General features: G+C 37.8%; 1 protein-coding gene and 1 long non-coding RNA gene across 3 annotated transcripts in view; one reads left to right on the plus strand and one right to left on the minus strand.

Moving 5' to 3' along the window:
* The first annotated feature begins 11,776 nt into the window (after window positions 1-11,776).
* Window positions 11,777-38,012, plus strand: LOC121065455. The gene is made up of 3 exons (XR_005817071.1): window positions 11,777-11,869; window positions 37,672-37,756; window positions 37,905-38,012. It is a non-coding gene; the product is annotated as an uncharacterized LOC121065455 (long non-coding RNA).
* Window positions 38,013-69,369: 31,357 nt separating this feature from the next.
* The window catches only part of LOC121066600 (desmocollin-2-like), a 21,750-nt gene continuing 19,030 nt past the window's right edge, over window positions 69,370-72,089 (minus strand). The window contains exons 14-17 of one of the 2 annotated variants that reach the window (XM_040550278.1): window positions 71,848-71,969; window positions 70,336-70,575; window positions 69,677-69,722; window positions 69,370-69,592 (exon numbers count right to left, since the gene is read on the minus strand). In XM_040550278.1, the coding sequence (XP_040406212.1) occupies window positions 69,687-69,722; window positions 70,336-70,575; window positions 71,848-71,969 (398 nt within the window). In that variant the 3' untranslated portion in view covers window positions 69,370-69,592; window positions 69,677-69,686. The remainder of the gene's footprint in view (window positions 69,593-69,676; window positions 69,723-70,335; window positions 70,576-71,847; window positions 71,970-72,089) is intronic. The other variant, XM_040550277.1, reaches the window with a different exon arrangement.

The following is a 72,089-nucleotide window of genomic DNA, read 5'->3' on the forward strand; positions in this document are numbered from 1 at the left end:
TCCACTTAAACCATTAAATATCTCTGAACATTCAGGACATATGCTTTTTCTTTAATATTCTCTCACCTGCTATATTTGTGACATTCTTGTACTGCCACATGCAGCTGAAGAATTCCTCAAATCTTACATTAATTTTCAACCTTCATGTGTTGTCATAACCCTTTACATTTCATTTCACCCTTTACATTTCACAAGGACTGTTGGCTCAGAAATGGAATGAACTACAAATTGTAATGGGGAGAAAATATAAAAGTCTCTTCTTTTGTAGGACAACAATGACTTTCTGTGATAGCATGCCCCAAGAGTGATTTTACACTGAAGACTGAAACTGATTTATTAGCATTTGATTGCCATAACCAACCAGTTTTGGCAGACTCCTCGTGTAGTCTAGGTGTTGAAATGGTAGATGATGCTGGAACTCATAGCAGATGTCCAGTGAGTTAGTGCCATTTGAAGGACTCACCTGGGTAAATCTTTTTTGGAAGTCTGCACTTGTGTTAGCAACAAGTGTAATGTCTCTATATGAAACCCAGAGGAAGGTATGGTGTTATGCTACTAGGAATAATATTAACTCTATCCCAGCCAAAAACAGGACACATCCTATACTGAAAAAATGTTTCTATTAATTTTAGGATACCCTGTAGGATAAGTTTGGCATTCCAGTAGGCTGCATTGTATCTAAAAATTATGCACAGCATGTTTGGCCTTCCTTTGTTCAACATTAAATGACTATACAGGATTTCTTGCTTTATCTTCTTTAAACATTCATTATTGGGCATAATTGCCATATCTTTTATTTTCATTCCTATGAGCAGCCCATTTTAATCTCATACCATATGGAAGTGATTGCAAGCCATCAACAGCAAAGGAAGACCTGAGGTAGGGTTTGTATTGGGATAAAATGCATCTGCTCTGGCCTCACTCTGGTAATTTCACTGCGGAATGACATAATCCTGTATTATGTCAATAGCATAAATCAGCATTTTAGGCTGAAGAAGAAGATATTTGCAATGCCCTCTATGTAAATATATTGATGAGATAAAAATAATGACGACATTTGCTGATGACTTGCCTAGCATTTGCCTTAATTTTGCACACTGAATTTTGACAGAGCAAGATATATCTCTATAAAAATGAGAACTCACTTTAATGTTCCGGGATGTCGTTTTGTATTATATTTTGAATTCTTGTCTTATTTTCCCAAAGTGTTCAAGATACCTACCCTCCTGAGGTCCAAGGCTTAATACCTCATTAAATTACAATCACAGTAAAGCCCTCAGGGCTAAATTCTGACGTTATCAGCTCTGCATTACAGGCCTGTGTTCCCAAGGTACAATGTGTATTCTGAAAAAAAAGTCTTGACTGGAGCAAACAAATGTGAAGAAGGAGATGGCAATAATCTCTTATCATCTTTAAGTGTCCTGTGTACCTGCTACTAAATGGAAAGCAGAAGACAGGGGAGCTTTACCAGAAGTTCAGGCAGACTTCTGACTCACAGTGGATATGAGGTCAAATTAAGTTAAACAGTGCACTAAATTTAGTTTTTAAAATTCTGTAGTACTGCTTTGAAATACTGTGCACGTCCTTGTGCTAAGATCAGTTTCATCATTTCCCTGCTGACCAAGAAAGTCTGGCTGAGGATAGTCTAGACAGGACTCTGGAATCGAACACTTCAGACAATGATTTCTACCAGTGGGTGCCAGCTGGTGCTCCTTGGCCTTGGGACCAAAAGCAGTGACAACAGACAGTGACAAAGGGCAGAAAGAACACAGAGTCAGTCCAGTACCTTGTGACATAGGAGCTATAATTACATCCCTGTGCAGAAAGCTGGCACCACTAATAAACAAATTAATTAATAAATAAAAGGCTGGACTACTCTGTAACGGGATTCAAAGAACCCCATTAGGTCACTGAACCATATTTCTTAAGAAGTCAGTTTCCTGGAGGCATGGTTGCCCTATTCAGTTACTTCAGTTACTTTAAGCAGTTTCCTGATACGGTCATAAAAGCTGATTCTGTGGAATCTAGTGGACTCTATAGAAGATATTTTTGAATAGCATGAATATTTTAATTCACTGTGAAGTAGTTGAAGTCCACAGTTCTATAAAATATTGACCTTGCTTTCTTCTGGAGAACTGTGTCAGGAATTCTTGAGCTAGGTACCAAGGCAGTAACTATGTCAGATAATCCTTTAATTAGATTACAAGGTGCAACTACTATATGTCAAATATCTATTGATCAATGAAAAAGCTTGTCTTGAGGTTTTGTAAGTATGTAAGATCTATTTATTTGCCACACAGTTAATTTAAAATTACTTCCAAAGGACTGCAGTGTTCAAGGGAGTGTTTAGGTATATTAGTATAGCTCTAAAAATCCCAAATCTAACCTGTGAAATCCTGAAACATTTCTCCGTTTCTTGTGAGCACCAGGAACATATATCAATTCCACAGGACCCAGATACATACCCTCTCTACTGTCTTTTATAACAAGTAGCATGCTGGCAACAGGGAAACCTAAGATCACTTCTAAGCAGTGCAGAAGGGCAGGGTACATCTTGAAACCTTGGAGCTTTATATGACTAATACCAAAGGGTATTATTTGTATCACATTAGGCCTCTGACTAGGAAATAGTTTTGAGAAAAGTTATTTTATTGATAGCTATATGGCCATAAAATCATAGAATAATCATAGAAACATAGAAATATGGAAACACAGAAACACAGAATTATAGTATTACATAGTCATAGCATCATAGAATGGTTTGGGTTGGAAAGGGCCCTAAAAATCATCTGCAATGGGCTGGGATGTCTTCCACTAGACAAGACTGCTCAAAGCTCCATCCAGCCTGGCCTTAAACATTTCCAGGGATGGGACATTCACAGCTTCTCTGGGCAACTTGTTCCAATGCCTCACCACCTTCATAGAAAGGAATTTCTTCCTTGTATCTAGTTTAAAGCCATTACTCCTTGTCTTATCACTACACCCCCTGACAAAGAGCCCCCCCTCAGCTGTCCTGTTGGCTCCCTTTAGATACTGAAAGGCCACTATAAGGTCTTCCTGGAGCCTTCTCTTCTTCAGGTTGAACAACCTCAACTCCATCACCCTGTCTCCATAGGAGAGGTGCTCCAGCCCTTTGATCACCTTTGTGGCCCTCCTTTGGACTTGTTCTAATAGGTCCATGTCCTACTTGTGCTGGGGGCCCCAGACTTGAACTCAGCACTCCAGGTGCAGTCTCACGAGAGCAGAGTGGGAGAATCACCTCCCTTGAACTGCTGGCCACTCTTCTTTTGATGCAGATCATGATATGATTGACTTTCTGGGCTGCAAGTGTACATTGTTGGGCCATGCTGAACTTCTCATCAACCAACACCTGCAAGTACTTCTCTCCCAGGCTGCTCTCAATCCATTATCCACCTAGCCTGTATTTGTTCTTGGGATTGCCCTGGCCCAGATGCAGGACCTTGCACTTAGCCTTGGACATCATTCATCACTGGTCTCCAACTGGGCATCGAGTCATTGACCACAATTCTTTGAGTCTGACTATCCAGCCAACTCCTTAGCAACCAAGTGGTCCATCTAGCTCCATTTTAGAGACAATAATGTAGTGCAGGACAGTGTGAAATGGTCTGCACAGGTCCAGGTAGGTGACATCAGTTGCTCTTCCCTTATCCACTAATGCTGTAAACCCATCACAGGCCAACAGATTTATCAGGCAGAATTAGTTCTCATTGAAGCCATGTTGGCTGTCCCCAGTCACCTCCCTGTTTTCCATGTGCCTTAGCATAGTTTCCAAGAGGATCTGCTCCATGATCTTGTTGGGCACAGAGGTGACACTGACTAGTCTGTTGTTCCCTGGGTCATTATTTCCCTTTTTAAAAACAGGGCTTATGTTTCCCCCTTTCCAGTCATCAGGAACTTCACCAGGCAGCCACAACTTTTCAAATTGGATGGATAGTGGCTTAGCAATTTCATCTGCCTAATGAACTATCTCTTATTGTGGGCCGTACTTTACTCTCTCAGTCCCTGCTTTGGTTCTGTGAATTGGACAATGTGGCTAGAGCCAGTAAAGAGAGGCAAAAAAAGGTTGTTGAGTACCTCAGCCTTCTCCATGTCAGCTGTAGCCAGGTCTCCTGTTTCACACGTTGGGGGTGGTACAGTGTCTTTTATCTTCCTTTGTTATACTATGTACTTGAAGAAACCTTATTATTTTTTACATCTTTAAGCCAAGTTCAGATCCACCTCTGCCTTGGCTTTCCTGATCCCCTCCCTGCACTCCCAGGCTTATTTATAAATAAGGCTCCTGTTTCCAGAATTTCATATCTAATTTATTTTTCTGTAACTGTACAAAATCAAAGTACATATTTCCACATCTATTAAAACTGTGTTAATTTTTTTTTCACAAGAAACCTGTGTTGGTTTTTTTTGTCGTTGTTGTTGGTGGTGGTGTTTTTGTTTGTTTGTTTATTTGTTTGTTTTTGCCAAGTCACTTAGGATTAACCTGATATCTGTGGATAACATTCAGTGAAACGTTTACGGTGACAAACACATTTTTCATAACCTTTCCTGTTTAAATGAGCATTTTGAGAGTGTCAGCCTTGTTGTTGCTTTGTAAGAGCCCAGCAGCTGAAAAGATGTTCTCTGCATCTACCTGGAAATTGTATCTCCGGTAATGAACTTGTCCATGAAAAGAACAGAGCACTGTTTTGCAATATGGATGTGATGTGGGTTTTGTTTGTTTGTTTGTTTGTTTTTTGTTGCTGTTGTTGTTGTTGTTTTGTTGTTGTTTTAAATACAAGACAGGGCATAGAGCGGGATGAAATATGCCCAGCAGTATAACAAAACCATGGAGTGAACCACTCACCTTTATATTTTCTAACGGTTTGTATGAATGTAATGAACATGGCTACAGAGCTTTTAACTGCCTCAGGCCCTATACTAGGAGCTCAGAATACATGGAAACAACAAGATGTCAGAAAGGAAACAGTACTTGCTTTTGAAATAAGAATCACTTTTCTAACTGTCTTGTACAGATAACATCTGTGAATTTCTTACATCATGCAAAAATGTGAAAATATGTGGTCTGCTCTTTATGAATAGACATTTATGTATATTTATATAAATATATATAAATATATATAAAATAATATCTATAAATATAAATAAAATAATATGTACACAAGTATTTAGACATGTTTAATACATCCAAAATTTCACTGAAAATATCAAAATATATGTTGATCTTGAATGAATATGTAAGTAACAATCAATTTTTCTGTTTTTTTGTTGTTTGTTTGTTTCTTTGGAAAGACTATCACATATTTCTTGGAGAGAAAAGAAATCATCAATCAATATTCACACAGGAAACTATATCTAAGGTTTGAAAATGCATTTTCAAACTTCTGGACTACAAATGTGATTTAAAAATTACACGAACTGTAATTTTCAGTTAATCACATGGAAAACTTGGATATTTGCCTTAGTTGTGTTTATATTATACCCACAATGTACAGTGAGAATGTAAACAAAAATAATTGTCTTAATAACTATTTTCCGTTCTTTCTCTATTATAAATGTGGCTGCAGGAAAAAAATAATTTTTCATTGGTTTATTTCTTTCCTCAATTTTTCTTCTACCAGCTTCCTGAAATGATAAATGAAGTTACTTCTAGAAAGGGGAGTTACTGCAGTGACAGAGCTGTTCTGTATCCTTTTTCATATGAGGAAGATCTGTTGTGATTTAGAAGAGGAAATTTTAAGACAATAATCTAAAAAACTCTATTCATTCTGGCAGCTTCCCTATAATTACTGCTAATTGCATTGTTTTAGAAATTGATGGAGCATTATAAGAAAGAGAAGCAGAGAAGGAAAACATCATCTTCAGCAAAGCTGTTGGAATGAAAAGACTGTCTGCCTACACGGCACATGAGGCAGTGCACATGAGTGCCTGCAGCATAGTCTAGCACTCAGAGGACACACTATCACCTACTGAATTAGTCAAATTACCATTATTCTCTGTAGTGGGCAGATGTGATATGTTCTATTGTTTGAGTATGAAGGTCACAAATACATCATTTCTTTTGGCCAGGGCCTTACATGAATGGGCTAGGGCTAAGACCTCAGGACTTGGTTCATTATGTTACAAAGTTCAGCACACATGGGTGCTCAAGAGCAAGGTTAAGAACGAAAGGTTGAACCAGGACTCCAGACGAATTTGGCTGTCAGAATACAAACCCCTTCAATGAAGGTAAAGCTACCCCTGAGGTTAGTTTGGCCTTTCCTACCACCTTTTCTTCTACTTTAGCTCTGTCAAGCTGCCTCTATCCTTATTTGAAGTAATTAGGTGATGATTATGGAATCATAGAATCATAGAATCATTAAGGTTGGAAAAGACCTCCAAGATCATCTGGTCCAACCATCATCCTACTATGTCACCCACTAAACTATGTCCCTAAGCACCAAGTCCAACTTTTCCTTGAACACCCCCAGGGATGGTGATGCCACCACTTCTCTGGGCAACCCATTCCATGCCTGATTACTCTTTCTGAGAAGAAATGTCTTCTAATTTCCAGCCTGAACCTCACCTGGTGCAACTTGACGCCATTCTCTCTAGTCCTATCACTATCTAGTTATCTGTGAGAAAAGGCCAACACCCAGCTCCCCACAATTTCCTTTCAGGTAGCTATAGAGAGCAATAAGGTCTCCCCTGAGCCTCCTCTTCTCCAGACTAAACAACCCCAGTTCCCTCAGCCACTCCTCATAGGACTTGTGTTCCATACCCTTCCACACCTTCGCAGTCCTTCTCTGGACACATTCCAGGACCTTGATGTCCTTCTTGTACTGAGGGGCCCAATGCTGAACACAGCACTTGAGGCGCAGCCTCACCAGGGCAGAGTACAGGGGGACGATCACCTCCCTGGTCCTGCTGGCTACACTATTCCTGATCCAAGACAGGATGCTGTTGGCCTTCTTGGCCACCTGGGCACACTGCTGGCTCATGTTCAGGTGAGCATCAATGAGCACTCCCAGATCCTTTTCCTCTGCACAGCTTTCCAGCCACTCTCCCCCAAGCCTGTAGCGCTGCATTGGGTTGTTGTGGCTAAAGCGCAGGACGCAGCCCTTAGTCTTGTTGAACCATTGGCCTCTGCCCATCGACCCATCTTGTCCAGGTCCCTCAGGGCCTTCCTACCCTCTGGCAGATCGACACTTCCCTCCAACTTGGCGTTATCTGCAAACTTACTGAGGGTGCAGTCAACTCCCTCATCCAAATCATCAATAAAGATATTAAAGAGGGTGGGCCCCAACACCAACCCCTGGGGAACACCACTGATGACCGGTTGCCAGCTGGATTTCACTCCATTCACCACTACACCCTTGGCCCAGCCATCCAGCCAGTTTTTAACCCAGCAAAGAGTGTACCTGTCCAAGCCATGGGCTGCCAGCTTCTTCAGGAGAATACTATGGGAGACCATGTCAAAGGCTTTGCTGAAGCCTAGGTAGACTACATCAACAGCCTTTCCCTCATCCACCACGAGGGTCACTGATTCATAGAAACAGATTAAGTTGGTCAGGTTGGATTTGCCTTTCATGAACCCATGCTGATTGGGCCTGATCCCCTGGTTGTCCCACCTATGATGCGTGATTGAATTCAAGATGACCTGTTCCATCACTTATCCTGGCACCAACATCAGGCTGACAGGCTTGTAGTTCCCCAGGTCCTCCTTAAAACCCTTCTTACCTTCACATTAGCAAGTCTTCAGTCACCTAGGACCTCTCTGGATGAGCATGACTGCTGATAGATGACAGAAAGAGGCCTGGCAATCACATCCGCCAACTCCCTCAGCACCCTCGGATCCCATCCGATCCCATGGACTTGTGACAGTCCAGGTGGAGCAGCAGGTCTCTAACTGTTTCCACCTGAACTGTGGGGGGTTTCTTCTGCTCCCCATCCCAGACTTCTAGGCTGGGAGGCTGATTACTCTGAGGATAAGTGGTCTGGCTAGTAAAGACAGATGCAAAGAAGACATTAAGAACCTCAGTCTTTTCCTTACCCTCAACAGTCATGTTCCCCCCTGTGTCCAGTAAAGGATGGAGATTCTCCTTGGCCCTCCTCTTGCTGTTAATATATTTATGAAAACATTTTTTTTATCCTTAACCATAGTGGTCAGGTTGAGCTTGTACTGGCCTTTGGCTTTCCTGATTTTTTTCTCTGCATATGCTGGCAACTTCCTTGTACTCTTCCCAGGTTGCCTGCCCCTTCTTCCACAGGACATAAACTCTCTTTTTAGCCCAGACACTCAGCAAATGTTCCCTGTTCAGCCACACTGGTCTTCTTCCCTGCTGGCTCATCTTATGGGACACAGGGACAACCTGTTCCTGTGGCTTTAAGACTTCCTTCCTGAGGAGTGTCCAGCCTTCCTGGACCCCTTCTCTGCCCTACAGGACTGACTCCCAAGGGACCCTCCCTACCAGTGTCCTGAACAATTCAAAGTCTGCCCTCCGGAAGTCCAAGATAGCAGTTTTACTGACTCCCCTCCTGACTTCATCAAGAATAGAGAATTTTACCATGTCATGGTCACTCTGCCCAAGACAACTCCCTACCACCACATCTCCCACCAGTCCTTCTCTATTCGTGAACAGCAGGTGTAGCAGGGCACCCCCTCTGGTAGGCTCACTAACCAGCTAAGTCAGGAAGCTGTCCTCCATGCACCCCAGGAACCTTCTAGACTGCTTCCTCAGGGCTGCACTGTATTTCCAGCATATGTCCAGGAAGTTAAAGTCCCCCATGAGAACAAGTGCTGACGACTGAGCAACTTCCACCAGCGGCTTATAAAATGCCTCATCCATCTCTTCATCCTGGTTTGGTGGTCTATAACAGACTCCACACCAGGATGTCTGAGTTATTGGCCAAACCCCTCATCCTTATCCACAGGCACTCTACTTTATCATTCCCAACCCTGAGCTCAAAAACATCAAAACATTCTAGTACAGAGAGCCATGCCACCACCTCTCCTTAGTTGTCTGTCCCTTCTGAAGAACTTGTTGCCATCCATTGCAGCACTCCAGTCATGGGAGTGGTCCCACGACGTTTCAGTGATGGCGACTAGGTCATAGTATGCCTGCTGTACAATGGCTTCCAGATCCTCCTCTTTGTTTCACATGCTGCGTGCATTGGTGTAGATGCACTTCAGTTGTGCCATTGCCCTCACCCCCAACCCTGGGACTGCTCCCCCAGGCTCATCTCTGTCAAGCCTCATTTCCCCCCTCACCCCCCCTTCATATCTAGTTTAAAGCCCTCTCGATGAGCCCTGCCAGCTCCTGGGCTAGAGTCCGTTTCCCCCTTTGAGACAAGTGGGACCTGTTGGCAGCCACCAGGCGAGGTGCCAAGTAAACCTCCCCTTGATCAAAAAAAAAAATAAAAAATTTCCTGTGATGGCACCAGTCTCTCAGCCCTGTATTGACCATCTGGGCCTTCCAGGTCCACTCAGTATCCCTCCCCGCCACTGAAGGAATAGAGGAAAACACCACCTGTGCTCCCACTCCAGTAACTGCCCCAATCCACTGAAGTCCCTTTTGATAGTGTTCAGGCTTCTTTCAGCAATTTAATCATTGCCAGCCTGAGTTATCACTAAGGGGTAATAGTCAAAGGGGTGAAAAAGGTCAAGAAGGTTCCTGATAATGTCCCTGACCTGGGCCCCAGGGAGGCAGCAGACTTCCCCATGGGTAGGGTCCGGATGACATATGGGGCCCTCTGTTCCCCTCAGAAGAGAGTTGCCTACAACAATTACCCTTCTTTCCTTCTTGGTGGATTCTTCCTGTATTTCCTGTATTTATTTCCTGATTTACCAGTCAAACCAGGTAACAGAGAACTGACATTGGTGTCCCTCTACAGAGTTGATTTCTATGCCTTAGACATCAGCTTTAAGATGGAGGCAGGAGACCCCATACAAAAGAGAAAAAAGGCAACATCTGCAACTCCTAACCCTATGTGATACAGAAACAGGAGTTAACAGAGCTGCACTTCCCTAGCAGGTATCTTTAGTGAATTAACAGCATTCAATTGACACCATTCAGCGTCAACAGCATTCAGTACAGCAGTAACATGATAATTCTGACTAGCTGCTCCCTTTTACAGCATATGTTGTCACATGTATGTTAACTACCATGAAAAAGAGGTAGCGTATAAATTGGCTAGATTGGAAACCTATATGAATATGCTGTTGGACTTGTTGATAAAGAAAATTAAAAGGTACAGTTAATTGATGTAATATATTGTCCATCTCTAAGTTAAAGAACTTTAGAAAAGTGTTCAGTTGCTTATTTCCTCATTGCTGAAGCCCTGGCATAAATTCAGATTAGAAGGATCTTGTGAGATACAAACACTAACTAAAGTAGTGATGCTTGGGAGAGTATTTTTGTTTGAACATAAAACACAGATTTAGATGTAGATCCAGTCTCCAAATCACAGTAAGAGAATTTGAACAAAAAAGTGGAGCTGCACTTGGCCTGCATGCTATTACACTGCTCATAGCTTTTTTAACAAGCTTATTTTAATCAGGAGTAGGCAATAGTTGTTATTTTAAGCACAGATAACAATGCCAAAATTCAGATGTTTTCATGTTTTCAAAACAATTAGTACTCCAACCCAGCTAAAACTTCTTTTGCAAGTTTGTAGTCAAATTCATTCATAGCTGCAGGACTTTATCTCCACCAATTAACATTTTCCTCTACTTTGTAAAAGCAGAAAACTTAAAACAGTCCATGAAGAGAAGCATCTCAATCTGGCCCAGGCTTGTTGTACCTACAATGACAACACACTTGACAATTGTTCTTTCACATGATTACCCTTCCTTCATGCCCAAAAAAATGCACACAACCTGGAAGCATAGGCTTCTGTGGGAGAATGAAGTAACATGGCATCTGTGTATTTTCAAAGCACTGCCTGTTTTTGTTTTACAGCCACCAGCACTTCCATAAAGGCAGTTGAATAGCACCGCAACAATATTCTCTTTCAAGAATCTTGTTCTTTAGCTAAAGCAAAACCAAACAAAAACCCTTCCAATTACAGAGATTAAACTCTTTCCCTGCTTGTATAATGTTCCCTACCGCAAACTCCGCATAACTGAAATTATCTATCAACATTCATAAGTCCCATTTGTAACAAAAGTAATTTTGGGAGACAATGGGGAAAGGGTTTTTTGTTTTGTTAGTGCAAAACTAGCAGTTAGGGTTTTGTTTTGTTTGTGGTTTTGTTTTGTTTTGTTTTGGAGAGGGAAGGATGCAAGCAGAAAGATTTTCGTGTTTATTCTCTGAGCTGATGGCAGCCATGTAACTGTTCAGTACAACCCTGAACTAATAATCACTGTTAAAAAGTCAGGTATATTGGGTCTATGCCATATGTATGTGGCTATATAGCTTCTGTTAGACTCAGGGCACAAGCCTGCCTGTGAACGGCTGAGCAGACATATGTTAAATAGCATTACCTGGTAACATCTGCCAAAATAATTAGATCCTGCCTGAAGACTAGCAATGTCTCCTACAACAGCTGCTCTGGTTCTCTTCATAAAGGAAGGCATTCATGCAAAGAAAAAGGTTACCTGCTTTCTTTTACAGGTTGTCAGGGGAGAGTGGATTTCTTTAAAGGGAGATGGTCTATAAAAGCTTTCTTTCATAAATCTGTGCTGACCTCCTGTAATTAGTTGCCTAGCAGCCTCCACAGCAGATAGTGAGCATCTGGTTCCTAGAAGGTTACTTGCTGGTTAGGGCTGATCCTGGAAGGGGAATCTTTAATGAAACAGCAGCACAACGTTAAGAAAAACTTCAGTCGCTTGCTTCCTGAGTAAGCATGGCTGTAGAAAGAAAAACATAAGGATGTAAGTGCTTGCAGGTAAAACGTGAATGTATTGGACAGGAAACCATGAAGAAGGTCTTTTTTTTTTTTTTTTTTTTTTTTTTTTCTGATGAACTCTTAATTAGTGAGATGCTTGAAAAGGAAATGTGGGGGTAGGGGAGGAGGGTCAGTAGGCAGAGAGAGGAAAGTGAAGGATTCTGTCAAAGGCAAGGCTACTGAACCAGCTGTTCTGAAGAGTAGCTAGCTAGCAGCAAAGCTTTGGTTCAGATTTTCTCAGAGGAATCTGAAGATACACATTCTGTATTGACTTTCTGATAGTGCTCTCAGCTATTCAGTTGGTCTCAAGCCATAACCCTTTTTGAAGATATATTTACCAAATCCATGAAGTAGGTCTGCATGGAAAATGTTTTAGCAAAGAGTTATTTGTGTTTCTAAAAAACTGTATCCAGTCATTCCTATCAGCCTTTTGTCAGATAATACATATTCTGCAAGACGTGCACCCCAAAATAATCTGGCAAGCCTCTTCCAAAGTATCTCTGTCTGGGATGACTGTATGACATTTATTTTTAGCTTCAGCTACCCAGTTTGTTAAAAATCTAGTTGCTCAGAAGATTTTACTTAAGCTTTTTGCTTATGGCTGTCTGCAATGGACTTTTTTACCCCTCAATGAAGAGTAGGTTTTAGTTTCCAGAATCCTTCCTGGTTTTGTAGCGTGGTGTTTTTCTTCTTCTTCTTCTTAATATTGACCTCTAGTTTCTGCCTGGAAGCTCTGATTACTGAAGCTTAGCAGATACACGTGTATATAAAGTGCTAAGCATATGCTCAAGTGCTGTCTAGTGGGTTCTACAGGATAGTAGGGGAAATATTGGTCTGAAACAAACTTATTACTGTTTTTCCTAATGCCTTCTATCTGAACTTCTTCATCACTAGGCAACCCAACACAGCTGGTAACAGTCATGAACTTGGACAGGCTGGAAGGGGAAAGCAGGAAGAGAATGAAAATTAATTGAGAAAGAAACAAAAAAAAGTATATATATATATGAAGGATAACGACAGAGAATTAAGGTCTTTAGAGGAAAAGTGAACTGCTTTAGCCATCTCTTGCTCCTAACCTAAGTAATTAAAAAATGAGAGCAACCTCCACCCCTTTATCCTGTTCATATAGTTGTACCACTAATGTGATGGGGGGGGGGGGAGGGGGCGAGTGAAAAAAAAAAAATAAAAGAGCTTCAGCTGTTTGGTTAATGACTCTAGAGGCTGTAGCAAGATAGAGAACAACAGAGGGAATCCAGCTGGGGATTCTCCTTCCAGAAAGCCTTCAAAATAGACACTACATACTTGTTTTTGCTCATATTACTGGTTCTGGAACTTGATGGAGAACAGTTAACAAATGCATCTAGCTGGTGCCTCTTCTTTTTCTTTCTTTCTATGTTTATTAAAGATAAATATTAAGACAAGAATAAAAGGCCTACAAATTTCAAGATGCTTTGAAGGATAAAGGCAGATGTTCACCTATTGGAAGATGTCTGTTATGCTAGTTCTTGCTTATCTATTGTCTGTAGAAGTGTTGTCTTTTTCATATCTGTGCTTGCATTTAATTATTTCTGAACTCCTCAGTGTTTATTCTTGAAAACTCCTAATCTTTTTTTTTTTTTTTTAGACTTTCTGCTTAAATTATTTCTTTTAAATTAAGCCTGAGCCATGTTAGTGTTCCAGCATGTCAACCTTTTACTGCCAGTGATAATGGTAATGAATGCATCAGCATTGCAAGTCACAGGAAACCATTACTGTGGAAGCAAGGTTTCAATTTTCCCGTATCTGAAACAAGAGAAGTAGGGGGGGTCATGTTTTTTTTTTGTTGTTTGTTTGTTTTGTTGTTGTTGTTCTTTTTTTTTTTTGCGGGTGGGGGGTAGAGGGGTGTCGGTGTTGCTGTTTTATTGGCAGGGGGGTTGTTATTTATTTAATCATACTAACAGTAGAAAAAGCAGCACTATAGTACTAGCTGGGAGGTGCTAGCTACTATATTTCCATGCCTTTTTCTTCATTTCTTTTGGTTAGCTGATTACAGTAAAATGGTAGTGAAATGTATCAGCATATGGCAGTGGACAAGGGCGAGGAAACACGAGTGAGTGAATGTACCAAGACAGAAATAAGTAAAAGTCAACTTTGTGTTGCTGGGTCAATTTCTCTCATCTCTCCATGAGTTTAATTAACAGCAAAATATGCCTTACATACACTAATGTGCCCACTGAGTCCAACAGTAATGATTCTGTCTTCATCCATTACATTTCAGGAATAGCTTGTGTTTCTCAGCCTTGAATTGGTGAAACAGATGGGATTACAAACTAACTCCAAATATATTTTGGGTCTTCAAAAAACATGATTTGGTGTACAAGTGAGTCAACAATATGATGATGTAGAACATGATTTTGTATGCAGCTAGGAAAGGGATGAGTTGAACTCCCATTTTGAAACTGAAAAGTCAAATGCTATATGCCACAAAAAGTTGTTTGCCCAGCCCTGCCTAAAAGGGCGACAATGCATTAATTCCCAAATTCTGCAGCTTTTGTGTTATGTGCTCCATTTATTTTCTGTTGTAAATAAATTCTTGGGCTTGTTACAAGAAAAATAACACTTGTTCTGTTTTTAATTTAATTTAAAAGGGCAAGAAAAGAAGGGGATGATGGCTTCTAGCCTTGAATAAATGTAGTTTCTCCTGTTGATGCATATTGGTGAAAGCAGCAGTAGTGTTGCTGGTAGATGAGCTGCTGTGCTTTGACTACCATCTTACAAACAGTCTTGGCAGAGTCACTGCATGTGACAGCAAGAGGTTCTATCTACAGTAGTGTACAGTTTGATAGGATGTAGTGTTAAATGCCTGAGGGATGAAAGAGCATACATTCAAGTTCCCCACTGAGATTTTGGATCTAGCACATACCCTGTAATAGGACAAGCACTTGGAAGGAGCAATCATGAATGCAGTGCACAAAGTCTAGTCTCTTTCTCTCTCTCTCCTTCCACCAAATGGCAGATCTTGGAGTGCTTTCTGAAAGAAGCAAATCTGCTCTCATTGCAATAGGCTTACCTGTACTTTCTTCTTACAGAAAGGATTCTGATTTTGGGGACTATGTGCTCATTTGTGTTGGCCATATTTGTACTCTCTCTCTTCATTTGTGAAATGCTCCAATATGTAATTGGAGGAAAAAACTTCACAGTAAAATTTAGTCTATAATAACCTGTTAACCTTAGTATTGTCTTCTCTATTATGCATGTGTATAGGCATGTGTGTATGTGCATATGTATGCTTATCTGGGCTATTTTTTTTCTCTGTACTTCTGGTTACCACTTGATTTTTAATATTAAGTGCTCAAATAATCCTTCCTTAACTTCAACAAAAGCTCCCATTAACCTTTTCCCAGTGTCTCCTTCAGCAGCAACAGGCCTTTTTGAGTCTAAATATTAAGCTGCAGAAAGCAATGTATTACAGATATCTGCAGACTTGGACTGTTGTGGTATTTTGTGACTTTGGTATTATCTTCATGTAATCATGAATATTGATTCAAATTATAATTGAAGTGATACTTGAGGTCTGACCTGATTTACTTAGTTTTTCAAAACCAGACTATTTCCTGAAGTATTTTGTTTCTTAACAAGAAATAGTGTTGAATTCCAGTTTCTCAGTTACATAGAATCTGAGTTTCTAAAATAGACCTTTTTTTTTTTTTTTTTTTTTTTTTTTTTTAAAGTTTAGCACATGATAAAAGATTGGAGAGGGCTGGCTACTACTCATCTAATTCCTGTGTGCAGCTCTGTTTGGGGTTTGCTTGTCACCTGATGCTAAAATAGAGCACCCCAAAGTTTTATTTTGACAGCAAGATATTTTCAGATAGCAATGATTTGCCAGCTTCTGTTCTATGCACTTTCTATCCCAATGGCTAAAAAGAGCAGAAATAGGTAGAGAGAACTTGATCAACTTGATGTCACTATGGGTCAGTTGGGAAATCTTTGCTGTGCCATAGACTCCCTGTGTCAGTAGAAAGGTACAGCAGTGAAATAAAAACATGCTATCTTTTAAACCCAAGACTATCATCATATACAGGAAAAAAAAAAAAAAAAAAGGATTTAAATCCTATTCATAGATTGTGAACTCTTGCTTAGTTTTTGAGCTACTAATATTAATACTAACATATGATAGAGTTTAATATTGTTGCTGCCGTGCTTTTGGAGTATAATCTTTCCAGAGCTGTATCAGGGTCTCACGCTATCACTTCATTTAAATATAATATATACCAAAAGTAGATTTTGGTTTGGTCTGACTGATCTACCTTTCGATGATGTGACTAGATAAGATACAAACTAAAGGCCAGTTTCACTCTGCATCTGATGACTGGGCTAGAGTAGATTAAACACAAATTTCCACTGGCACAGCTATCATGAGTAGGCCTATATGTGGGGCTAGTAACCTTGTTTCAAACATCAAAGTCTCTATGCAGGGTGATTATACCATCATGCTTTTCATTTATTTCTGGCAACTTGAGTAATGTCAAAGACAAACAGTTTGGTATTAAATAACATTAATTACTTTCCCAAGGGGATCCAGTCTAGTAAGTCCAGAGCTCTAGAAAAACTTCTGATTTTTTTCTTCTCTTTATGTCGTTTTGTCGTCTTTTTCGTAACTGCTCAGTGTTGGTAGCTGCATGATGTTGTGGTTTTGACTGTTTGTGTATTAATTACCTGTACAGCAAGGAATGTTTCCCTCGGACTGCTGCATGATACCATTTTCTCAGTAGTAAGTGGGACAGTAGGACACAGTCACCCTATGATTGTTACAAGGTAGTTATGAATCCTGTCCTACTGGTCTGTACAATTCAGCCAGAGAAGCACTATTGCTCTTCATGCATAGCTGATGCGTTGAGGACTGGTGCGGTAAAGTCTCTGCTAATTTGGGTATCTCTTCATTGCAATCCTCTTTCAGAGTACCAGATGTGTTGATAGACCTAAGAGCTTCTGGACAGCTCTGAAGACCTGGTCCATAAGTGCCCTTCTGCAAAGGGCACAGAGCTCTGTCAATGGTATGGGTCCATAAACCAAGTTAAAATGAATTGTGGTGGGCTTCCCACTTCCTCTGAAGCTACCTTCATTGAAGCTGGTAGGATTGAACTGGAATAAGGCTGATACTTGTCTTGCCTACACTTTCTTATTTGTCTAAAATAATTATTTTTGCTGTTCTCACACAACATTTCAGGTAAAGTTCTTTCAGTACTCTTTTAAATACTGCTATCAATGAATACCTCACTTGCCAGTCTCCTTGTAGTTTTCAGAAGCCATGAAATGGTAAACAACATGCATGGATTGACCTTATCATTCTCTTGTCTTTTTTTTTTTTTTTTTTTTCTTTTCAGATTTTCCCTTGAGTTTGGGTAATGCAATCAAGTAATAGGATTTCTGGCCAGTAGAGCTATACTGCTATTTGTTCTGATTTGTTCAGTAAGCTGAATTTAATTGAATGATACTGATCAGTTCTTCCTACTATAAACATGGGGTGTGCTTTTTGTTTTTCCTACCAAAATTGTTTAACAAGTAGTGGAATGGATAATTGCCAAAAAAACATCTTCTATAAAAGTATTGATTTTTTTTTTTTCTTTTGGATGGTTTCTCCTTTCACCTCACCACCCCCAAACAGAACACCTTTTCATTGTAAAAGTATGAGTATGCGCATCCGAACTTCCAGACAGCTGACCTCTAAAGTGAACTAGGAAAGGGAGGGAAAGGTTCTTCATAGAAGATAGATCTAAGTTTTCTTTTATCTTCACATCAGCATATATTTATTTTACAGTTTGGGGGAGTGTCAACAGAAATGTTTGTCTTTGCTGCAGAATTGTCTACATCTCTGTAAATAACTTAATTGAGCTGTGAATATTCAGTGATTGAAACCTAATTACTTTGTGGCTTAATTTGAGTACTGCCTGACTGCTCTGGAGTTGCAGGCAATTTAACAATGTAGACAGTACATGAACACAGAATGTTAAACAGTGACTGGGACAGAGTTAGAAATTAAGAAATAACTCTCATACAGTTTAAAAGTACACCACTGACTGGGCTATTTGTACCATCCAAGGGCTTTATGCAGGCAGCTTTATGCACAGTTCTTTCTGAAATATCTATGGGAATGTTTTTATACATCATTAAGTAATTGCTTTTCCCCTCCCTATAGGATTTTATAATCATTTTGCTCATAAAGATTAATGACGTAGCACAATGAATCACATTTACTCCTGTGAGCTCCAGCTTTCAGCTTTAATAGCAGGTTAGGTATCACGCAGTTATTCTTCCTATGAGTTTCTTTAAATATTTCCACTAACAGTCTCATTGTTTCTGGAGGGAATGTGAAGTCTGTGCTGTTCCTGAAGAGACATTTCAATCATGTTAAATTGCATAGCATGCAGTGCTTTTGCACTGTGCTTTTCTGATACCTGTAAAATGAAGCCATCGTTGAATATCCTTCCTATAGAACTTTAATCCCCATCTTCCTGGGTCATGCTAATGACAGATCAAAACCATTATTCCTCTTATATATGATTTTATGCTTCTAGCTTTCATCTGACTTGCAACAGACTCGTAATATGAATGACTACTGTTAAATTATACATAGAATTAATATTTAGCTGCTCATAAAATGATGTACTTCTAAAGAACTCTGCATTTTAAATTGCATTCTCATTTTTTAGAAGTGATGAGACAGTTCAAGGTGGGGGAGGGGAGTTCATTTGCAAAAATAAAAATAAAAAGCATATAACATATTCTCCAGCGGAAAGCAAAGGAAATGAGAATAATGGAAAAATGGAAGCATATGAATAAAGATGATACACAACACTTGTATTGTTCAGCTATTATTCTATGAACCAGTCATCAATAGTGATGCATTCAATAATTTACTAGCAGATTACTGAAATGAAGAAATAAGACTTTCCATTAATTTATCAGTTTATTATCTAAGTTTCTGTTCTATGTTCATATATCTCAAGGAAGATTTTTAAGAGTTGTCAGGAGAGTGGATTTAAGAACTATCTGGACTACATAACAATGAGCTAAAAGCATTTCAAGGTGCTACTCTACCGAGTTAAGAGTTATCATGACAAAATTACTTGTTCCGTTTGATTTTCTTTTCCTACCGATGTCTTTGTATGAGTAAAATGAGAATATTTCACAAGAAGTTATCATCTTTAGTAAATTAGCTGGGGGTGCAGGGTGAAGCACTCTGCAGTTCAGTCAGGCCTTCAAAGTCAATGTGATCAATATGTTAGAGTACTGCATGGACCTGGCAAAATAAAACTTGTTTGCTTAGTATGAGGAATTTCTGAGCAAGGAGGGAGTCTGGCTACCCCGTTAAGTTGTGGCCTCCCCTTAATGGGCATCAAATGACTTCTGAGGTGGGTTTTCTGCACTGTGCAATACCAAAATTTAGTGCTGTTCTTGGTGTCCCTGTGGGATAACAGAGAGAGATCGAGAATAACTGTAACTAAACCATTATAACCTAATGAGGAAATAGACAAGCAATGGGTGCACCATGAAATGTTACACCTATTAAAAATAAGAAATCATATATTTTAACATTTGCTCTATTTGCAAATCACTGTAATAAGTTCCTAGTTTACATTATTTCCACGCATCTTTCTTTAGTCTGCCAAAAATATTCAAGTAGTATTCCTAAATCTCTCCTGCAGTCTGTGACATAGCTATTTCTTCTGCCTTTCTTCTTTGGCATACCTAAGTCTGCCAAAATAAACAATAAAGTCTTTTGAATCTTCAGCACGTTTAGAAGACCATGTTCTCCCAGGAATTTTGCACTGCATAAAAGAGACCAGAGAAGAAATTTAGCTCTGGGCCCAGGCTAACCATAGTGGCGCTGCACCTCAGCTACTTCTCTTTTCTAAGAGTCCAGGTTTATTCTGATAGATCTGTACAGTGTACTGTCCCTGCAGTGTGTTGAAAAAGCTTAGACAGTATACCTTGCACGTTTGGGGCAGCTTGCTATGCCCCTGCTAAGAAAGGGACAAGGCCAAATTTTCTCCGCTAGTGTAGCCTGATGCATGGAATAAATGCTTAAACTCACATGATGCAACAAGAGATATACAATTGTATATTTTGCAGCCTAATCATAGAATCACTTAGGTTAGAAAAGACCTCTAAGATCATCTAGTCCAACCTTTAACCTGTGGACTGAGAAGTCCACTGCTAAGCTGTGCTACTAAGTTCTACATCTACCCATTTCCTGAAGACCTCCAGGGATGGTGACTCAACCACTTTCCTGGGCAGCCTGTTCCGATGCCACACAACCATTTCAGTAAAGAAATTTTCCACCGCTGGGTGGATCCTATCTGGCCCCATAGACTTGCATATATCTAAGTGGAGTAGCAGGTTGCTAATCATTTCCTCTTGGATTATGAGGGCTTCGTTCTGCTCCCTGTAAATCCCTCCGATGGGATCTAGGCCTTTCTAGTTACTACTCTAGATTGTGTCCACATTGCAAGACCTCAAAATTTCATTCTGCTATGGAGCCTTAGAGTCATATAATAGCTTTTGGTACTTTTTTTTTTTTTTTAAACCAGGAAGGTTTCCTAGAAGTCTATGTAGTGTTTGGCCCACAAAAGTGCTGTGCTTAGAGTATGGTGGAACATGGAGATTTGGGTGTTTGCCCTCATCTTAGAAAGGCTCACAAGTCTGCAAAGCCCAGGGAAGAGTTCTGCATGGGATAAGACTTTAATTGTGTGAACTTTGCTGTTGCTGAGAGGGCAGGTGCATAATGTGTGTCATCTAAAGAATCTAACGTGTGTATGGAGAAAGTGAAACCTGCAATACTGATTGACAAGAGCCAGGTATCTGAAAACTGTCCTCTATATCATTTCTACAGTCTATGTCATCCAGCTAAGCTTTTTAGACTGGAGCTACTGTGTGCATAGTAAAATAGGGACAGAGTACTCAATTCACCCATAAGGCTGAAAAGAGAATAATTCATTTCCTAGTGTGTAAGATCCCCAAGGAATGGTGATATTTCATTGTATTATTCAATAAAAAGTACATAAGCTGTCCCTGAATCAAGGATCTAACAACTAATTTTGTGGTACTCTCTTAGTGCTCTATCTTATGAAACTTTCCAGCTATCACAATACATGGTACAAAAAACCTCAGACTCATTGAATTCTAAAACATAAGTATCTGGTTCCTGACAAAATACTCTGCACTTCAGAGTATGTGAATAGCATCTTTTTGTGTTTTTTTTTGTCTTCCCTCCCTCCCCCCCTCCTTCCCTCCTTCCTTCTCACTGTCACAGGATTCATAAGAAATGTCTCTGGCACAAGGACATGATCTGAACCCCTTCTGAGTATGGTTGCAAATGTTGGAATCACTTTGTGATGTTTCAGCTTCAAAGAGAACCTCAGAGGTGCATTGAATACAATTTCTGATTCCAGTAGCCCCTTCTAGGATTGTCTTTGACCCAGCGGAGATTTTTCAGAAGTTATGTATGGCTAGAGGGTAGCCCCTTCCAACTCTGTAGATGCTACAAAATGCAATCCACATAACTGCTGAAAAGTCTATAAATCACCCGCTGGCCCAACTGTTCTTTCTTAAAAGTACTTTGCAACCATTGAGGCACATGAAGCAAGGATTAAATGCTTTTTTTTTTGCACTGTGAGACTACATAGGAACAAAAGAACTTTCTAAAGTCAATCAATACAATGAACAATCTCTGGGATTTTTTCCTAAATCTATAAATGTTTTTCCAGTGGATGCTAGTAAAGGAGTAGTCCAGAAATTCTTTTCTTCCAGAAAATAGTTCTTCAAGTAGCTATATCTCTGATCCAGATAAAGTGCTGTTAGAAAATGTAAAACTATAGAAAAGTAGGTGATGACTAATATTATTGTTCTGTGTTTGAAAAAGTGGAAGGAAAATGCTAGCCATAAAAAATTACCACAAATTTGAAATACTTTTTAAGACATGACATGATTCTTTTCCAGTGCAGCCTGGTGTTTAACTCCACCAGCAGCAGTGGGACAGGATCTTTAAAACAGGGAAGTACAGAGAATTTTGTGCATTCTGTTTCATGTGGATAACTGAGTGATGAATGTGTGCCAGTATGCTACAAGTGATACGCCTTTTCAGCTACACAGCAAAACACAAAGTTTTTGAGGAGTGTTTCAAACAACTTCTCTCTTCTTGATAAGCTAAGACCTGAAATTCAGGATTGTCCTTCAGTGTGGTAATTTTGCTCTACAAAAGCAGAGAGTTCAAGGAAAGTCCTAGTAGTAAATGAGAGCACCACAGTGGTTTTGCAGCAGTTTTAACACTGGTGACCACCAAAACAGGTCAATGACCACTTGTGTCCTTAGGTTGACTCTCATCAGTAAATGAAGTACCAGAAACTTCAGACTTCTCGCCGATTAGCACTTATTTCTCTAATTAAGCTAATCTTATGAAATGTAGTGTTAGTAATGGTATAATGTCAAATGTAGCAGGTGGAGAGAAGTCCAGCTGGCCATTTGTTCAATGAGAACGGAAGCCGTGAAAGAGACTGTGCTACAGGATTCAGTGCTAATACCATGTGATGAGAAAGAGAAGTATCCTGAAATATGAAACTAACACTTTTATTAGAATCACAGATAAAATAGGTCAGAAGGAACCATCTGTCAAAGAAAGGGCAACTTTAACGTTACATCAGGTTGCTCATTTTCAACATAAATTAAAGAACATCCTGGCAAGATAGTGAAGAAGCTTTGCATAAACTTCTGTTGTTGTTGTTTTCCCCATGATCCTGAGGAGTCAGTCCATTGCATTCACAAATCCCTTGAGGACTTTGGTCAACTGCTGCTTTAAAATACAGGAATAAAAAAGTGTAACAGCCCCAAAATATTACATGCTGTGTTTCTGCTCTCACTGTTCCCTGGGTCTTTCCTTGACGTATTTCTGCATAACATAGGGTAGGTAACAAGAAAAGGCAGCAGTATTCACATAGGAAAACTGAAGTTATCTGAAATTAACCTGAGCTCTTTATGTTCTCTATGAAGAGAAAGGCTTCTGCTGAGCACCAGAGCTGAATACGTGCCCTATGTTGTCCTCTGGAACTCTGTCTCTTCTGAATAGAAGACAAATTTCCAAATTTAGGCCACTGTCAAAGCTGTAAATGCCTCTCAGGGTGTCAGGTGGTGTCAAATCAGAATCTCAAAAGGCCTAGGTGACCTTACCATCCAGGAGGTCATAAATTTATAGCAAATTTTCTGAATGCTGTCAGTGTCTAGCTGTTTGCTTCTGTCTTACCTGGGTAATGCAAAGATTATTCAGGTAAATATAAGAAATCTGGCCCTGTAATACAAAAACTCTAAAATCCCTTTACACACAATGAGCTGTTGACTTGAATTTAGTAGATGGAATTATTTTTCTCCCCCATAATCATCACTGCTTTCTTCCTTGTTTTTCTTAGATGCCTCTAATTGTTAAAATATTTAGTCATTCTAACATGCTTCCCTACTCCATTGACTTTTCAGTTTGTAAGTGATAAATGGAAGCATTCCATTAACGAGTCTTTCCCAGTTGTACTCTCCTCCTTTCAGGAAATTATCTTTTTGTTATTAAATATTGAAATACATAATGCAGCTCCTTATTGACCCTTCTTGACTTGATACTTCTACAGATCTGTCCCCCGCGTCAGAAGTGATATTCTATTCCAAACTGTCTGCAAATTGGAATCTTCACATCCAGGGGGAATGGCAAGCATCACTCTGGAAAGACTGAGACTTTACTGTGTGATTCCCTCTGTGCTTCTGCAACCTTTTCAAAAGGAGATTCCAGAAGAAATTGCTATTTGATGTGATAATATAAGGAAGTATTATTTACTTTTACTCCTTCAATACTTGCTATATAACTTTTGACTTGGATTCACCCCAAAAATTTACCATGAAGTAAGACTACATACTTTGTCTTCAAATTATTTTTTTTTCCTCTACATGCTTAGATATTTTCATGATGATTCAGCTCTTCCTTAGACCTGTGGTGACTAGCTAATATTCAGATGAACTGTTTCCTATTCACACTGCTTCATGGACTGTTGGTTTGGGAAGCAAGTAAGAAAACTGGTTTCTTTTGCTCTCTTCCCCTGAGCATTGCTTTCACAAGCATGCAAATGACCTTCTTTCCCATCATCATAGTTTCAGTTCAAGTCTGTGTATAGATTTAAATTCCATTCATTCTTTCCTTCCTTATTTTTTTTTCCCTGTACTGTTACCTTCAGGCCAAAGGGAGATTTTCCAGCTATCAGCAAATTCTGTAAAGAGTTCTGAGTAAAGCCCTTTTTGCAATTTGTATAACAAGTGACCACTTGTCAGAATTCATGCACACCTGCCTTGGGTAGAGATGGGCCACAGGTGAAGCTAGAAATTATACTTACTCTCTTACCTACTACAGTTTCTGTTACTGTTTCCAGTGTAATAATGCTCTGAATGTCTGTGTCCACAGTCGCAGACAACACGGCACCTTTACATAATACTAATTTGACAGAACTACAGTCATGTAATTTAACAAGAAAGGTGCTTAAATATGGCATCTTTTCATAGCTATCTGATGAGCATGAGTGAGAATGTCCACAAACGATAAAAAAAAAAAAAAGAAGAGGGGAGATAAATATATTCAGCTTGCCCTTGGGATGACTAACAGTACACAAAGTGTAAGATACCGAAGGGTACCATTCGTACAGGTCCAGTAATGGAGTTCCTGCTCTTGGATGAAGGGAATTCAAACTGTTTTCTTTCTCAAAGGGCTACTTTCCCACTTAAGGGCAGGAAAGGAGCCTTGTTCGTACATGGAGCTTGGGGAGATTTTTTTTTTTCTTTGAACGTCAAATAACTTTTCACATAATGAAAATGTACTTTACACTTTCTTCGTGCATAATATTTCAACCAAGGCTCCTCAAAGCTTTTGCTGATGTTTGAATGTATTCCAGAAGATGGATCAGCAGTAATAAGGCATTTTTTTTCTTTAGTCTTGTACTGGCAGATTTGCCAGTCCCTAGGCAGTCTAGGCAACCTTGAAAGCCCACTAAAGCCAGTGAGCCTTGGTTGGTCTCTACCTCCAACAGAAACTCAAGTTTATAACATGATTATAGCACTGATTCAGTTCATCATGATCACTACATGTTAATTTTCCACAAGCATATGCCAAAGTGTATTTTACTAGAAAACCTTACTTTCCTTATCACTTCCTTAACATTAGAACTAACTTTGAACTCTGATGTAACTGTTACCAATAGGGTCTATAGAATAGTATCTGACATTTATAGTCAAATTTATTCAACAGTAAATGAAAATACTTGATTTGTCCAAACTATGTAAAGTGACTGACAAAATCTTATTAGCATACAGTTTGGTTTAAGGTAAAATGACTTAAGAGATCTTAAAGCATAAACAGTTTTTTTCATATTAACTCTTTTAATAAAATACAATGCTAAAACAATTTCAGAACATAAGGCAAATTCAGAAACAAGGGCTGTTATTTATAGAGTCGTTCAGTGAAGCTATTTCTGTTCTCAATTACTTTTATTCCTTTCTGATTTGCCAGTTTGCAGTTAATCTGTAAAGCACTGCTGTATATAATCATTTTCTCCCTTTCAAAACATAGGTGTTATCAATTGCTTAGGTTCTTCTCACTGTGCCAGAGGAGAGAAATTTTATATTTTATCCTTCCGAGTGCCATAAATAAATAGTATAAGGTAGTGAAAAAGAAAACATCAATACTTTGGGGTGTAAAAAAAAATTTAGAAAGCACACGATGTTCACCTGCTATTACTGTCATTTTTACTGTCTTCCCTAGTCTTTCCTTTTAACTTGATTATGTCTGGGATTGTTATGGGAATCTAAGCCTCTCACAACCTTTGCTTCTCACTTATAGAAGTATAAGAAGTATAGAAGCCTACAAATAGTAACAGTGCTCTGAAACACTGCAGGATGAAATCTGCTAGAATTCATGAAGCTTTCAAAGATAATAATAATAAATAAAAAATCTAAATTCATTAGATGATTTATTCCTCGGAAACAACTTAGCCACTTTGACTTATAATGGAGCTTGAAGTGGGGGAAACAGTATCCTCCTAACAAAAATCAGACAGATTGGTTCCTAATTACAATGTTATATGTTCCAGAGCCATGTAGTCTTTGGGGTTTTGTCTGTATTTTTCTCTGAGAAAAGACATCCATTTAAAACAGCTGCAGCTCCAAAAGGGCTTTCAGTGGCAAATTGATTTGATTGATTCAAATTTGATTACATACTGGAAACACATTTAGTTCAAGTTAAGCACATTAGCACACATCAGCCAGAATAAAATTCCAATTGCTTCTTTGTTATTCATTAATGGAACTTAATGACTCCAACAAAACATTAATGAAGAAAAAATATTGGCTTGCATAATTCATTTGGAAAAATTAATTGTTTTATTAAGGGCAGCCTACTGCATATAGTAATTACTGAAGCTTTGGTGGGGAATTGCTTCATGATATTTATTTTGCAAGTGGTTGTTTACTCCTTTCATTTCACATTGATTTCTTTATGCAGAATGTATATTTTACTTGCAGAAGTAAATTATAATACTTTGAAATGCTGATCACAACTAAGTATTTGAAATTGATAGGGTGACTGAATTTTTACACTCAAGCTGTTAACATGATGTTTACCACATTCAGCATCTACTGGGAAGATGAGAAAATTTGTCTAGACATAATACATGATTAAGTCAGGAAAGACCTTTGCAAAAGCTAATTTACTAGTTCCAGTGGATGACAGATAGACAATTCATTTGAGCTGTATTTTTCTAACAAGTAGAAAATAACTTCCAAGGCCATATTTACTTCCTCATAAGTTCCCCTAAGAAATGCATGAGAACATCTCATAAGGCCTTAATATCAAGACAATGAAGAGTTCTAGAAGCAGTTGTGGGTTTTGTTGTTGTTGTTTGTTTGTTTGTTTTTGATTTTGTTCATGTTACTTGCCCACTACAAACAAAAATTTGCATTCAAAGGACATAAAACTTTAGGTAGATTTAAATTGACAGAAGGCCCTACACGATTCAGGTGGTAGGAGTTACAGTCTAATGCCCTTTCCCTCACATTGTTTAATTCTATGGATTTGTTGGGTCTGGTGGAGTCTAAAGCCAATATAGGCATTTACAGGTGAGACATTGCAGTGTTGTGTTGTTTTTGTTGTTGTTGTTCTCTTTTTGTTTTGTTTTGTTTCTCCTAGCACCCAGAACTAAGCACCAATCAAGGTCTGCTATGTACCCAGATCAGGATTTGGTTAAAGTACTTTGTAGCTCTCAGAAGGGCCAACAGTTGAAGCTTCCTTAGTGTGGAAATCAGATCATCATGGAAACAAAGGCAAGGAGGGGACTCTTGCGGGGGACTGGGGCTTGCCTAAAGCCCCAGAAGAAGGAAGTGCTGTGAGGTTCCTGCATCCATCCCATCCATTGTGGTATGGAAATGAAACATAAGGGGGTCCAAAAATGCAAGCTAGACCAAGCCAAGAAAAATGACGCAAAGAAATTTTTTCTCTCTTTTTCATTCTAGGTTCACGTTTAGGCATGTAGATCCTTTTATTTTCTGTTCATGGCAGATGAATTTCAGTGGATGGAAAGAGCCAAGAAACTAGTCTATAGGGTGCTTGTCAGTGGGACATGAAGACTGAGCTGAGGACACCACTCCTATTCCCCAGATGAGCATTCTGTGCAATTTCTTCATGCAACTAGGTGTTTGGAGAAGGTGAACACCTGCACAGGGAGTATAAATGCTTGTTTCAGGATCCTGGTCCCATTCTGTAGATAAGGCAAATAGAAGCTCAGCATGTAATTCCTACTTTTATAGGTGGCTTAGTTCTTTACTGGTGCTAATTTGTAGTTGATAAAATTAAGTTTTAAGTGAAACCCGACATGAAAGTGTTTTTGAATTAAATAGCAGTTGGTATCATTCAGTAGTCTTGTTGACAGCAAAAACAAAGTTCACCTGGAGGGATACAGTTGGCTACAGCTATTGAAGTAAAAGTCACTTACCTAATAATTGACATACAGGGGGTGGGGGGGAAGAGAGAGAAAAAAAAAGAAAAAGAAAATGAAAAAAAAAAAAAGAAGGAAATGAAGAAGGGGAAAGGGAAGGGCTTCTTTTAATTTTTTCCCCAAGGGGAGTAGGTTTTTTTTGTTGTAGTTGTTGGTTTTTTTGTTTCTTTATCTGGAAAAGCAATGCTCTTTTATCAGTGTTGGGTGAGAAGGAAATCTGTGAGTGACAGTATTACAGAATTCTAACCAGACTCCCAGAAGTGTCAGTTCACTGAGCACTTGGAAGACTCTGCAGGCTCTAGATGTAAATATGAACCATATGTCATCGTATTGATAAAACTGTACAAAATAAATCTGAGTTTTTTCTGTGGTTGGCTTCTTATTGCTGCATATATACATATATGAACAGTGTTTGGCTACATAATTACTGCTTTAATAGAAAAGCAAAATCTATTTGTATATCTTTTGTCATTTTGATCACAGTGCATGCACCGTCTATAGTTTGGGTTTTCTGTTTTTCCACTTAAATTAATTTTAGCAATTCCTTTTGCCTAACAAGCAAAGAAACTGCCTAAGTGCAGGAGATATGATCCAAAGCTTACTGTGATTTATGTGATCTTCACATTGCATTTAGTAGGATTTGCATTAAAATCTTCACTTAGCAATACACATGAAACATAGTAGGATAGAAAACAGGTACTGGAGATGAGTTAGTTTAGGCAGTCACACTTGGAATTAATTGTTAAAATTCTCTATAAATCATTTTCCTAGGCAGCTAGTTTTCTACAAATACAAAGCTGTCTTGTTTTACTACTGAGTCATTAGACAAAATACTCTAGGCAAGTCTCTTCTTGCTTTGGAGGGTGTGAGGGAAGGGTTTTTTTCCCAATTTCTTCCGTGCCAATAGTGAAACGTATATATTGTTCATTTAGACTGAGGTGGAGAGTCTCAACTCTCTACTACCAAATAAAGACAGCTTCCTTCCTCATAGCTGAAAAAGAAGTGACTAGTAGAAGACAAACTTTCATTACTGCCTGGTCACTAATTTATAAGATTTTTTCCAGTGAAACTGAGAACCACCTTTAATATCAAAGGCTCAGTGGCTTCTGTGACTTTTGCTAGAGGCAACGGTTGACCAGCATGACATGGTGGCCCTATTTTTGTGCTGCTTCTGCAAGCAAAAGGCAAAACTAGGAAAAAAGTTGAAGAAAAGTCAAAGGTGCTACAGGGGATTCTAGTCTTCGGTCTCTCCTGAAAGACAGTGCTAACCTGCAGCAAATGAAAGGGAAAGTAAGAAATGGTGGAAAACAGATGATATATAGACAGATTTTTTTTTTCTTTTCGCGTTCAATGAGTAAATACATAACAGACCACATGATGGCAGCACAGGCTGCAAAATGTAAAGGAGATGCTGTACATCGTGAGACAAGTAGATAACGATAATCTAACTTTGAATCTTCTGTCCTGCAAACGCTGCTGAGGTTTTGCAAAGTGCTAACCCGCTCTTTTCTTGTACACTACTCATGTCTATAGAGTGCACTTTTCCATTAAAGATCCTCTTCTTGAGATCCTGTAGGTATTTGCTCAGAATTATAAGGACTTTTCTTTCCTAGTGACCTCCTTTTGTTTTCCCACAGCCTCCACTTTTCCTTACTCTCTTTAAACAGTAATTCCTTCAGTTCAAGATGCATTTGCACCTGGTTCCTGCTCCACCTGCACAAGACTGAGGTTATAGCTTAGCAGGACAGACCGTGCTTGAAGGCAAAGGCAAGTTCTAGGAGAAATCTTTGCTTTCCACATACAGCTGTCTCTGGCATCCTTTCATTAATTTCCAGTTTCAGAATAAAAATTAAAATGGAGGAAAATAGGTTGCAATCCTGCTGCCTGACTAAAGGAGGGCTTAGGAGCTGTGATGGAGAAGGGGTGAGTATGAAACCTGAGCAAGGTGCCCTTCTCTGCAGCCCTTTTAACCTTCCTTTTGTTTTTTGGGTTCCTTACTACCCAGGCTTAATCTTGACCATCTTACTCCAAACTCCTTTTTTATCTGTGTCTGATTAAGAAGTATACAGCAGACAAATATGCAGTAAATGAAACTATTATAACCATAATGCTTACAAATGGTAAGAGCAGTCTAAAAATGAAAAATGATAAATCGCTTTTATCTGGATATGGGATACTGGTGTCTTTTCATTCGATTTAGTCCTAACATGATTTGTAGAAGATTTTTGCAGTTTAAGAGTTACTGCAGTGTTTGGCTATATTTGCATGTTTGCAGAAGCCCGAGCAATTTAGGGATGGAACAGGTGTTTTTGAAACTCTCACATTATGTCTTTTGCTGCCATCCTGAGGCCAACTCTCACAGTACGTATTAATGCTACAAATTACCATCTATCTGTGCTAGGCTGCACAAACACTGCACATCACTGCTCAGTGAAATGTAACTCTGGATCACCATTTGAGTCTGCTTAAAATCCTTGTAATTTCAGAGGTAGCTCAAGATAACTTTTAGTGTTATTCCAAGCAGGTAAATTATATTTTATTTTTTATAAACACCATATTCTGTTATATTTTTGGTGCAAAGCCCATTCTAATTACTGTTTTTGTGACTGAAGTCTAATTTGATGTACTACTTACTCCTCCACTAAGCATGTATAATTCTGACTGATACAATGATTCTTTGCCTTTTGTGAATAGTAGATTATTTGTCTGTGTATAACAGTGTATATATATAGTATAATCTATAACCTGTTATCTTTGAGTCCTACATGTTGTCTTAGAAATTGAGGGATGAGTATGTAGTCTTCATAGCTACACACAGTTTCTAAGGTATGGTCATAAGAAATAACACCTGGAATGAAACTTAAAGTTATGCAATGAAACTTAGAGGGAAGATATATTTTTATATCGCAGATGGTTATTCAAGAGCTCAAATACCTAACTGAGCTAGTGAGAAACTTTTTAGGTTCTTTCCTTTGGGAATCTACATGCTATATTTTTCCTCATCTCCTTTCATTGAGACATGGAGAGTGCTGAACCTATTTAGCTCATCTTTTTTTCATTGAAACTTTTATCTACTTTCTCATTATTGCACCTTCTCTACTTTATTCTGATGAAATATTTTGATGAAAATTAAGGATTTTTCTTAGTAGAAACTGAGTCTCACAAGTTTGTACTACAGTCAGCTATGGCAGAACTTGTGAAACATTGGGTGTAAGATGAGATTTGTTTCTCTGGTTCAGCCATGGATGCTTGTTTGTCTGCCTTGGCTTGATAGGCAGAATGGGAGCCAGAAATGTCAGCCAAATCTCTGAGAAGTCAGCTCTGGAAATATTACGTATTCCTTAAGCGTGAATTGGTATGAGTCTTTTTTATCTCTGTAGATATATGCAACTAAAATTTCATTAATAATAATTTCTTCAGGTTAGAAATTAGGAGAAGTTTCTTCTCTGAAGGAGTAGTCAGGCATTGGAATGGGTTGCCCAGGGAGGTGGTGGAGTCACTGTCCCTGGGGGTGTTAAAGGAAAGGTTGGATGTGGTACTTAGGGACATCGTTTAGTGGGTGACATTGGTGGTAGGGGTATGGTTGGACCAGATGATCTTGGAGGTCTTCTCCAACCTTAATGATTCTATGATTCTGATTCTTTTTTCTTCAAAGCAAATTTGTGATTTGATCCAATTCTTGCCTATAGAAGATTTCTTAGTTAATCAGGAAGTGAGCTTGGAAGAAAACAATTTGTAACAGATTTATGACCAAAATGATTTATCCTTGAGGTTGAAATGAGAACTTGAATATTGAGGGTGGAATATGAAACTTGAATATATCAGTGGAGACTGATAGATTTCAAAAGAACCTAATATGCTTTGCAATACAACTCTTTCAATAAGATCCATATAAAATGCATATATTCCACATTAAAATACTAGAAATATTTACGATACTTAGATTCTCTTCTCTACAGACAGTCAGCGAACTAGGTTGAAATGGCATCCTATACAGAGAAGTCTTTGGATTTAGCTAAAATCTCTCTCCCTTTCCACAATATAAAAAAGGTTTTTCTTGCCTTTGCAAAGTGTTTCCATTTCTTCTTTTCATAAGATTTAACTGGTCTTACCACAGTGAACAATCTGCTCCTGAGACACTTTTGATTCTGTGAGAAATTAACCTGTTTTTTAATGTGCTTAAGCAGAGATCCACTTGGCAGGAAGAAGATAGGATAAAGAGAATATGCTTTTAATTCATTTTACCTGCAACTTTGATGGACCTAGGTTATTCAGGTATTCCTTATCTGTTTCACTCTCAGCCCAGATGCTTTTTTGCTTTTGAGGTAGAGTCTTGCCCATAGGATCTGACAAATCTTCTCTCCCTTGACTGTCTCTCCAGGTTTCAAGAGTCCCGTGGACAATATTCTGCATTGCCCTTAAGCAAAAGAAGGGGGGTTGGGGGCTGGGGGGGTGTTAGATGATCTTTTATATTTGTTCACATAGAAGAGCAAATAAAACTCAGTGGAGTTAATGAGTGCCTTGACATTTGGTTACAAAGAAACAAATTTCAGATTAAAAATCTTAAAGGCAGCTCCTACAGTGAGTTTAACTTGTACTGGAAATGTGCCAGGATTTTTATAGAGTATCTTGCTTGGCTCAAGTAAAAGTAACCTGTAATATAGCTAATCTTACTCAACTACTCTGCTGACACCATGTAGAGAAAGATTATGTGATTGAGGAAGAAAAGGTTGCTGAAATACACAGGGTAATCACGGGTTGTTCCTATACCCAAAGCAGGAATTTTCAGTTCTTCAAAATTTAATTAAGAAAAATTACTTCAGCTATGTGAGGTTTACTATAAATATTCAGGATGTCCAATGACTCCTTCTGTTCCCAAATGTGCTGCTTCTTTACTGGAAAAAAACTGCAAATCTCTCTTCCATGGAAGCACCCAGACCTCAGCCATAAGAGTACAGATTCCATTTTTGTATGTTTTTCCTGTACTTTACTTTACTTTTAGAGGCCAATTTCATCAAACTTTTTCAAGGACTTCAAATGTATTCAGTCCTTATAGATTTTAGGAAAAGGATAGATATGAGAAACATAACTGAATCGAGAGAAGCCTGTTGCTTAGCTCAGGTATGTATGAATCACGTTTGCTGAATAGTTCTTTGAACGGCGAATCTTATTTGTAAGTGACCCATATTCTTAGTTGTGAGGTTTTGCATTTTTTTTCCGAACAGTTTTATTGCTGGAAATAATATCTACTTGAGTGAAATAACTATGCAGCTTTTTATTATTATTTTAATTAAGAAAATTGTACTGGACATCAGTTTCTCTCAGTGATATAGCCCCACTCTAACAATGCATTGTCTTGGCTCTGGCTATAAAAGATTACTGCTTTAAACAATTTAAATGGAATAAAAGCCATCAGTTCTGTGTGAAGCATCTTTATATGCTCACAGAGTGAACTGCGTACGTGTTGCAAACCGAGGCAAGTGGAAGCTCACAGTAAACTTCACAGAACATTTTGCTTCTACATTGGCTTTTCAACAAAAAGGCAACACCAGAAATAGGAAGCTACTGAACTGAGTTATTAACTTTGTACCAAATTCAAGTTGTTAAAATTTGCTGCAAACTTGGTAGTATAAAAATGGTCCTACTTCCCAAACCCACAGCAAGCAGTGATTATATTTTTTCCACTCTGCTGTATGAGACTGTTTGCACCCTCTTCCCAGTTTCTGATCAAAGTGTTCACTAACTTCAGTAAATACGTAATGTTATCCAGAAATACAGATTAAGATTCTGTATGTGGGAAATAGCTTAAGTGATTAGGAAATTGGATTAAAAAGTTGAATTCAGCTTGCCATTTTGTGGCAATATTACAAAATATTTTTCAAGTGTTATTTATGGTCTTATGGACAGAAAGATATCAAGAACCACACTGAAACATAATTGATGGCCATTGTAGTTTTAGTCATAACAACAAGTTTAAAGAAGTAAATCAAACAAGAGTTAAGAAATCACACACATACACAGGGCTGAATTTTCCCTGTTTTAATGAACCTACAATTTTCCATATGATTTTGTCTCAAGATTGATTTGTCCAAGGGAGGTAGAAAGATGACATCTTAGTTTTAAACACTGTTAAAAATATGAAAAACCCCTTTATAGGTGTAATGCAAACATTCTTGGTTATAGGGTCAGTAAATTGCTTCAAGGAGCCTTTGCCCTGATGATAGCTTTGAATTACAGCTAAAGATGCAACTAAAGTTTAAAGGAATCCTGTAAAAAATAATGTCAAATATCTATATGTATTAGCCTCCTAGTCTTATTGTTGCTAGCAGATGCTATTAGGATATGTTTTAATTCAGCTGTTTGTAAAAGATTAGTGACATCTTTATCATGGAGAAAAATAAGACGATGCAGTGATTACACAAAGGAGTAAACACTGGCTAAAAGTGTAATGCACTCAGTATGTAAACTACATCACAGATTGTGGACATAGTTTAAAGATTCCAGGTTTATCTGTAGTGTTAGCCTGCACTGGTTCCCTTGCTAAACATTTTCCTTTCCATATTACTTAAGACATAATTAAACAGTCATGCATTCTTCTGCCTTCAGCCACACATTACCTGGTATCTGAAGGGCCATTTCTTTCTCTTAGGCTGTGATTCTTTGCTGCAGAAATGAAACAAAAGCTATAATCTAGTTTTGAGTAGATCTCAGACAAATAAGCTATTTACTACCTTCCAGCATTCCTTTGCTATGCATCATTATCATAAAAGCAGAGCTATTTCTCCTACTACTTGTGTACAGAACTAATGTGATTTCTTGATGCTAGCACTCACAATCACTATATACATTATTTAACCTTCTTCTTGACTTTTCCTGTAGGTCTTTTCTTTTCAGACTTCTGGATTTCCCCAACCCTCCCAGCTGAGATCAGTGAGACTATGTCAACATAAAAGCCATCCCTTTCAGAAGATCCCAGTTTCTCACACCAGTGCCTTCTCCTGTAATATCTCTCCAAATTATTTAAATAAATCTGTTACAAATGTTCAGAACTGCAGGTCTCTCCTGGTTTTTTTTTTTTTTTTTTTTTTTTTTGTGGTTTCTGTTTGTTTGTTTGTTTGTTTGTTTCTCTCCAGCTTTTCATCTAACATCCTTATTCAAAGCATCCTGGTGATAGTAGGAATGAGCTAATAGCAATGAGTCAATTTAAAGATTATAGCTCTAACCAAATAATTTTACTTGCTTTCGGAAAACAATAACACAGATGTAAAGGGACACGATCGACATAAGAAGTCTAATAGATTTTCCTCTGTTAAAAGGAGTTCCTTTCTCTGGAATTTATTACTGCAGGAAGCTGAGGTGAACAAATCTGCAACAGGTTTAAACATTTTTTTTACTTTTCAGTGTTCTAGACACAAATATTAAAGGAATACTAATTCACCTTAAAACCATTCAATTTATATGGTATCTCTGTTGTAGTCTGCAACCTTTTCTGTATCTGGTATTGGAATAAAATTGGACTAAATGGCCAGTGGGATGAACAGAATATGGGTGTGATGTATTAGGAATCTAACCTAGATTAGAGCTATGAGTGTAAATACCTCTCTAACACTTTACTGTCATGGACTGTAACTAATAAAGCTCTCCAGATTGTTCAGCAGTTTGCTGTTATCTCAACAGTCTTTGGGATATAACTTCCTTACCCATCCTCCTCCCTGCACAGATCTGCACCCTGCTTTAACTCAACATAAAATAAACCCTTTCTTCTCTGAACTTTCCAATCAGGTGATCTCCCATAACTCCCAAAATGGTGACTGTAGATCATCTATTCTTCTTTCTCTGTGACCGCAACATGACAAAATTACACTTGAATGATATGCTGGTTACATTAAGACATTATAGATAGAAGTCAGAACATTTGCTTTAGCTTCACACAGGTGAATAACTAGTTTGAAATGGATCCAGCTAATCTAAAAATGATAAATTTTACTTGGATTCTGTTGATAAAATCTTGGTAAAAAATAAATAAAAATCTTTTGGTAAGGGTGGTAAGGGTGTTTCCAGCCAGACAAACACAAAATAACTTTAATATGAGAGGCAAGAATAAGTTATTTGTTATGTTTTGTGGATTGAACATTAAGTTCAAATGTCTCAGAAATAAGTTCATCCACTCAAACTGGCTCAAAAATTACATGTAAGAATTGCAGAAATCAATAAGCAATTTGTAGATGGTCCTATTTGTAATTATTTTAGATTCAGAAAAATGTCTTCAAAGATAAGGTCTGCCACTAAACCCTGATTTACACTCCCCCCCCCGCCCCCCCCCCCCCCCCCCCCTAGATTTCCCACGGGGATATGTTTAAGACTGAGGCAGGCCTGGGGCTGCAAACACCAGACAGAAAACAGTAAAGAATAAGGATAAATTTGATTTGACTGAGCTAACACTTAACATTTATCAGAGAGGCATAGATTTTAAAGTAATTATAGAGAAATGGGAGCAGTAAAGAAAATCAACCTTAGAATATAAATTAGGTTAGTCTGTAACAACTGGAAAAATCATTGTCTCATATCATCTTTGATATCCCTGACACGTCCCACCTATTCTGGGATAATAACTGACATTGGATGTCCAGACTGTGTTTGTCTCTGAAGTCCAACCACTAAGTTCAAGTCTGTGCAAAAGTTCATCCATGTGATATTCTTCTGAAATACAGCAGTTCCTCTTGTAGAATCAAATCAGTTTTCCCTTCATGAGTTTCCTTTGCCTGTTTTAAACTGGTGGGAGTACCCAAGGTTTGTTTCAGGCAAATTTGCTGCCCTTACTTTGACACGGTTTTCATAATTTCTGTTTGCTTCTTCATAGTGCATATTGTATGGGAGTAAACACTCACTGCAATTTTTAAATGTAATATTTAGCTTGAAACTCCTGAATAACTTTTCCTCTGTAAAACTGTGACTTGTTTTCACTTTATTTTCCCATCACATGGTCAATCATGAGGTTCATATGCTCTGAGCCCAAGTAACAGTCAATGGCTTGTTCGTGTCTGTTTAACCAAGCTTCAGTTCACAAGACAATAGCCGTTTTCTATATAAACCTGAAAAATCGCCAGGTAGAAATAGGTGAAATACATACATAAAAAAATATAGAAATCACTAGACCTAAAGGGAAACTGTTGCTTTTATAGTTAGGTAATTCAAAAAGAAATTAAGAGATTCTCCCTTAAGGGAAGAACCCTCTACATAGTGAACTTCAAAAAAGATGATCTATAAGAAGCGTTTTATTACAATGGCTCAGTGAAATCTAGCTTCTTGATTTCACAATGTAGCTCTGAGCAATAGCTCAAATTGGTTCCTGCCTCAAAGGTTCTGTAACCTCTCCTGATGCTATTGAATATTAGAATTCTCTGACACAAACTTTCAAAAGGGTTCCCAAAGGCAACAAACTTCTATAAAATAACATTGTTCAAAAAACATGGAGTACCTTAGTTTTCTTTTTTCATACAACTCACGATAAATTATTATATCGAAAGGAATATAATTTCCCAACATAGTAGGCAACAATAAAATCCCAAGATATAGTATTCTGTATAATAATCGATTTTAGGAGATTGTTTCTTAGCTGCCTGCTATAGACTTTGAATTCCTTTCTCCTAAAAATCTCTGGTTTAAAACAAACAAACAAACAACAACAAAACAGAAAAGTATAACTTTGACTTGTTTGTGGTTCTTGTTTCTTTTTCAGCTTGATTCTGCTCAGCACTGGCCTCATCTGCTACTGATGATTTCTCCTCAAAAAACATTTATTTTGGGGTGGGATATAGAAGAATGTGAGTTGATTAACTTTTCAGACAATTTTTAATCATTATTTAGAGGAAATATTTTTACATAAGTTACCTCCTCACTCCACATGTCCTCCTTTTCTATAGTGTAATAAAATGAACAATGGTACTTAACCATTTATTCTGCATGTTACAGAGACCCATTGGAAGCCCTGATGCTTATTTGACAGGGTTGATGAGCAGCAATAGTTACAACTGAAGTCAGTGAGAACTGTGCTGTAGACCACCAAGTGGCTAAATGAGGAACAGTATTACAGAAAGGTTAGTTCTTACTTGTTATTGATTGCTCACAAAAGTTACAAGTTTTCATGGGTTTTAGTAGGTGCTCCTGTACTTCTTTATCTCTACTAATTTCAATTAACCCTTCTGAATTATATGATTGCATTGTATACAGTTCTACTATATAACTATATAGTATACTGTTATACTATATAACCATATAGTATAACATATATATAAGCACGTTATATACATAGCACATTATACATTAGTTTTAATTTGAATGTGTTCAACTATCTTATTCTAACTTCATTTTTATGCCTGTTGCTGTAGATCACTTTTAAAGTAACTATCTATGACAGTCTAGAACGACTTGCTTTTACTGAGCAAAGTTGAAAAGACATGAAAAAAGCAGTGATATTCTTTAATATTTGTTGAAAAAAGTACCAGAAGGAAGATTTAACATTTTTCCACGTGTCTGCTTTGAAATGCAAATTAATCTCTATAGACATTGCTTTCCGGAGGAATTAAGTTTGAGCAAAGACTGTACAGTTAAGTTGGCTACTGAAAGTAGTATGAGATATGAAAATAAACATATAATAGTATATAAATTTACGTGATTTTAAATTTTAAATTGAAAGTCTTTGCCAGGTTCTCTCTGACCATGTAATAACAAAATCCTTTTGAGCTGTTCCATAATTATAGGTATGTCCTTAATAGCTTTCTTTTTTCACTGATAAATCAATAAACTTCTGAAAAATTTTGAGTTGCTGAAGGTTCAAATGCAATAATGTCTTATTTCAGCTGTAATTGCAAACACAATAATGTAATGTTTAGCCTTTGAAACTACCTCTTTTCTGACAATCTGACTCTCTCAAGTTTTGTGGTTTTTTTTGTGTGTTTTTTTTTTTTTTTTTTTTTTTTTTTTAAGATCCTATCATCATAGGTATGGAATACTGAAGCGGGTCTGTGTTGGCCTGAACCTTATTTTTAAATATGAATCAAGCTTCTGAACATACTTAATCCCATGTGGATTTTTTTTTAAAGAGGTGCAGAGGGGGCATCTATTACAATAGTTGTCAATTTAGAGGCCGAATTTCAGCAATGTGTTTTGAAGTAAGCAGATGATTTTTTTATTTTTTTTTATATGCAGTGTTTCTCTAAGAGATTATACAGAACATGATTCTTCTAGCATATCCTAACACCTCCAGGTTTTCCAACTTTATAGACAAATAAAGTTATTTAGCTTGCTTCCTTAAACTCTGTAACTTTACCTTTTTATGTTGATGATAAAGGTTTTCAGGGCTGACAAGCTCACAAGGTTACTGATATGGCATCTGCAAATATGTCTTTGGAGCTTAACAAAATATGCCTTCTTTGCAGAGTGTGGTGCAGATAAATACCTCTGCTGAGGAGCTGGCTTCTTACAGCTTCTTGAATAAAAACTGGGAAACAGGGTCTGAGAAGTGTGTAGAAAGGGAAAAGGGAGAAATGGCATTTTCCCTCAAACAACAGATAGTGGACTTTATAAATAGGGAAACAATGAATGGAGCTAGAAAAACCATTGAGCAATTCATCCTGAATTCTATTACTCAGAGAAGCTTTTTTCAAAATGGATGGGATTTGTTCATCAGATGGGTGCCTTTCACTTCAGGTGGAAAGCTGTGACATGAGCGCACTCACGTCAGGCCATAAATATCTAATTGTTTTCTTTCTTGAATTACAGAAGTAGAATTATTGGGACACTTGTTTCTGAAGGCCAATTACCTCTATTGTGTTCTGTTGCCTTGGGAGAATGATTGTTCCTTAGATACTCACTCATTAGAAACGTTTTGTCTGGAAATTCAATTTGACTTTGGCCTACAGCTCAGAAAAGGAGAAAAAAGGAAAAAAAAAAAAAAAAAAAAAAAAAAAGAGCATTCATTAAGGTTACAAAGGATGAAGTTTTGATTTTGAGAATTTCTCAATACCTGTCTTATTAGATGGAAGTGTCCCTTCTGTAGTGTAAAATGCATCACATTTGAGATCATCTTGTCGCTAATTTGAGCCTACAGGGTTACTGATTCTCTGGTTCAAATGCCATCATCCCAGACAGATGAGATTTATTACTCTGTAAAACTTTTATCAAGAAACAGGGACAAAAAATAATTTATCATGCTGCTTTTCAGTGATATCATTTAGATGCATCATTCCTTCTTTCTCTTTGTGCATGGTGAGTTCTAGAATTGTTTCTCATAATTCTACCCATATAATGAAAAAGAAGCCTTTTTATCTTTTTTGTCTTGTTTTTCTTTTTAAGTGATCAAACATCCAGAGATATTTGATGGTTTTCCTTTATTGTTCTTAATGTGAATACTTCAACAAATGTTTTTGTTGTTGTTGTTGTCTTTTATAACATTTCATGTAATAGTTTTTAAATACAAATAGGCATACCAACTCAAAAGAACTACTGTTTAAGATTTTATGAACTTAAAGAACACTATATATAAATATTATTCATTGTACTGAGTGTTTAATTAAATATTAGAATCGTAACTATGTATACCACAGATCTGAGGTCTTACTGAACTGATGTTGTACCTTCAATAGTTTAGGTTTTAATTTTTGAAGTGCCAATTAAATTACTTTAAGTTGCTTAAAATGATGAGTCCAAAAATAATAAAAAAATGACTATTGGATTGCAACCATTACTGTGCAGTACAGGCTAATAGAGTATCAATAGCAGATCTGAAATAAAGCTTAAATCAAGTTGAAGACTCTAAGGACTAGGAATTCTGGTGCATTTTCTAAGGGAATGAAGTTTCAGATGTAGCCACAAAAAAAAAAAAAAACCACCAGCTATATTTATATATGCTATATTGGTGATGTGTAATTACACGTGGTACATGAAATCAGTTAAATTTGCTTTGCTCCTGCATATTAGTGATGTATCCAATAACAATGGGCAAATCCCACAAAAGAAGTGTATTTATATATGTATTTATATATTCTACACACGTATTCATATACTTAATATGAATTTAAATGCATAGGGTGAAGTAATCCTACCTTCATCTACAAAGCTGTGGGATATAAGCTTGAATGTGAGATTTGGGGATTTACAAAATATTACCTCAATACTTTGCAGAAGAAGAAAAGGAACAGACAACAAAACAAAACAAACAACCAAAACCAACAAAACCTCTGACTATGAAGTTTAGAAAAGAATAGAGTACAAAAAACTTCATTATGCCACTGTATAAATGTATTATTGTGCAAATATTGAACAGTATGTAATTCTGGACTCCTCATTATATATAGATATATAAAATAACACTTGGAAAAAATATAATGAAGAGAATGAAGGTGATCAAAGCTCTACTGTAGCTTTCACACAAAGAAAGATTGAATAAGCAGAGTCTTTGTCCTGTAAACGAGACAACAACTTAAGGTGCTTATTTTGAGAGAGAAAAAAAAAAGAAAAGAAAGGCTGTTCTCTATTTCATTCAAGTCAGGAATGGAGCCATCAAATCAAATTTAGTGTGAAGAAAATCAGAACAAAAGGAAATGATTCTTCATGCAAAATAAAGAAAATCTCTGAAATATCTCACTAAGAGATGGTAAGGAGATATATATATATAAATATGGATTCAACATAAAACTTCATAAGTTTTTAGAAGAAAGATCATTAAAGGTTATACAGTAGACAAACTACTCAGAAATGTCAACAGAGGTGATCTGTTTTCCCAGAAAAATGAAAATGTTTTTTTCCTTAGTAAAGCAAACCTATGAAATACATTTAGGTTTTCAGCCAAATATTAAAATCTTTTTGTCATAAAATAATTCAGAGGTGCAGGAGAGTATTTCAGATGCACAGTCACAATGCTTTGAGAAAATTCATGATCCAGTGTTGTTTGACTTATCTGGGACTCAAGCTTTTTGGCTGACCTGTCTCTTATGATCCATCACAGTACTTCTTTACAAAACACAATAATATGAGAACATAAAGGCTTTCTTCAAACTAGTTTTCCAGAGGGCACTGCCAAAACAAGGGACATTGAAGTGTATTTCTTTTTCTATAAAATATGTATTTATGTTAATTTCAGTTTTCTGAATTTTGTGTGAAAAATTTTGACTTACATTGTTTAAATCCTTGAAGGGAGCTAAAGAGGAACATGAGCATGGCTGCCACTTCCAGCCCCAGACCACTCCTGTCCATCTGCTGGGACCCATCCCAGTGCCTGGGGTCACTGTCTAGTTGGGTCCCTGTCAGGATGTGTCCCCTTCTACAATTGCAATTATTTCTCCAAGTATCGGTGTTGTAGTTGGAACCTAATTAGACTGCCTTTTTGGATATTCATTTTTCCAATTTCCCTTCTACTTACAATAGGTGTGCTGATTTTTTGTCAGGGAGATCCTAACATCTGATCTCCTTCCTCGACCTCTTCCTTGTTCTGGCATCTCCCTGAAGCCTTGATTCCTAAATGGTGCTTAAGCCCTTACATAAGCGGCTGCCAATGTTGCTGCATTTTGTTTCCTTGTTCTCAGTTTCTCCTGTTCATTCTCTTTCTTTACAATCTCCTCCCTATAGTTGTATACTTTATATACAATCTCAATCAATTGAGATATGGTCATCCCTGACATCCCATTTACCTTCTGGAACTTTCTTCTAATATCAGGAGCTGATTACCCCACAAATAAGGTGACAGACGTCACGCTATTAGCCTCATCCCTTGGGTTCAGATCTGTCCATTTTCAAGCCACCTCACACAATCTTTCATAGAAAACAGATGGATCCTCAGTTTTACCTTGCAACACTCGGTATAACTTGGCAAGGTTCTTCGGTCGAGATATTCCATACTTAATTACATGCAAGATTAGCCGCTGATATTGCTTAACCATTAATCTCCCTTCATTCGTATTTGGGTTCCAGTTGGGTTCCTGAGTTGGCATAAATTGCGTGGGATCATCTCTAGCATTCTGCTTCTTATTCTCTTCCCTTCCTTTTTCCTTAACCATTCTCTTTTCTTCTGGATTGAATAAATTATTCAACAATACTTGAATATCCTGCCAATCTGGGTTATGGTTTTCAATAATCATCCTAAAGGATCGATACATTTTATCAGGATTATCCCAATATTATTATCCCTGTAGATTCCCTCCAGTCCATTAGATCTGATGTTGTAAATGGTACTTTTACGTATACTAGTGATCCATCTGGCCCTACTGCCAGACGAAAAGAGGCTGAGATTACAGGATGCTGTTGTGCTCGAGTCCTTCCTGACACTAGGCTAAAGGTTGCATTACCCTCATCTAAGCCACTCGTAACACCTTCTCCATCAGGAGCCACCAGCATCCAAACATCCTCCTCTTCATCCTGTAGCTTTACACATCTTTTTCCTATGCCACATATGGAACAACACTGTGAAGGCTTCTTTATATCATTCATCATTATCATTACATTAGAATCTGAAGTCAACAATACACGTTTCTTTTGAGTCTCATGATCATTCCTCAAAGTAAAGAATACATCCACATAAGGTACCTCATCCCATTTATCTAACCTTCGACAAAACAACATCAGCTGCAAATAAATCAAAGTCCTGTTTTCAGGCCGCTTTTCTTCTTTGTCCAGTTTGTACATCAGCCACCAATGATTACAATATTCAATCATTTTTCTTTTTGTCAGGGGATCCCATCAAAACTCATTTCAATGTATTAAAACACAACCCAAAGGGGAGTGAGGGGGTATTATAGATCCTTGGACACCCCTATCTTTCTTCAAAAAGAATATTTTCAACCAAAATTTCATATCATCACCATACCTATTCCCAAAATTTACCTGTGCATGCATATATACACATACCATATACTCCAGTCATCACTGTCCAGCGCATATGATTACCAATTAACCAAGCAATATCTGCCACAAGCATTGCAACATCGTGTCGCTTATCCACTGTGGCTCAGGGAGAATATTCAGAGTCCCCAATCAAAAGGTCAGTGCACACTGAAGTCTGGAGAGCAGAGTCTCCCTGACAGCAGCTGGTAAGTTGATCCCGGTAAGGCCTTACAGCTGTCCCATCTGGGTCACCAAAAACTGTTATATGAAAAAGTGGATCCTTTTACCTAATGTACAATAATCCAATTCATACACTCTGGAGAGATATTGCTTTTATTGAAGCCTGGGTGCTCGGTGGATTCTCCTTAAATTAAGCACACCCAATGCCAGCTTCTTTGTTACATTTATGCATTGTATTCATGTATATTCTATCTACCTATTTTCATGGTAATCTACATGGGTTGTATAATTGTGTTGCACCATTCTTCTTGGCTGTTGTGTTTTGATGGATTTCTCCATTGTCACTGGATGCATCCATCATTAACACACAGAAACAGAGCAAGTAAAAATTGATTTCACATATGATATGTAATTACAAATCATCAAACTCGATTTAAATAGAAATTCCCTAATAATTTTTAAGTAAGTCAAAATGAAAATTCAGTCAACAAGTATAGCCATACATTTAAGGGGAAAGAAGATTTTTTTTTTTAAGATGTGTTTCGAATCATGAACAATTAACCTTCATATAAAAAAGAAATGGTAAGCAAAAATATCCCTCACAATGCATAGCTAACCCTTACTTAAGACTTGCATACAACAGCATTTCACAAATTGTAAGTCAGGCAAATCAAAGAAAACTATTGTAAAGTAAACTAGCAATGAGATGAGTTGTAATGTAATTTTCTGTTGGCTTCGATACATCAACAGATTTAGTTGAATTTTTACATAGACCATACTTGGAGGTAAAGGCCAGAACTTTTATATGAAATTGCTTGTCACAGAAGTGTAACAAGAAATACAGGATGAAAATCCATGTTTTTTATTAAACATACGCTCCTTCTACTTTTTACCTCCTCTCACTACTGTATTCCCCACTGCCAGAAGCAGAATGGCTGACATGCCTATAGCTAGTAGGATTTTCTTCTGTGGTCTTGCTCTTTAGAACAAAGGAACCACAAGGCAGAAAACAGAGAAAGTAAAATAGTTGACTGAGCAATTTGTTGTGCCAGAAGAACCCACAGTTGAGCTCTATTACTGTAGGTACATTCACTGAATGCCCTTACAGTCTCTAACTGAAAATGCATAAACATGTAAATAGTGAAATGTAGCATTTGTATGATTCTTCTGAAAGATATGATGTGGAAATTAATAAATAGAAATGGATATGGAAGCTAATAAATAGAAATTAGCAAATGGAGAATAATTTATATCTGTCCATCACCTGAAAATGCATCATCAGCTATGTATAACTTTGATTGATTAAACCTCCACAGCTGTGATGTGACTCACCAAATAAATGCCTACAGTAGAGGAAGGCTCAGTGGGGATGTGAACATGAATAATCACATCACAATAATTCAGGGTGTAACTGACCACAGCTGTTGCAATGAAGCTGACTTTATCAATACAAAGGGAAAGTGAGGGGAACCTTCATTTCAGGTGAACAGCTATAAACAACTGAATGGATCAGCTACAGGTCTAAATGTTTCTCCTTGAGATCAGTAGGAGAATATGATTATCTCCCTGAGTATAGGGGGAATGACTATGTGGCTCAGCCCAACAGTATAAAAACTAAACTAATAAAAAGCACTCTATGTGGGGGAGTGCAGCAGCAGGCTTCAGTCCAGGGATGCATTGCTGATCATTGGAATGCCTGGCATCATGATGGTGAGTATATAGAGACCATACTTGTGCTGGGATATAACTATGTATTTTGATTGCTGTATTGTCTTTGTATAGTGATTTCAGTATACTACTTTGCTACTCCCCTAAATGGAAAAAAAAAAATTCTTCTGAAGGAAAAATTTGGTATCACTGATTACATCCTCTATGAATGACATATCTATAAGAACCTGGTCAGAGGAGATTGGACTCTTACAATTATTAATATTTTACAGTGTTCTTTGAGTTGAACGACTATCACTTATGGATTGAGAGACTATCATCTATGCGCTCAAAAAACTATTTTAAAGACATACATGGTATCAAGAAAGATAACTTTGTTATCAAGAAATGACTGGTATCACAGGCTATATCCTCAGCTGATAGTATTTAGTTCTGGGAAATACTGAAAACTGTATTTAAAAAAACATCTAATCAAGAATCTGATTCTGTAGTCAGTGACCCTGGGTATTAGGGTACACACCACAGAACTAGACAAAGCTTTTTTTAGAATGCAGTAAGGTGTTGAAGTTCTATTTGTCCTACCTGAAATCAGTGCCCTATGAGAGGGAGAGCCTATACAGTATCACAGTTCTATGTTTCCCTGGTTTAAAAAACATGTTTATTATAGATACTTTCTCCCTTAGAAAGACAGATATTGGAGCACAAAACACCACTTTAGATAAAAACGCTGTCCTGGATCATGGTATTAAGTGCGTAGGATTAATGAGACGAAAGATGTTGAAGGATGGCTTCAGGAAGGGAATCTTGCTGAAGCTGTCCATGGACTTCAGTGGACACTGGCTTAGATGCTGACACACGTAATGTTGTGCTGTATACTCTCTCAATCAACTAAAACAAGCTACATTTTCTAATGGATCTCTTCCTCAATAGATCTTATTTTTTTCAAAAAAAAAAAAAAAAAAATAAGGGCTTACCCAGCTTGAAAAGGATCCAGTACAGAAATAAATAGTTTTTATTACTTTCCTGGAAAGAAAAAAAAAATGGCTTTTTTAAGTGTAGTCTGGTCACACTAATTTTATTTTATCTTCTTCCATGAGGCTGTCAAGCATTTTATACCAGACCCATAAGAGTCAGCAGCACTGACTCTGGTTAAGAACATTACATGCTCCTAAGTTGTGTGGCTTTTTTTTTTTTTTTTTTTAAGGGGAGAGAGGTGCCTGACCATTCATGTTTTATCATACAGCTCTGTTTTTATTGACATCCCAATGTGCTTTTTAATGCTTCTCCTCAAGTAGGAAATTGCTTACATAAATCATTATACCTTTAGAAGGCTACTAACTGGTACCAACTCACTTGCGTGTTACAGGTACAAGCACATGGCAGCCTACTGTGTTAGTGTCTGATCTGACAAGAGAAGCTTTGAGTCTCTGAAGCAGCTGCTTGTTAGGAACAACCATGGCAAGAAGGAAACTTTCCAAATGCTCACAGTGCTGCAGTCAAAAATGTGGATTGAGGAGAGAGTTGGAGATCAGCTTCAACACAAACTTCGGACTGCTCCTTCCCATCATGCCCTAAGAAGTTACAACACCAATGTAACAGAAATTCTGGGCTGTGGACATGTTAAAGGGACATATTCTTGCATAGCAAGAACAGGACAAAACAACTGAACTGAAGGTCAATGGGATGAATACTGAAGCTTTCTCCCTCCTGATGCACTACGCTGCTACTCCAGTGATATTGCAGTGATCTTGCAGTAACTGAAAAATGAAAGACAAACATGAGAAGAACCCATGTTAGCCTTAGGTTCATGCTTGGTGTGCCTAGCCAATAAGCAGACTGTTGGAATCCACAAGAAGGCCTTTTAATTCTGTGCAGAATCAGGTGCTTGGCAATCTTCTGTGAAGCAAGCATACCTCTGACTTGAAGTACAGCTATGTATACACAGCTAACTTGTGAAACTCTCTCTCTAGCTACTTCTGATGGGTTTTTCTAACTTGTCTAGCTTATCTCATATTGTTCATTGCATTCTATGAATCACAGAATAGCCAAGTTGGAAGGGACCCACAAGGATCATCAAGTCTAATTTCTGAGTCCCCGAAGGAAGACACAAAAAATAAGATCATGTGTCCAAGAGCATTGTCCAAATGCTTCTTGAACTCTGGCAGGTTCAGGGCTGTGACCACTGCCCAGGGGAGCCTGTTCCAGGCCTGACCACCCTCAGGGTGAAGAATCATTTCCTGATAGCCAGCCTGAACCATGGGGCCCATCCCCCAGGAGCAAACTGCTGGAGCACAGGTCCCCCATGGGCGGCAGCTCCCCCCAGACCCCCTGCTCCTGCATGGGATCCTCTCCATGGGCTGCAGCTCCAGCCTGGGGCCTGCTCCTGTGGAGGCTCTCCATGGGCCGCAGCCTCCTCCAGGCCACATCCACCTGCTCCAGCGGGGGCTCCTCCACGGGCTGCAGCGTGGAGATCTGCTCCATGTGGGACCCATGGGCTGCAGGGGGACAGCCTGCTCCACCAGGGTCCTCTCCACAGGCTGCAGGGGAACTGCTGCTGCATGCCTGGAGCACCTGCCCTCCTGCTGCGCTGACCTTGGTGTCTGCAGGGCTGCTTCTCACTCCTCACTCACCCAGCTGCTGCTGCACAGCAATTTTTTTTTTTTTTTCCCCTTTCTTAAGTATGCTCTCAGAGGTGCAAACAACATCGCTTACTGGCTTGGCCCTAGACAGCAGCAGGTCTCTTTGTAGCTGGCTAAAACTGGCCCTTATCTAACGGGGGGCAGCTTCTGGATTCTTCTCACAGAATTTATGTGACTAACATTATGTGGTGTTTCTTTTATCCAGTTTTCATATGGCTCTGCCAGATTTTTGAAGATGTGCATGTGTTGTCAGTCATGTCACAAGTTAAGTGGTGGTGTACTTATGCACAGATGTGAGAGCTGCAAGGAATACTTTGAGTTATAGAAAATAACTGATTGGGACGCACCACACCATCCTATTTTAAGTCAAAGATAGTAGTTGGATAGTTTGAGACACTGTTCTTGGCAGTTTAGGATAATTTTATACAAATTAAAAGAAGTATCCTAGTTGGAGGGTTAAAATTTAGCCAACAACATTTCCTTCCTACCTTCAAATACATGTGGAGGTATTTTCTGCCAATAAGTATTTGCAGTACTACATTACTACTCTTTTAGCTTCTACAATGGAAATCAGAAATAGCTATGCTTCAGTGATGGTAGATGACACGATGTTTGAGCTTTGTAAGCTGCCTTGGGGTCCTGTAAATGAAAACTTTATAAAATGTCAAAAAAAATTGTAAAATTCTACTAACTACTTGGGCATTTAAGAGTAATAGGACTCTATTAATATTTGTAGAATATTGTTCAGTATTTTTTAATCTTTATTTCTTCTTCAAATTAGCATTTTTATTTTTTATTTTTTTAGGGCTTCTGCTACCTTTCTTCACCCCACAGAAATATTAAAATTATCCATTAGTGAAACAGTAATATCCTCTGTGATCTACTATGTATCAGAAGAAATGGCTGGCTGTGATTATAGTAGAAACATTACATGGAAAAATTGCCATTAAGATGCAATGCAAAATTTAAAAAAAAAGTCATAAGAAAAACTAATGAAATGTAGTAATATATAATTACTACGAACTATTTTTGTACAAAAAGTTTGTATATCTGAATAATTATATTACTGTGATAAAAATATGTTAATATACTAATTCTGAGTTATGTTCCAGAATTCTTTGAAGATAAATGTATTTTTTTGTGTCTGTAAGACTTTTGTCTAGACTAGAAAGAGAGGCATCACAAAGTTGTAAGTATATTTTAATTGAGGGATGTTTTTAAAAGTGTTAGCATCTACTATGATAAATATTGAAACCTTCAAAAGCAATTTCAGTGCCTACTGGAACAGACTCTAATGTTTATACTGATTGTATTGGGATGAGAGGGGATGCTTGCAAAAGGAAACTTAATAGATCTAAGAACAATAAAGTAAAGTTTCAGCACGAACAGGCAAAGTAAAAGCAATGCTATTTCAACAAGTGTAAATATATTAACAGTTGTTATTCAACCCTTTTGCTGTTCTATTGTGTATTTTCTTTATTTAAAATTGCTTATAGTATTATATCATGTGAATAGTTTTTATCTGCTGATTTTTGGATTAATCAGTTACTGAGACCATTAGAAAGCAGAATTTGTAGATACTGACAATAGTATTTTTATTCTCCTGAACAGATCACTGTGAATTTTAGAATCAAGTTTTAAATACTTATTCCTCAGTAAGTTTTCCAGCCTGGATGAGGCAGATAGGGCTATAAGTAATATAGAGATCACAGAATCATCTAGGTTGGAAGAGACCTCCAAGATCACCTAGTCTGACCTCTGACCTAACACTAACAAGTCTTTCACTAAACCATATTATTAAGTTCAACATCTAAACATCTCTTAAAGACCTCCAGGGACGGTGACTCAACCACTTCCCTGGGCAGTCCATTCCAATGCCTAACAACCCTTTCGGTAAAGAAGTTCTTCCTAATGTCCAACCTAAACCTCCCCTGGCGCAACTTTAGCCTGTTCCCTCGCGTCCTGTCACCAGGCACTGGGAGAATAGACCAACCCCTACCTCTCTACAGCCTCCTTTAATGTACCTACAGAGAGCAATAAGGTTGCCCCTGAGCCTCCTCTTCTCCAGGCTGAACAATCCCAGCTCCCTCAGCCGCTCCTCGTAAGACTTGTTCTCCAGACCCCACACCAGCTTCGTCACCCTGCTCTGGACTCTCTCGAGCACCTCCATGTCCTTCTTGTAGTGAGGGGCCCAAAACTGAACACAGTACTCGAGGTGCAGCAAAATACTTGAGATGACCAAATAACTCCTTGCAACTGATCATTGTGTTGTACCAAAGGAGTGCTGTCACTGTGGAGTAATTTTAAGGAGTTCTTTACCTTAGAAAGCTTTAAGAGATCTTCACTGTGTGGCCAGGACCAATATAAGATACCTATAGTCATTTTACTTACTTATTTATGAAGAAAGAGGGGGAAAAAAAGCAACTATTCTGTTCTATACTGTTAAAGTGACGTAGTTAAAGCTACATTCAAGACCTTAATCATTTCTTTCTACGGTTACACAGATGGGCATTTCATACATAAGGGCTGTCTCACTGGAAGGCTGGGAGAAAGTTCTGATTAGCCATGATGGAGCTGGTCCAGGTAGAATTTAATTTCCTGAAGACTAGTCGCTGTAATGGAATAGTGAAAAACAGTGGTAATGGCCAGCAAAGAGGATATGAGTTTAATGTCAAATAATATCATTCTACTATTTGTTTTTGGAAGCACTATTTATTTATATATAGAAACTCATGAAACTGTTGCTCACAGGTAAAATGATCTTTCATTAGACAAAGAGTAAAGATTGGATGGAATAGAATTAAAGACATTCAACACCTGCTTTACTACCAAAGCGTAAATAGCTGTAGCATTAGTCTTTGCTACTTTGGGCAAAGGAAGAAGATTTGTTAATTCATTTAATATATGCCAGTCAATATGGAGCTGCTCCAGTGAGTGATGTTGCATTCAATTTGTAGGGTTTTTAGAAAAAAAAGAAAAAGAAAAAAAAGATTTGTGGTGAGATTTTTGATACAGGCCCTTGAGCTTTGCATCTCTGGAAAGATATAAATGAAGAGAAAGCTGACACTTAAAAACACTGAAGATGTAAGGCAGGTTAGTAGCTATGAAGAGGGTAAGTGAAGATGAATATTTAATGCAGTTCAGGGCCACATTGATACTAGACTAAAAAAGCACTTTTACTCTGTTTTGAAATGGCCTCAAGTAATACCCGATTTGCTGGCTGTCTGTACTGTCTAAGGCTTGTGCTAAGCAGACTTGTGACTATTATTGAAGTAGCCTTATGAGTATGGCCTTGGTATGGGTTGTAAGCTTGATTCTTGTATCTTTGTAGTTCTTCAGAGTTTGCTGCCTTCAGCAATATTCTGATTGTACACTTGTGTGCTTCATATCCTGGTATGCCACATAGCCCAGAAAGCAATGTGGTGGAGCTTACCTTCACTGTATCCCATAGTGCACCATGCTCTCCTTCTCTTCTCTTATCTCTCACTTCTTCTCTTCCCTCATCTTCCCTCATCTCTAACCGTATCATGATATCAGCATTACAAATTTGCAACCAGACTCAGCTGTCTTGAGCTATCTTTTGATGACGGATTTCAAAATCTGAGTTTTTGAGAACTGTCTAAACAGGAAAACGGATTGTATTCCATGCATTACAAGATTTATGCCTAGGGAGTTAAAATTATTTAAGATGATTGTCCATTGCACTCAGCACAGAGAGACCCCACACGTCTCTTTTGAAATGTATCCAAAATTAGACCCATATAAGCCTGGCTGAGCTGACTGAGGAGGTTGAGAGCTGGAAAAGGATGGTGATTTAGGATAGAGGCCATCTAGAGTCCTAATCTTTTGGGGGGTAAGAAGGAGGAAAGAGGATTATTTTAGAGGTGGGGCTTTCCTTTGTTCTAATCATGTCATTTGATGGAGAAATATGGCAGAAGGTCTTTAGTCTTGATTTGGAAACTATCCTGGAAGGATCTCAGTTAACTGCATAGTCAGATTTGTCCTAACACATTTGTGCCTGATCATAAGGAATCAAAAGATGTAGCCTGCAATGTGAATGGTGTTGGTAGTTCACAGATGTATGCACATACCTGTCTTCATGGGAAAAAAAAAAAAAAAAAAAAAAAAAAAAAAACTCTTAAAACAGATAAAGCTTTCACTGTGTTAATTTATCTCATCTATTTATTTGAGCTCTGCCTTAACAGGACCTGTTTTTCTGATTAAAAAAAAAAAAAAAAAAAAAAAAACCTTTTTTATTTTAATTTATTCAAAACAAAGGGTTTACTGCAGATGACAAGCTTTTGTCATCAAACATAAAGAAAGAAAGGAAGAACAGGAGGTTGTATTTCCTTGTAATAGGTATGTCATTCATAGGAAAACAGAATTATTTTGTTATACTACTGGCAACCTAGAGAAAATATTGCAGAACAGGCATGTTACACAACCTAGATTTATGAGCAAAACTCTAGCTTTTTTCAAAGAACAAGGGTTGCAAAATTTTGTTGTTGAAGCCAAAGAACAAAGTTTGCTGGATTGGTATGGGAAGGAGTCATAGCTTGATACAGAGAAGCCCAAAGCTAAATGTGGTAAAAGAGAAAAAGTGCATTGATCTTTCCTTTATCTAGATTATACAGAGGACAAATGAAAATAAATATGCTTTCAGTTCTTGATCTTTTAAAAAGTATTTCATGAGAATATCTAGCTATACTGATTTTGGTCAGTTTTTCAGTCAGTGAAAACCTTACATACATACCAGAAATTTTTGGAAAGACAGTTAACTTTCCTCGTAAAGAAGAGCTAAAATATTTCCTTGCATTTAGTAAATCTCTATTTCTTTCTCTTCATAGATCTAGAACTTTGCTGTCAGGGACAAAATTGGAAAATGCCTAACTCTCTCTGTTCTAACAATTACTAAAGATACTATTCTACCAAATAGTTCATTACCTGAGGCAACTACAACCTGAACTTTGCGTACAGATTTACTTCTATATCATTATTTTTTTAATACAATAGAAGTCATCTGAAGGAGTAGAGTTTAGATCTAGCAAATTATATTGTGTATATTGTGTTTTGCAGAATTCGTGAATTTTGGCTTGATGACTGAAAAAGTTTCAATGTTCTTCTGAGAACTTTGCCTAAAACTTTGAAAATCTTTAGAAGAGCTGTACACGCAGCTCTCCCTCTCTAGGAGAAAAAAAAAAAAAAAAAAAAAAAAAGAAAAGAGAAAAGAAAAGGAAAGAGGAGAAAAGGAGAGAAAAAAAAAAAAAAAGGAAGAAGAGGAGAGGAGAGGAGAGATAAGACAAGACAACAGGGTTTCAGTTTTTGAGATTCCTGAAAATTACTGGTTAAGGACTGTATGCTCAAAACTATTACTCCAATTATGTTTTTTGTTTTAGTTTTGCTTTTTAGCTATTAGGCTGTTTAACAGGTTTGGTGTGCCTTAAAAATGTTTATTGGAAGAGTAAACAAATGAGACAAATTTTTTTTTTTTTTCAATATCAGGGAGATTTTATGAGACTTCTTCCACCAGAGGAATACTTAATGAAGACATCATGGTCTTTATAACACTACCTTATCAAAGGAAATTATTAAGCTCTTAGAAAAAGATGAGACATTACTTAAAGAACTAGAGGGGTTCTGTCATTGTTTGCCTGTAGTGTAAGCATGTAGCCAATGTGCCGAAGTTTGCTTTCTATTTTAGAAACTGCTAATGATCATTTTTTTCTAAGGAGGAAATGAGGAGATACTTCATGAAATTTAATCGAGCGATTTATTGTGACAGTAGTTGAAATACAGTGGAGTTTAGACTTCATGCATGAAGGTATATTCATGCATTGGATATATCCACATAGTGTTGTTATAAACACAAAATATATTATGGTTCCTCAAGTTTAAATAAAGGCTACATCAACGTGAAGCAAATAGAATAGAAGCTGATAGCAAACATATTTTTAATTTATTTTTGAATAAGTGAGATTGTTAGTGGCTGTAAAATGTTATTTGTATTTGAAAGGATGCATAGGTGTGTTTCCTTATACTAAGGATGAGCTGGACTATGTGCTTGTCCTGAATTTATGGAATAAACTACAATTTTGCTGTAGTCCTCAGCTGGTTTATATTAAAATAAATATTAATAGGATAAACCTTCTGCGCACATGTACATTGGATTTCTAACACAAGTCAAGGTGTGAAGTGAAGTCTACTCTAATTTTTTGGATGCTGAATAATTCTGTCTTTATATTTTCTATCTTCTAAAAAGTTGTGAACAACCCCAAACAATTTCAGAGTAAGCTAATGACTATTAAAGTACAGTAATAAATTTCTCATATGGAAACCTAAATTGAAACATGAAATTTAAAAAGGAATATTACAATCAAATTTCTATATCAAAGCTTTCTTCCCACTCCCTGACATTTCTGCATTAAAAAAAAAAAAAAAGGCAAAGAAAAATTACTTTATTTAATATATGAGAATGATGTGAGATGCCTAAGATCATAGCTTGTTGTGAATGCATAATTACCCTAAGTAAAGTACAGACGATCTATAAATTATATGTTCATACCACAGAACAGCTTGTGGTTTTGCTGTTTAAGATGGGCGTGTGCCTGTGAAAAGGTGACTGGCAGCTGTAAAACTGAACATTATTTCCCACTAAATCCATGAAGCTGGTGAGGTTCCAGTAATCTTAGAGCAAAACCAACCCACATTATTTTGTCCTTGCAAAAAGGCCTTTGTCCACAGCTGACAGCAAAACTGACACCTGTCAGATCTGTTGTGGGATCTGTGGTCTGCACCGGGTGAAGTTGCTCCTGGTACTTCACCCTCCTGTTCTTACTGATGTAGATTCTTTGGCAGTCAGCCCAAGAGATGAGTGCTGCAAGCCTGAAAGGGCACAAAACTTAAGAGAAGTACTGCCAACTTGCTCCTGCCTGCATTTGTATCTTAGATGGCAGCAAAGTCCGTGCAGTCCATCTTGATTCACTTTTCTGTGGAACCTCAAGGGTTATTACTTAGCCCCAAGGGCTGTTTTTCCTAATGTTTCTTTTGTTTCTAGTCTTTGCTTCTCCTCTGATAACTACTATACTACAATCTTATTATTTTCCATGAACATCATAAAGCATTTGGGTTGGCAGATGATAAAAAGTGCAATGAAAAAATTGTGATACGGCAGCTCCATCTGCATAGCACAGTGAAGAAGAATAAGAACAGATGTGTAGCACAAGCCCATTGATGCTGAGGACCCAGTGTCCATGCTGTGTGTGTCTCAGGGGAATTTATACTGAACTATGTCTATTCTGATCCTATGGACTGTATGTTCGTATGTCTCACTCGCCAAGGTGAGTAGCAAAAATAGGATGATGAAAAAAGATTCAATGGAAGAACAAAGAGCTTTCACAAGAAACAGATTATGTTGATGACGTGTAGCTAAGCATGCTAAAGATCCACACCTCAGCTTCTGAACTCCTGCTTCCAGGCATTCACTGATCACATTTATAATTGAGTTTCCTGTAATAGATTATTCACTTTGAAGAGTTTATTTTTTCCTTATAGTTTAATCTTCATTTCAAATATTGTTTTCTGACTACTATGCTGGTCCAGTTGCCTCACAGGGCATTTTAATGTTAATTTCCAGGAGAGTAAACTAAAGAGTCTTTCCTATTTTGGCAAAATAGTTTTACTGAGTGTCTCGTGGCAAGAGTCAGCTTTAATTGCTCAACATCTCTCTTCTTCTATTGTAGTTATGTTCAAGCTTGTCCATGCCTGAGTCATTGTAGAGAGAAATTTTGCAATCATTGTTCTTTGAGAATTCTTATTGTCATAGCAATTTTGATGAGAACCAATTAAATCATGTTAGTAAAACATGTTTGGACAGTAAGAGGAGACTGCCTTGTAGCAGCAGAGAAATATTCAGTAATAGTGATGATAGTAATTCCAATGAAGTAGGAAACCTCATGAACAGCTTTATGAAGCTCAGCTTCCTTTTCAAAACAGGTTGCATTACCAAAATAGAGACTGAAAATCAAGTCAACATAAATCAAATATTTGTACATCTTCTGATGGATGTATAGGTGGAAGCAATACTTTTAAATGTATTTCTCTTCTCTTCCCCTTTTTCAGAAATTTTCTTCAGCTATGAAATTTTAGCATTTTGAAGAAGTTGCTGAAATATGTGTTGTCTCTGCTCATTCTCTCTCATAGCCTTTCTCTTTCCTGCGTTTGCCTGGAAGGGAAATTGGAGTCTTATTAAAACCTAAACGAAAAACAAATTGGAAATACTGCTTTGAGAAATGGAAAGTGTTTATTTCAGAACACAAATAAGATTAAATTCCTTCTGTAAATGTGAAGAATTTCTTTCTAAATGCATTTTAATTGTAAGGATTTTTTATATAAACTCAAAGATGTGGTCAGTGTAATATTACTTTTTTTTTTTCTTTTAATTTGGCTTGAAAATTGTTTAGAACAACTCACATTCACATGACCATTATCTACATTTAAGCTAACCACTTTTGATATGTGCCTTCTGCCTTGATCTTAACTACTTTTAATATTCTCTTCATTCTTCATATGATGCTATCAGTTGCCCCAGATTCTGCACCTACAATGTCATCAAAAGTTTTCTGTGCTTCCCTAGTAAGATGTTTACAAGTTCCTGCACAGCTATAGACTTACAAGTTGATCCAGACAAACAAATCCTCTTTTCCATGTTCATTTGAGTTTCACAGCCTGGGGTGGATATGACCTTGACTTAAATGATATCAACAATTTGTCACTTGTTCATTTTATAGTATTAAACCTGTCTCCATTCTGCTTTACTGCAATGAACCTGTCTTTCTATGTGGAAGCCACAGATAAATATGGTAGCTGTTGCTGAAGGCAACTAGAAAAATATTAAATCACCATGTAGCCATTCTAAATTTAGTGAAATGTGGCAAGAATCCCTTGAAGAACCAGTCTCCAGGTGGAGACCAGTGATGAGTGGCATCCCTCATCTTTGTCAGCGACATGGACATGGACAGTGAGACTGAGAGCACCCTCAGCAAGTTTGCTGACAACAACAAGGTGGGTAGTGTGGTCGACACTGCAGGGAAGGGATGCCATCCAGAGGGACCTGGACAGGCTTGGACCCCTGTGAACATCATGAAGTTCAACAAGGCCAAGTGCAAGGTCCTGCACCTCAGTAAGGGAAATCCCAAACAGAAATGGGAGGAGAATGGATTGAGAGCAGCCCTGAGGAGAAGTGGGTTGAAAAATTGGACATGAACTGGCAATGTGCTTTTGAAGCCCAGGAAGCAAATTGTGTACTAGTCAGCATCAGAAGAACTGTGACCAGCAGACCAAGGGAGGTGATTCTCTCCCCCTACTCTGCTCTTGTGAGACCCCATATAGAGTACTGTATTCAGCTCTGGGACCCCCACCACAAGAAGGACATGGATCTTTCCATGAGTCCAGAGGAGGGTCACAGGGATGATCGGAGGGCTGGAGCACCTCTCCTATGAAGACAGCCTGAAAAAGTTGGGGTTGTTCAGTCTGGAGAAGAGAAGGCCCTGAGGAGACCTTATAGCAGCCTTCCAGCACCCAAGGGGGGCCTACAGGAAAGCTGAGGAGGGACTCTTTGTCAGGGAGTGTAGAGATAGGACAAGGGGGAATGACTTTAAACTAGAAGAGGTTAGATTTAAATTAGATATAAGGCAGAAATTCCTTTCTATGAGGGTAGTGAAGCACTGGAACCGGTTGCTCAGAAAAGTTGTGGATGCCCCATTCCTGGAAGTGTTCAAGGCCAGGTAGGATGAGGCCCTGTGCAACTTGGTCTAGTGGTAGGTGACCCTGCCCATGGTAGGGGGGTTGGAACTAGATGATCTTTTAGGTCCCTTCCAACCCAAAGCATCCTATGATTCTATGATTCTGTGCAATATTCATGTAGGGATAACTTCTTGCTGTGTCAGGCAGAAGAAAATGGTTTATAGTAGATCCCAGATCTTTCATTCCTTAGACAAGTTGCTGGGTCATAGAGTTCCTACATTGAGCAACAGTGGCACAGTCATAGGAGCAGTGTCTACGTCGACATTTCGCTCTGGAGCATTTTGAAGTGAATGTCCCAGTCATCCCCACTTACTGCATATTGATGCAGTTCTCAGACCAGTTTTGGTACCAACAGACTGGATTTGTTTAGGAGGAAACTCAATCCAGAGCTCTGCTCTCTGTGTTCATCAAATGTGCTCATCACCCCTAATGGCGATAGGAAGCTTCAACCAGAGAGCAGCCCTTTGAATAGCAACTAATCACAGGAAAGGGTACATTCAGGTCAAGCAACCAGGCTAAATCTTTACTGAGGTCACCTGAAATCACCCTAACCATCTTCAATGTATAATCAGAAGCCTCGGTACCAAGTGCTTTAACCTGCTGATTCAGTATTAGTGTGCCATGTTATTTGGTAACATAGATGTAGTCTGAGATTCCTGCAGACCCTTCTGGATTAGTCTTCTGGGCTCTGGTCTCCCTGTTGTGGAGTGAGCAAGGAGATTCTGGAAAATGCACCTTTGCTAGCAATTTCCAGTGCTGTCTTGCAATGGCCTAGCTGCTGGATTTTAAATCAGATTTAAAAAGGGAGGGATTGTTTGTAACCAAACAGATTTATGCAGAAGACAAATAATTTCCATACGCCACTTTTACTCCACTTCAGCTTTGTCCTGCAGTAATTAACTTGTTCCATGTTTCGTTTGTGCAAAAATGTTTTTTTCTCATTACGATGCTTATTGATCAATGTTCTCTCTGACTCATTCTCTCTAAACCAGATTGTATGGAGATTCTTTTTAAGGCATAAACGTAGAATGATTTGCCTAGTTATGTTGCAATGTCCATCACAGTGCAGAGCACAGACAGAGAATAAATATTCTACATAGTCCAAGATAGATGTGTTGACAATCAGTTGTTATTCCAATGCTGAAAAGAGTCAATTAATATGTTTATCTTTTATCTAAATTTCAATGCATCATAACACATTGATACACTGTGATTTGATCAATGTCTAAATAATGTTATGTTCCTTTTCTTGTAGACTGGCTTTTACACTGTTTCTGTTCTAGTCATGTTCCTACCATTAATGAAAACAGCTGGCAGTTGTAGCTGTGGTCCTTGTAAACAATAGCAGGGCTCCACTAATGGTTTCGTTCACAAATAACAGGGTGGGGAGTTTTTGGTCAGTCAAGTCTCTGTACTCACAGATCTTTATGTACATTAATGCGTGTGAAACTGATAGTCACTGCCTGACGCCTTGTAACAAGTCTGCAGTGGGAAACATAACCACCGCTTCCAGGATCAGCTGTTTAGACAGATTATCTCCTTAAATCAGATTGTGTGATTGTGCTTTTCCACTGCAATAAGAAGTAATCAACTGTAGTTTATTTTGTTATTTTGTTACAATGCCTACCCTGCTTTCTTTCTAACAAAAGCAAATGCCTTGGAACTACTCAGCTGGCCGAAAGCTTACAGGAAGGTTCATCCTCCCTGCTAAACTCACATCAAGCAAGTTTCATCCTGTCTACCTATTTTCCTCCTCTTTTGCATAGCTATTAAGATGTGTGTGTATATCTCCCCACACACGCACACACAAAAATAGGAAGGTGTAGAAAACGTGTTCCAAAATTTGTGTTTGTCAGAAGAGTGGAATTGTGGTTTACTCCAGCAAACTGTCAAAGGAGACTTCAAATGACATTCAGAAATGAGTTCCAGCCTTACTGTAACTACCAAATTTCAGAAAATGTAGTGCTGCATTTCTGGCAGGCATGCAGTGCATTGCTGGCTGGCTCTGCTCTTCCCTGGGAAGTATTGCTCTTCTCTAAAAACCCATTTCCAGAAACACAATGCAGGCCTGGCATGTTCTCCTGGACTTTGCACCTCTCGCTGTGGATCAGCAGCCGTGGCTAGCTTGCCAGGACACTGAGCTGAGAATGGTGTGGAGATGCACACCCTTGCTGCAGGGAAGGGTGCAAGAAATGAGCCAGATATTGCTGCCAGAAACTCTCATTCCTGCCAACAGGTCCTAATTGAATGAGAGTTTCAATTGGCCTGTTCTCTCACACACTTCCTATTTGAATGGATGAGTACTATCAAAGGAGTAGTTAGGAGCACTTTTGTAAGCACTCGATGAGGTACTTAGAAAGAAATGCATGTTTCTCCAAAAGTGATGTCTCAGAGATCTTTCATGTTCTGTTTATACTTTATTCTGATACAGGAAAATAAAATAACAAAAGAAGGGCATCAATCCAAACAGAAATCAAAATAAACTTTGGCAAAATTAAATAATTTCAAGGAGAATTGTTAGGCATCTCTCAGTGTTTACACCTGACCATTCAATGATGAGCAAGCCTTATAAATGAACAAAGAAGTCACATCTATTTGTAACATCATCTGATCACCATTTTTCTGGTAAGAGAACCGGGCTTTCTTTTTTTCCTGATAATCACATTACAGACTGGTGTGATCCATGTTATACAGTCATCAGTACACAAATAATTAAGACTGAATATAGCTGTCTTAGGAAACAATCTCATTAGGCAGAAAAACATCATTAGTTAAATAGTTGTCTTTTTTGTACTGAATCTATACTGCCCACAAAGCTTCATCTTTATCAATATATTTTTTTCTCCCATACAACTTCTGTAGGATAGATAAAAACGAATAATGCTAACACTGCAGAGTTTATAGCTGGCTTATTATGCTAACTCACATAATGCTGTGATCTTCAAATTTTCATTTTGATATTTTTATTTTCTTCATCATTTTTAAAGTGTAAAAGATTAAGTGTTGTATAAATGCTTTCTGGCTTTTTAAAGCACTGTGACTCTGTAGTTCTAGCTGTCATCAGGTTATTTCAAGTTGTGAAGAAACAACTAAAAATTTAGTTTCAGTGACATATACAGCCACTGATCATCAGCAAAGGCCCTTTTGTGTTACTAGAGAATTTAATAGTGGCATGGGAAAATTGTGTATCCTTTGATTATCATCTAAAGGCTTTCTGTGTTTGCTGCATGTTAGTGTTGAATGTTTTTCTCCCTTTTTGTTGCTGATGTAGTGACAGCTTGAGCTGTGTACAAAACAAAACGCAAGTTATGAGGTGATCTAAAAACCATGTGTCAGGGTGGCAAGGAAAAGTTGCCAGCTGCTTTTGTGTTCCAGAGCAGAGGTGGAGCATAAAAATTCATCACATACTCCTTGATCTGGTCAAATTATAGCCTCCTTAAAGTGGGAAGAAAGACTTTGGTCTTTATGGATCTATTTGATCTGTTAAAACATTTATGTGATAAGTTTGTAGTGGCTTGGTTGTAGTTATTTGAAATGGCTTAATTACAGGTTTATCCAGCAAAGCTACCTGTACTTAAAGAGTTGCACAATGCTTCCTTGTTTGCCCAAGAATGCTTCCAGCCACTCAGAAGAATTTTAGCAGATGAAGATTGTGTGCATTGAAAATGTAAATTGTTGGGATCAGGTAGAGGCTGTTTTGGTTGGTTGGTTGGTTGGTTTTTGCTTGTTGTTGTTTTTCCCTAAGAGCCTAATTACTTTTAGTTCAAAAATATAACGCTTTCTTAGAAAGTGCTAATTAAAAATAAATAAAAAACTGTCCCCTCACACACGTGCAATCAGCCTGTTCAAAAGTTCTGATATCTGTAGTTTTTTTAACAAAATCTTGTCTTTCTACTAGGAATTAGTCTGCTGACAGTTGTGTGGTTGGATATCAGATAAAACATGGTCATGCCTGTCATATTTGATCAAATTGTGTCTGATTTCCACTCTGCAGATAACTTGTTAATTTCTGATGGGTAATATGTAAAGGATGATTTGTGAAGCATATTTCCGATAATAGTCTTTGAGACTGACCAGGGCTTTTTCCTTTCAATTGTCACTGTAACCATGGGCCTCATAACTGAAGTTAGATACATGGGTGAGATTAATCCAACCAATGAGAAGCCTTTGTCTCCAGTTTAAATGAATCAAGGCCAAAACTCTCTTAGTAGTCTAAATCTCTGCTAACTATACATTCACTGCAGGATAATTAATTACTTCATTTGCTTACACTAAGTTACTCGTTTTTTGCTTAAAGTCCCTGCACTGCCTTTCCTGGTGTGCAGGTAGTCCACACAGATGCAGATAGCACAGGAGCTGAACTGGAATACAAGTAGAAGGGCGGGTAAACTGCAACAGAAATGTTTGACATATGAAAAGGACAAGCCTTTTGGGAGATAAGAGATTATACTAATATTTGCACAAAGGCATATCCTGGGGCAAGAGCTAAGAACAAAGAAAGCAAGGGGGAAGGGAGAACTAGGGTAAGAGGGGAATCTAGAGGCTAAAGCTAAAGACAACAAGTCCTAAATTAGTGTGAGGAGTCTGTGCTCAGAGAACAGAACAAATTATTCTGGGAGTTGTTTGAAACTAGTAGTTTGGGCTTGCAGATTTCTTTAAGGCACTTGCTGATGGAGAGCCATTGTGTACAGAGTTTTCAATGTATTCCAGCTAACACAAGACCAGCAGATGTTTGAAAACTGTACAAAACAATATATTGCTTCTGTAGATCTCCTTGCTTAGTTTTGCTCACTATCAGTATTACACGGGCAGTTTTAATCTGGCAAATCTGACTTCTACATATAAACTTTCTGTGTATGTGTATGTCTGTGTTTGGTATTTAGTGCCACAAATTTGTCTGAAGACATTACAGATTTCAGAGGCTTAAGTGAATATTCATGTTGTTCCACCTGAAGTGCCACATGATAGTCCAACAGATGTCACATGACATGCCACATGATGGTCCAATAGATATACTGAAGGATAATAGTCAATGAATATTTGGGTGGAAATCAGTAATACTTCATGGGAAATCACATACTCTCCTCTAAGAAAGATAAATCTATTAATATTGTAAGGCCAAAACAAAAAACATGGCACAAGATAGATTTAATGGTAAGTCTAACTGCACTAGACAGGTTGGCCCCCTTTTCATCTCAGGTACCTCACTGTTCTAGTAACACAATGTTTTGAATAAAAATAAAAATTAAAAAAAAAAAAAGACCCAACCCTTGCCTTGTATGCATTCAGAAGACACTGAATAGGATTAAAATAGCAAGAACAAAACCTTCTTCTGATAGAAGAAATATTTGCCACCTTCCCCTCTAGGGAAAATCATTAAATCCAGGAAAAAAAAAAGGGGGGAGGGGAGGAGGAGGGAGGAAGCAAGATCCAGGTATCAGTAGGATACACTGAATCCCATTTACATTGTGATGCTTAGGTATAGCCTCAATTTAAATGACCCAACTCAGTTTCAGGCCTTTCTTCTCTCATCCCCCCAAAGTTTTTCCCCAGCTTAATTGTACTGGCAGTCAGCACTGTGGATGTACCAACTGTCCATCCCACAGGTGTGGCCAGCATACAAATGCTGAGCTCAGTGCTCTGATCACTGCTGCTCAGTGGCGTATCATGGAGTGCCAGCGCACAAAGACCTGCTGCAGGCTGTCTGTGTACCCACACTCCTCCTCCCTTTACAGGCCTTGGCTGAAGTGACCATGAGATGGTGGACTTCAGCATCCTGACAGGAGGGTAAAAAGCAAGAAGATAACCCTGCACTTCAGGAGAGTAGACTTTGGCTTCTTCAACAATCTACTTGGTAGAGTCCCATGCATGGGATAAGGCCCTGGAGGGAAGAGGGGTTCAGGAAAGCTGGATTCATATTCAAGGATTACCCATCCAAGTCCATGCCAGTGAGTAGAAAGTCAGCCAAAAACAACTGGAGGGCTGCAAGGATAAACAAGGAGCTCCTAGAAAAAAAAAAAAAAAAAAAAAGTCAAATACAAAAAGGAAGCATACAGGGAGTGGAAGCAAGGACAGGTAACCTGGGATGAATACAAAGACACTGACTGAGCATGCAGGCGTGTAGTTAGGAAAGTCAGAGCCCTAATGGAATTGAATCTGGCAGGGGATGTCAAAGACAACAAAAAAAGGTCTTCTTTCAGTCCATAGATGACAAAAGGAAAAATAGGGAAAATGTGAGCCATTTGCTGAATGAGTCAGGGGCCCTGGTGACACAGGACATGCAAAAGGCTGAGGTACTGTATCCCTCCTTTGCCTCAGTCTTTACTAGCAAAGCTGGCCTTCAGGATTCCCAGGTCCCAGAGGGAAATCTGGAGTGAGAAAGATGTACCCTTTATGACAGAGGATGACATCAGGGAATAATTTAGCAAGCAGGACATACACAAGTCCTGGGACCCTGACAAGATATGTTCATGATTGCTGAGGGAGCTGACGTCATTGAAAGGCTATTCTCAGTATCCTTTAACTGATCTTGGTGACTAGAAGTGCCTGAGCACTGGAAGAAAGCAAATGTAACTCCTATCTTAAGAAAAGAGCAAGGACAACCCAGGGAACTACCGGTTGATCAGTCTCACCTTGAACCCTGTGAAGGTGATGGAGCACCTAATCCTGGAAACCATCTCCAGACACACAAAGAACAAGTTACCAGAAGCAGCCAGTATAGATTCACCAAGGGGAATTCGTGCTTGACCAACTTGATGAGCTTCTACTATTAAATGATTGGCTTGATAGAGGAGGGGACAGCAGCGGATATTGTCTGTATTGTCTTTGGTAAGACTTTTGATACCATCTCCCTTAAGACCCTCAAGGAGAAGGTGATGATGCTGATGAAGTATGGACTGGATGAGCAGATATTGAGGTGGATTGAAAACTGGCTGGACTACTGGGTCCAGAGGGCAATGATCAGTGGTTCAAAGTCTAGTTGAAGGCCAGTAACTAGCAGTGTACCCCAGGGATCAATACTGTGTCCAGTCCTGTTCAGCATCTTCAGTAAAGATCTGGATGATGGGTCAGAGCATACCGTTAGCAAGTTTGCTGATGACACAAAACTGGAAGGAATGAGTGGTGCATGAGAAAGTTGTGCTGCCATTGAGAGGGGCCTGGAGAGACCGGAGAAATGGGTTGAGAGGAACCTCATAAAGCTTATTAAGGAGAAGTGCAGAATCCTACAGGAGTGAAACAGTGCCAGGCACCACTACGCACTGGGGTCCAACCAGCTAGAATCCAACTTTGCAGAAAAATAGCTGGGTGTTCTGGTGGACACCAATTTGAACGTGAGACAGCAACGTGTCCTTTCCACAAAGAAGGTTCATAGTACGCTGGGCAGCATTATAGGATTGCTAACAGGTTGAGGGAGGTGATCATTCCCTTCTGCTCAGCACTGGTGAGGTGGTGCCTGTGGCGCCAGGTCCAGTTCCAGGCTCCCCATTACAGCAGATACATGGACATCTTGGAGAGTCCAACATAGGGTCACAGAGATGACGAAGGGACTGGAGCACCTTTCCTGTGAGGAAAGGCCGAGAGAGCTGGGACTGTTTAGCCTGAAAAGAAAAGTCTTGGGGGGATCTTACCAGTAGATATAAATACCTGAAGGAAGTGTGCAAAGAAGTCAAGCTCTTTGACACACAAGTCAAACTCTTTGACACACAAGTGATGTTCAATAAGAAAGACAGGAGGCAATGGCCCCAACTGAAACACCAGAGTCTCCCTCTGAACATCAGGAGACACTCTTTTGTGGCAAGAGTGACCTACTAGCACAGGTTACTCAGGGATTTTGTGGAGTCTCCATCACTGCAGATACTCAAAAGCCATCTGGACAAGGTCCTGGGCAAGCAGCTCTAAGTGGTCCTGTGTGAGCAGGAAGAATTGGACCAGGTAACCTCCAGAGGCCCCTTCCAACCTATACCATTCTGTGAATAGACCCCTTCCCCTGAATCCTGGTAACAAATCTGATAGTCCACTGTTCTTACACGACCTACAATAGAATACCCTATACCTTTACAACTGCTGAACATTAAAGTATGGGTTATCTGCTGCCATTAGAGTTCCTGAAGAGGTTTTGAAAACAGGCACTGTGTATTTTTGCAATACATCAGTGAGATGACAAGACTAACACTTCGTGGTTTTCAGATCTTGAATTCACCCTGTGTTCTGTGATTTTATAAGCATTAAGAAAGCCACACAAAACAACTGGACAGCTGAAATTCACCACTACTCATGCTGCAAGGACAAATACTCCTAGTGTTACAGTAGTATAACATCATAAAAACACGTGAAAATTTAAAAATCCTCTGCAGAAATCTGCATGTTTATCTTCATAAACTAGTTCCTGTACAAGAAATGAACAGTTTTTGTAGAAGTTCCTTTTATTTTGCAAAAAAATTATTAATCACTGTTGTACAAAATATTCCTAGAACATGATGTTAAGATATTGTTTACACAACTACATGGTTTGGATGTGATCTAGTTGAAGAGAACAAATTTTCACAATTTTTAAGGTGATTCAAGACAACAAACAGTGAATTATACAAATGAAATATTTCAAAATGTAAGTTTTATACAAATGTTATTTGGTACTTAGTATTTATAAACTGTAATGCTTTATGCCAAGTTTCCATTCACATGATTAGAAGATTACACGGAAAATAGTATTTTTCAGCTCGCTTTTTAAAGCATCTCAATTACCTTTCTGCTCTTAGTTTTACAAAAATAGATAGATAATTTTTAAGACAGACAAACAAGTGGGTTATTCCAACTTTGTGCTTTGTTTAAAAATGGACAAAAAATGAATATAACGAATTATTCTTGTTGAAATGTAAAAAAAAAAAAAGAAAATATATTGAATGTAAATTCGAGTAGAAAACGTTATTTTGCTTTCAATAAGTTACTGCAACTCCAGAGCTGGAAAGCTGGCAACCATCTACTTAAAATAGCCCATTAAAGCTCAAATAAATGTAGTCTATTCCTTTCAAATAGCACTACTAGTATATTTTATAAGGAAAAAAACGTATTTCTAGAGGTTTCTCTATACCACCCCCCAAGTAATTTTCAAAACGAGTGCATTTCTGTTATTTATCTCAGGTCCTTCTGAATTACAGGATGTTTATAACTAAAAAAATAATAATAATAAAAAGGGGGGAAAAAGGATATTAACATTACCTTAAAAAGTGTATAGCCAATAACTGAAGATACAAGACAAGAAAGAATTAAGGAAATCAGTAGGGGACAGATCTTCACCCGGAATGAATCAGCACAGCTTCACTGACATCAGCAAGGCCATCCTGACTTGCACCAGCAACAGGTCTGCCTAAACGTACAGCAAAACTCATTTATGTTAGTGATAAAGAAGAATAGTGTCCATAAAAAGCGTTAACATGTTTTTTTCATAATGTAAGTTCATAATACCTTGTTTCTCATCTAAAATTTTGCTCTTGGTGACCATCACTCTTACCACTCGCTGGCAGTGAATGTAGTTCATTTCCAGTTTCAAATAATAGAATAAAATACATTTAATGTTAATAACCATAGCTAATTCTTACCATAAATAGTCTGAAGCCCATTTACAGTGTAAGGAAGAAGGTTTTAATATCTTATAACTTTAACTTTTTATACTGTTATGGGTTTTCAATGACCATAATCTAGAACGAACTTCAATCACTGGAAGTCAGCAACAGCTGTGCACTGAACTTGAGGGTAGTGTGACTCTTTGTTGCTACAAAATAATTTCTTTTACATAGAATAAGCTACAGTAAATTTTTAAGAGTATCTCCCAAAGGCTTACGTTTACAAAGCAAATCCTAAAAGCAGAAATACAGATACAGAAATAAGTGATTGCACAAGTTTGTCTTTCTCATAGGCAGGAAGACGTTCTTTTAAGGCACAAGAGAATTCCCAGAGTCCAGAGGATAGAGTACTTAACCAGGAGTGCAAATATTAAAAACATACAAAACCTGGGAAGCAGAGGCTGAATTCCAGAAATAGCTTATGACAATATTCAGGTCACACTACTGTCATTTGCAATATATATTACAGAGTTTGGTATATATATATAGTGTATATGTATGCTTGATCTAGTAAAACAACAAATGGGATTCAGATAATTTCTGCCAGAGATCTGTGAAAATGCATACCTCTACAACTACCACATAATAGGCTTTAAACCGACGTTTTATCCTGGTGCTATTTTTGTGTCTCAAACACAGCTATCTTTGAAACATGCTATTATGCAGTACATGCTCAATCCATTTGGGCTGTATCTTCTGTCAGTTCTATTTATGGAAAGAAAGTCTCATGATATCCACAGCTAAAGAAGTAAAAAAGGTAGTGGTAGCTATGCTGGACAAAACTCTTGGCAATGTTCATTTCTATAATGATGCCATGTTAAAACTCACAAGAAACTGAGGTACAAACTTATGTCAAGTAAACATGAGATTTGTCTTGTATTCACTTAAAGTACAATAGTTACCCCTGTTTCCTGATTTTTTTCATCTCTCATTTCCTTATAAGAAAAATATATACTCGCATACAATGCTGATATCCTATGTGTTGATGCCATAAATCCCTTAGGATAGCAAGTTTGATGGGTAGCAACCCATTAGGAGAAAAATATATTTCTGAATATTATTTTACATATATACAATATATATATATATATTTAATTTTCAATCAAAATATAAAATTTTCTAATGTAGTCATTGGTATTTTTTATGTGAAAAATGAGAAGTATCTCATATACATTTCATTCATATATGTTGAAAATTAACAAGGTATTTGATATCCACCAGTAGTATTTTTGGTTTTATTTCTACAGAATTAAAAGAAAACAAAGGAACAGTGAGTGAAAAAAGCTTTCCTTCTCCAAAGCCAAATACAATAAAATTTTGAGGCTGAATCAATCATTAACAGCACTAAGTTTTGCATTTTAAATAATCACAGAGAATAGGAAATGTAATCTAAAAAGAAACTAGCATTACTATATGAACATAGTCTAAAGAAAAAACGGTTTGAATCCCTTACTTTTGATGGAACGTGTCTAGTAGAGACTAAAAAAATCTGCTATACATTTAATGTAAGAGTTACTTACACTCTCACCACTCTAAATTAGTTTTGATAAACCCCTCCCCCAGAAAACAAGCAGTGGAAGAATCTGTTGCATTCAATTCCAAAATACCCAGTGTCACAAAAGTAGGACAGCCACTTATTTACAGTGTGGTTTCTTTTTCAGCACTGTGAAAGGCACATTTATCTTTTAACACATGTTTCTGCTAATGTCCTAAACTTAGGTTCCAGCTGATCTAAGAAGTCAAGTGCCTCTTCTTCATGCTGATCACTGCAGCAGCCTACAGAACCAGCCAAGGATCCTTTTCCTTCATAGTTATATGTAAGGAGATAATCTTCAGAATGCTTCTGTTCTTCATCCTGTCTGCATAGGTGCACCTTCTGCATAGGAAGAGAACGTACCTTATTATTTTCTTAAATTGTTATCCTAAACATATTGCATAAAAATAATTTCTTTTGATTTACCTTTCATTGATTAATTTTTAATCAGAGTGTGTCCTCTAATGGATTCCTATATACAAAAAATGCACATGATTGGTCTATATCAGTAAGACTATAAAATATAAATATTTAATAAAGAAATAATTTCTACTAATCACATATGTAACAACAATAGAGGAAGAACCTGTTTAAATAACCTGTCAAACAACTAAAATCCACTCAAAATTGAACAACTGACTTACATGTAACTAGTTAGGCAAGTAGAGTTTCTGATCTCCAAAGCATGGAGTAACTACATTTCTAATGCTGTACATATATTCCTACACCATTGCTAAGATAAATATCAGGTCTTAAATTAGTACAGAGCAAGCAGTTAGAATAAAAGCAAACTAAACTCACAAAAGCTTGAGTAAGGTTAATATTATTAATGAAAGTAAATACTCTAATGTAAAATAGCATACTGCTTATAGTTTAAGCCAAGAGAAAGTCATTTATGCTTATGTCTCAAAATATTTAAAGGATGACTTTTTGAAAGTCATATTCCAAAATGGGAGGCAGAGAATCAAAAGAAAAAAAAAAAACAGCAAAAAAACACCTTTCTAGCCCAAACATGTCTTCCTTGAGAAGTCTGCATACATTGATCATAACCTACACTCCAGGAAACTTGGAGTCAGAATACTTACTTCACCTAAACGAGGATGTGTGAAATTATGCCACTCTGAGTAAGAGTATCTACATGTGTCCATCACAGGCTGTCCTCCTCCTCCTTCTTTGACTGATCCCAGAGTCTGATGTCCACCTCCCCTGACTGATTCCAGGGTATGACCTCTTCCTTTTACCATTTCAAATGTTTGTTGATCTCCTGTTTTTATTCCACATCCTACTTGATCAGCTGTATTTTGTAGAGGAATTATATTGTGATCCTAAAAAAAAAAAGTAAAATAAAATAAAATAAAATGAGTAATAGTGGAGAAACATTTAATTTGTTTTTATTTATATTGCATTTGTAAAATTCAGCAATTGGGAACTGTCAATACAGAAAACTCGAGTTTTCAGTCTTGCACAGTGACATTTTGAACGAAAAGCCATCCTTAGCACTTCATACATAAAAATCAATGGGTGGTCTTTGGAGAGGGATATTAGGACAAGTGGAAAACAATAATCTGCAATTAGATATGATACGAGATCCAACAACTGAATCTTTATCCTGACTAAAGATGCACTATAATCCATATACATTAGTTTCTCAAAATATCACATAAAATAATGCTTGGTTTCCAAAGTTAACAACCTGTGAGCCATTAAATCAGATATATAGTCATATTCATAAATTTCATTCTATTTTATTCTACATTAAATCTGCATACCAGATGAAAAATGGAAAAACTAGTACGGGATCATATAGATTATGCATCAATTTATAATGGCACTACATTTTATGCTTCATAGGCAATAACAAATTTGACATTTGTCACAATTAGTATAGTTTGTCTTGGTTTCTAATGTAAGTAAACTAAATATTTTTAAAGTAACCTTTTTCTGAGGAGGCAAAAGTCAAGGGGTGAGGGACGGAGAAGGGAAACAGTATGAAGAGGTAAGTCCTTGTATAAGAATGCAGACCTGGGCCGGACTATGTTCATGACAGACTGAATCTTGAAATAGTTTAGTCACCAAAAGCAAGAACATAGTTTGTGAACATGGACTGTTCAATACTTTTGCCACTGACTTAAAAATCAACTATACTTCGGTTCATTTTTTAGGGGAAAAGTAGAAATTGTACTTGTGACACCTAAAGTAATTATTGGCTAAATTAAAAATTTCTTCTCCAAGGAACAGCAACAATGTTTTGCTATGAGCACATATTCAACGTGGGCTAAAGAGTAAACTTCCATCTAATCTCATTGTTGAAAATTACAAGACCGATTAAAATATCCACCTGAAACTTCCAACCAATCAGTTAAAGTCTGGAGGAATTATTAACAGCTGAGAATAGGCTCCTGGAATAACAGCCACAGGATATCTTTAAATATATATGGTACAAACAATCGCCTAAAGTAAGAGCTTTCAAAGTCTTGTAAAATAGCAAAGCACATCAATGATTCCTGCGTTCATTGCATATTTCCTTTACTAAATCACTTATTTGCAAACACAGAATCTTCATTATATTACTACATTGAAGTGAACAGACAACTTACCATCACCTCTTCCCCTGGAGCTTCCGTATTTGAAATGATTAAGTTGTGATTGGCACAATCGTCAGTCACATGCCTGCGCATTACCCCAGAGCCACAACAACCACAGATTGTAATCAGGATTACTGGAAAGGAAATAAGGGATGAAGATACTCTGAACTTTACCTCAAAATGGTATCTAATTTTGTTTGAAAATTAATTTTCTTATATTAGTCTTTTTAAATGCTTAAGCATGAAGTATCTTT

Source organism: Cygnus olor, chromosome 2 (assembly GCF_009769625.2).
Source record: "Cygnus olor isolate bCygOlo1 chromosome 2, bCygOlo1.pri.v2, whole genome shotgun sequence".
NCBI lineage: Eukaryota > Metazoa > Chordata > Aves > Anseriformes > Anatidae > Cygnus > Cygnus olor.